Source organism: Helianthus annuus, chromosome 16 (genome assembly GCF_002127325.2).
Source record: "Helianthus annuus cultivar XRQ/B chromosome 16, HanXRQr2.0-SUNRISE, whole genome shotgun sequence".
NCBI classification, from domain to species: Eukaryota; Viridiplantae; Streptophyta; class Magnoliopsida; order Asterales; family Asteraceae; genus Helianthus; species Helianthus annuus.
The window spans coordinates 45943030-46015118 of record NC_035448.2 but is presented as its reverse complement, the minus strand read 5'-3'; the positions used below and the strand labels follow the sequence as shown (position 1 = coordinate 46015118).

The window sequence follows — 72089 nt, the reverse complement described above, 5'->3', positions numbered from 1 at the left end:
AAAGATGTATTATTTTATTATTTGGTAAACAATATTACATTTATTCAACCCGTGTAATACATGTGGCTTTAAAGATATAATTTTTTTATTTGGTATATAAAATTACATTAATTCAACCTGTACAATATGGTTCTTATATATATAAGTTTTTATTATTTAATATATAAAATTATATTTATTCAACCCGTGCAATAAAGAAAGTTTTTAAAGATATAATGTTTTATTATTTAGTATATAAATTTATTTACTTAACCCGTGTAATACACAGAGTTATAACCTAGTTCTTTTAGATAAAAGAATCACAGATATACAAAATTTTGGGGGCGGACGAATGAAAAAAAAGGAGGCAGCAGCTATTATTTTACTTTTTGAAGAGGGACACATAAAGAGGCTGAAGGGGATACGATTAGAAGAAAAAGGGCCATCCTAGAACGTGAAGGCTTGTTAGTTTGAGTTTCAAGTTCGAGATCAGTAAGTGGGTTGGTTCACAAACGAGTTAGTTTGGTTTTTATATATTTATTTTAGTCGAACTCATGAACATGATTTGTTATTTATTTGAGACTTGTTTATTTGTCTTGATGTTGATTCTTGGCTAAAAACATTTTACTGCCTAGACTCGGATGATGGATTTATAAAGTTTTGATTTTATTATGTTTAATTAATTATTTATGGATTTTTACAAAAGTAGTCGATTTGGTTTATTGGTTTAATGTGTTTGCATGCTTAAAGTTGTTTAATTGTCATTTATTACTTCGTGTGAGTCTTGGTGGATGTCTTTCACATAATAGGTTCATGCTAGATTTTAATTAAATTTGTAATCTTTTTGGTTAATCGGCCGATATACCTTAGAAGCGATATTTGGTAGTTAAGTGAGTCTAAGTGTTCTACTAATTTCAATAGCTGTGAGGTGTGAAATTATTGTTAGGTGTTCGTCATTAAATTGCTAGGTAGGGTCTTCGTGAGGAGTCTGAACTAGTTTCCCTAGTGATTGTTGTCTAACAAGTTAAACCGAAATTCCAAGCCTATCCTAGGTTTATAACCCATGAGGGAGTGAATCATATTATGGTACTCTTGTAAACCTAGATAACCTGTGAAACAGTCTAGTTAACCGGTAACCATAACAGCCTATAAGAGTTCCATAAGTGTCTCCTTGAGAAGGGTCGAGTGTCTTGTTCGGTGTCTCAACAGATTTAGGATATTAAGATCCAGGTTCCATATAATTAATAAGTATAATAAGTCATTACTATAATAATCCAGGAATCCAGTCTATGCAGTCATTTCCATCATTTGATTAAAACCCAAGTTAATTCGTGCTTATCTAATTTTAGTTAATTAATTTAATTTAATTTGCAATTTTAGGATATTTAGAAACTCCCCCCCCCCTCAAATATAAAAATGGTTAGTGTCGTGTCCGTGTCAGTCTAGGTCTAGATAGAGTCTAGTTAACGTAATTAGAGAGTCTCGTGGGTTCGATACTCGAACTTACTTTAGCTATTGATCGGTACACTTGTCGGTTGTGTAGTTTAGGTTTAGATCAAGTCTAAGGGGCTGTTTGTTTACCTCTTAATGAGGCTCTTAATGGTTCAGACCTCTTACTGGTTCAACACTTAATGGTTCAGACTATTTGATTAGCGAGCAAATGTTTGAATGGTTAAGAATTATACAGAGTCTGAATTGTTAAGAATTATACAGAGTCTGAATGGTTAAGACCTCTAATCTGAATTGGTCAAGCATTTGTCTCTGAACGGTTAAACTTTATACTGGCTCTTAATGGTTCAGACCTCTTACTGGTTCAGCACTTAATGATTCAGACCTCTTACTGGTTCAACACTTAACCATTCAGAAATTGCCAAACAGCCCCTAAGTTATAAATTTAAAGCATAAAGTGTCTAGATTAGGTTAATATTAGATTGTTTTTATTTGACCACTTTTAGTACATCAGTAACCATAACAAGAACCACTTCCATTTTTTATAAAAGATAAACTAAATTCCATCATAGGAACTACCACTAGGGTTCCCAGATTGCTGAGTGGTGATGACATGCCTGAATGGAAATGGAGATTTGAACAACACGCAAAAGTCAAAGACTCTAAAATATGGAGAAGTATTCTAAGAGGTCCTAGGGATATAATGTTTGAACGCAAAAATGCTCCTGGTATTAAAGTAAAGAAACATGTTGCTGAATACACTGAAGAGGATTTTGCTATAGTTGAGGAAGATGACAAAGCTTTGTCGTATCTTACAATGGCATTGGCACCAAACATTGCCATTGGTTTTCGAACTTACAAGTCTGCCAAAGAATTATGGGCATCTTTGATAGACGTTTATGAAGGAAACGGAGATATGAAAGAGAGTAGAAGATATCTGCTGAGCCAAAACTTCAACAACTTCACTATGGAGAGACTGTAGAAAACCAAATTTAGAGATTCGTCAAGCTAGTCACTTAGATGAATATGGAAGATCTGCCCTTGACAAATGCTACTACAAACAGACAACTTCTCAATGCTATTCCAAAAAGCTGGGATCATCATGTAGCGATCATTAAGAAAACCAAAGATCTTGCTCAATGCAGCCTGTCAGAAATGATCTCTCATATCAAGGCTTGTGAACTAGATGACAAACAGAGGAAAACAAACTACAAAAATAGTTTGTTAGCTGTTGGATTCACTACAACTCCCTCTGCTTCAAGTAACAATGCTGCTCTTATGTCACAAGTTGGTTTTCAAATGTTCAGCAGCTCGGCTTCTGCTAAGGCTGCTCCTACTTCTGCAAGCGCTCACTACTCTGGCACACCAGCTCCTTCTGTCGCACCATCTACTACTACTGCTACCGCTGCTTCAACAAATCCCGTTGTCAAGAACGAGATGATTGCTTTCTTATCTCAACAGTCCAAAGAAAATCATGACATTGCTGCCTCTGTTATAAATTGTCTGAATGCTTTTGCTGCGGGTAAACTAGATCCTCCGAAGTTCTCTATGGATGATTTAGATCAAATACATCCAGAGGATGTAGAAGAAATGGATATCACATGGTAGATGGCTATGGCGGCATTCAGGGTAAAACCTTTCGTGAGAAAAACAGGGAGAAACAAGTGGCAAGGTCTTACCTTTTCAGGACCTACTAAGATGCCGTTTGACAAGTCTCAGATGCGCTGCTACAATTGTCATGAATCAGGACATTTGGCACGAAATTGCACCAAACCACCAGTCAATAGAAATCAAATTCAAGCACAACCTGCTCCACCCACTACCAGAAACACTAAGAGAGCTATTGTTACTACAACTTACACCACAACTACTGCTAGTGGGAGTACTCAAAGCTCAGCCCTGGTGGTTCAGCCTGATGCTACTTTGATTGGAACTCAGGGATTCAGCGGTTGAATATTTAAGCTCCAGAGAATCAGACTTCCTCAGACAACATTGCTTTCATGACTTTAGCATCCGAGGATCAGACTTCTGCACCTGAGGATCAGACTTCTGAAGACAACTTGGCCTTTATGACTCAGATCTTGTCAGCTCCTGTTCATGGACTCACTGTTGAAGAGGTAAGTTCTGTTTTCTGTACTCCTAAATGTCGAGGTAAAGTTGAAGCATACCGTTTACACAACGCTGAGCTAATCCAAGATGATACGACATAAAACGACATAATTCTTCTTTAATAAAAAATGAAAAGATTTATAAAGAAAAAATTGAAGCTCAAAGAAAAGAAATCGCAAAATTAAAAGAGGATCTCAGCGTTAAGAGTTGTAATTACGAGTGTGCTAAAGTAATCATGAATAATTTGATAACATTGAGCTTCAGACACAAAACAACCCCTCATCACAATTACCACCATCCATCATACCTCTGTTTGATACCATTGAGCTTCAGACACAAAACAACCCCTCTCACCAACTCATTACTGAGAGTACATCCACAACAATGGCTGTGTCTAAAATACCTCAATTGGTTATCCCACAAACAGTTGAGGAGGTTACACCACAGGAGTTTCATGAAATTCTTGTCGGTAGTTCAAGAGGAGCAGCTACTATAGGTGTTGGATCCACTGATCTACACCTGGATAGTAGTTTCATAAGTCAGACTCCCTTGAAGGCAATTTCTTCTTTGGGAACCAAGGTATCCACTGGTGTGTTCAAATTAACCACTGGTGAGCTTACTAGGATAACCACTGCTGAAGAAAGAAGTCCCCAGTACCAAGAAAAAGGGGCATCAGTTGAAGAACCATTGGAAACTTCTCCTGGTCCAACAGCTGGTACAACCACTGCTGGTGGGAAATCAGATGATCCCATTAACTTGGGTGGTGGCTTAAGATATCAAGAATTGACGGAGAGACTTAATACAATTGAAACCACTGTTAACACCATGCAAGATATGATCAAACAGTTGGTAGAAGTTTCCAAAAGTCAACCCACTCCACAACAATATTCTCAAGAGCTTTGGAATGCAATTCAACCAATTATCACAGCTCAAAGGGAACTTGAAGAAACCCAACACAACCATCAAACGGCTTTGATTAGAAATATGGTTGATGCAAGACACAAGGATACTCATGCAGATATCAAGGCCATCAAAGAAGCTCTGACATCAAAGACTGGCTCTGCCCCTGCATCCATCTACAAAGACGATGATCAAGAAGATGATGCCAAAAAGGGGGAGAAACATGATATGAAAAAGTTTGGCAGGCCTACTCCAAGACAGCCAAAGACAAAGCCAAAATCAGAAAAGAAGTCTTCTGAAACCACCGCTGAAACACCTGCAAATGAAAGGAAAAATGGAGTTGATGAAACCCTTAATCTTCTAGTAGATGAAGTGGAGAAAAACAGAAAGACAATTCAAAATCAGAATGAGACAAAAGAAAAGCAATGGAGAAAGAAACAAAATGCTAGAAAAGCATGGGAAATGAAAACAAAAGATGTTGGCACTTCCACCAGAAAGAAATCTTTCAAACATAACAAACCACCACTTGCCAAATTCTCAAAACCACAAACAAGAAAACAAACATCCAAAAAGCCAACCTCTGCTGGTCTCAAAACCACAGATGGTTCAGAAAAACCAGCCACTAACACACCCAAAACTTCACCTTCACCACAAAAACCTCCTGCCAAAAAGCAGAAGACAACTGTTGACACTTCAACAGTTGTTATGACAACAGTGGTTGAAACACCAGTTGTTTCAACAACTGTTAGTCAGCCATCCACCACTCTCAAAATTCCTTCCCAAGCTTTAACCATTTCTGTTTCAAAATCTCAAACAAAAACCCCCTCTCCTACAAAGGTTTACACCAGAAAAAGGAAGTTTCAGGTGTATGATGATGACATACCAGCACCTATTCCTATATCATCCACACCTGTCATTCAAACCAACCCTAAACCATCCATTCATACACCATCAACATTATCAAACCCAATCACTGACCGAAAAATACTTGAATTCCTTCAAGAGTCATTCCATTAACAGCAGATTATCCCCTGGAATTGCATGCAGTTAAAACTGAAATGAGGTAATTCTATACAGTGGATGATCCTGCAAAAAGAAAATTTCCGTCCCTTCATGGCTTTAGACCTCCAAAGAGCTTGGATGAGTATTTAAAACTCAAGGCAAAATAAGCTGAATTACAAGTTAAGTATGAAGGTAAAGGTGAAAGTGATAGCAGCATCTCAAGTCGAATGTAGCTTGGGCTTAGTAAAGTAAAGAAATTGGAAGATTATGCAAGAGACTTAAGCAAAGAGATGTCTAATCTACCACTAAATGCTGATCTACAAAAAGAAATAGGAAAAGATCTCTTAGAGCTAATCATGAGGGACAAGTTCTATCCTGCCAAAGTTGAACAATTTAAAGACTGGCCGCTCATGCACTCAAAGCTGAAGCAAACAGAATTGAAAGGGTAACAAATGATCCCAGTATGAAAAGGTCTGCACCAGACTGGAATAAGTACAAAAAGACTATTGCAGAACTTACCCTGGAATACAAAAGAAAGAAGCAAGAATTGGTTGCAGCCAAGTATGGCTCAGCAAAGTCCATATCAAAGTGGTCTAGGCAGTACACTGACATGGTATATGAGAAGCTTGAAAAACTAAGAGAGACAGATCCTAAAGCTCCAAAGAAACCAGCATACAAGAACAAGAAAGCTGATGAGTCACAGCAGCAGGCCCTCTCTTTAAAAACATTATTCACATCATCTGACACTTCCATCATTGCCTTAAATCAAAGAAAAAGGCAAAAGCAGATTGATAAAGAAGACGCAGAAAGAGAAGCTGACATTATAAAAGTGGTCATCAAGCAGATGATTGAAGAGAATCATGACTCAGCACAGTTACAAGAAATTGCCAAAAGATTCATGAGCAGGCCTCCATCACCAAACTCATCAAAAATAAAAACTCTCCCAAGAAACCCACTGAACTCAAAAATACTAAAGTGGAAGTCTGATCAAAAGACCCATGTATTAACCTTGCTCAAGTCCAGTGGAGTAGTTGAACACATATCAAGGGAGGATGCACTAGGCCTGAGTGTAGCTGACCTCCAAGATCTCTTAGAACTTCAACTTTGCAGGGATGAGGATGATGAAGATTCCCTTAATTTTGAACTTCAATTCAAGGATCAAGTTAGGGAAATGTTGATGAGACAATAAAGATCATGAATAATAAAGTGTTTTGGCATCATCTGTTCTAGGGGAAGATTGTTGGTCCATGCATTCGAAACCTAGAAAGAACAGATGATAAGGAAAGCCAAAACTGGTTCAGAACAGTTGATCATCATAAGCAGAGTTTGTTCAAGACTTTCCCCTTGACAGTGGTTTTCTAGCATCTGATAGACTCCAAGCACTGATTATCTCAACAACTGTTAGCCAAAGACCTGATCTGATATAAAGACTGAAGCCTAACTATTGATGTCTCTCAAGTACTGACGAAGTGTGACAACCCTCACCAAATCAGGTATCCGTACAAATTAATTAATATTTAATTAGTGCTTAATTACTGTGCTTGATTGCAATTACGAATAAACTGCTTTCTGTTTTCTGATACATACATATCCATGCATCATACTTTATTACTGTCACTTCATTTATTACACACAAAACATTAGTGACAAACTTGATGCACGAAAGCACAGTTAGCACAGTGAGCGGATAACCCAGTAAATATGCTGACATTGCCAGCACTAGACAGACATTGTTTCTGAGGCCAGTATGAGACGGGAATAGATTACTACACTAGTAGGGAGTGTAGGGAGGTGAGGACCATAGAACAGTGTCACTAGGTGATAGTTATAGTGACCGGAAGTGCCTAAAACATGCTTTAATTACAAAATTATGCACTTTATACAAAAATCCAGCATTTAACATAACTAGTAAAGTGCAAAAACTGGGTAAAATAATACTAGACACTTTCCAAAGTGTTGGTAATCTATTGTGTCACTAAAAACACTATAAAAGATACTTTATAGCTTTACTTAGCACTTTAACGGATCAATATCCAACCGAACAACCGGACTTTACCCGGAACATAAAAATATTGCCAATGACCTTGTTTTTACTTTTCTGAGCTAGTTAGAGTCCCCAAACACCCTAACACCCCTTATATAAAATAACAAACTTAAATATCCTAACTAAACCTTTAGATTCCAACTAGTTTATAACTTTACAATTACACCACCCAACCCTTACCCCCCCCCCCCTCTAGTCGACGGTCACCTAAGGGTGACCCACACATCCATTTCCTTGATTATTTTATTGGCTCATGTTTGGTATCTAGAAAACACACTACACATTGGACATTAGTGAAATTGGATTATAAGTATGCATGATAGTTCTCCATTCTCTTTCATTCCACACAACAAGCAACAACATCTTCTCTCCCTCTACACCACACTCACGGCCGCCCCCTCTCCACCACAACACCACCACTTCCAAATCTTGTTGAACCATTTCTTACATACTCAAAGGTGCAAGGTGACATACAAACAAGCCCGGTGCTTTCGAAAGTTCAAGAACCGCTCTAGATTCCTTTTATCCACTACATTTACATCTTGTTTCTTCCCTAGCTTTGAGCTAGTAGTAAGTGTTTCTAATCATCATCTTGATCTTGTTTATGGTGGTTAATAGATGATTTAATGGTTAAAAATTAAGAACACTAAAGAACTTGCATTAAAGTCTTGAACATAAGTGATTAATGGTGGATAAAGAGAAGATATGTGTGTAAATCTTGTGAATCTTGTATGGTTGTGATTATTTGATGTTATTTGTTACTAAAAGTAGGATGGATCATCATCAAGACATACTAGATCATGTTCAAGAACATGAACTAGTAGTATGTTAGTGTTAGAAATGTGAAAGATGACGAAACCATCCACCATGGACTTGAAACTTGAATAAACATAATTTTTCTTGTAAAATGAAGTTGTAAACTTGTGGACTTAAGATCTACAAGTGGTTTTTCGGAAGAACCAAGCGGAAAATACTAGTTTTGTTAAAATCTGAATATTTTATGATCTAGAAGCAAACTTGGTAAATAAACAAGCGTATGAACACTTGTGTAACAAGAAATTTAACAAAGAAGCGTTTTTGTAGACCTTGACTAGAAGTTGTTAAACTTCAAATTCTTTAAAAATGAAGTTTATAAGAAACTAAACATGTTTTTAGAGATAGCAAAACCCACTAAATGTGTCAGTGATTTACTACATATTTTAACAAAACCTTCAAGTTCATGAGTTTATGGTTTGTTCATATTTTTGTCAAGTTGATGGATAAATATTGTATATTGTTGATTGGTAAATTGATTGGTGATTTTTACAAAAAGAAAATGATATGCTAGAAGCATGGACACCTCCAGTTACAGAGGAAACTCTGGCGAAATTTTTCCAGAAATATAGCACTTAGAAAATATTTTTCTAGTAAATGGTTACAAATATATTTTTAACTTGTTTTCAAAATATAAACTTCGCCATGATTTTTATTACAAAAATAACCAAGTACCGGAGGTGGATTTTCGTAAATAAAACTTGTTAAATATATATTTAGAATATATTCTATAATAAGACGCTTGTGTGATTATGTGATTATTTTGTGAACTAGGTATATATTATTTTTAGGATAAAAATAATATAACTTGAAATATCATGAAATTACGACTTCCAAAACAATGTAAACGCGCTCACAAAAATAAATATTTAAGTTATACAAGTATCGTAATACAACGCGAACCTTAAAAACGTAACTTATGTATTTTTCGGAAAAATACTCTATTTAGTATATTTTTGGTGGAAATATTATCTTGGAAAAACTTATGGAATAAAATATATATATTTTGGGATTAGAACATTTTAGACAAAGTGATTAAAAATATATTTTTCAAGTGAGACTTAAAACTATATTTTCGGAACTATAAAACACACATGTATTAATACCCCTATCATTGGGAAGGAATATACTTATTGAATAATTAAGAAGTGTGAATACGAAATAGTTGTCTAATTATTTCCCAAAAACGTTAAACCTTAAGCCAAGGCACGACCGTCCGTCTAATAGAAGTTAGTACGTGTAGGTCGTCACGCAGCAGGTTGATTTGGGACCGACTATTTCGAGACGCACTTCTGTGAGTTCATGTCCCCCTTTTCTCTTTACTGTTTTTAGTTTTATACTTCGGGGGTGAAATACATGCGACAACTATTACAACTTTTATTACATGTATGGTTAGCGTAGGGAGGGTTTTTACTACAACTAGATCATGTGAGGGGTGGGTATAACGCTCGAGGCCATTAATCCTCTTTGTTAGGACCGAGGGACACAAGAGTGATAGATCTATTTGGTTGTAGCGAGCCCACACCCGTGAGGCCGGGGAGGCCCATAGAGGTGACTGTGTCTTACAGCCAGAAGCCCGGTACAAATCTGCTAGGTTTGAGTTTCTCTGCACTTTCTCACACATACCAGTGGATTTGCAACCCATTGGTGATCTCTTTTTCCTTATTGCTACATACCAGGGACTTTTTACATACTTCAAAGGTTTATTCATGCTCACTTTTACATGAACTCGCTCAACTTTTTGTTGATTTTTCAAATTACATGTATTTCAGGGAATTAGGGATCTGGCAAGGTATGCTATGTCATCAAGCTGCGTAGGAGAGATGATGTCATCCAAGTTTAGGGGTTGTGACTTTTGCCTGGACGAGTCACAAGTCTTAACAATGTTTAGGTGTCGTATGAACAATGTTTTTATTATGTTGTGTTGTATTTTCGTTGCATGTGTCAACTCATGAAAACAATGTTGTCGTATTTTATTTTTAAAACTTGAATCAATGGATGATCATCATGGTTTTACTTTCATATAGCTTTGTTGTGATTAAGCTATGGTATTAAGAAGTCACACCAAATAAACCCACGCTTCCGCAAAGCCAGGGTGTGACAGCTTGGTATCAGAGCATTGATCATAGCGAACTAGGATTCTTTCTCGAGTCTAGACTATGATCACTAGGGCTCTCACGAAAACATTTTTACATTGCATACATTACGTCCAGATCCAGGATACAAAACATTTTTACAAACAAAAAGTATGAGCACTTTTCAAAATTTATGGTTCAGTCGTGGTGACTGAGGGAGTTCAGCCCTAAAGGCTAAAGGCTGGGAGGTTCAGTCATGAAGACTGAGGGGCCAATCTTAAAGATTGGGGAGGTTCAGTCTAAGAGACTGGGAGGTTGGTCTTAGAGGCCAGGGAGTTAGTCTGAGGGACTAGGAGGTTCAGTCTGAAAGGCTGGGAGGGTAGTCTAGTGAGACTGGGATGGTTACTTGTTTGTTTTATTGTGACTAACGTGTTTATTTGACTTGATGATTGATATGTGTGCATATATGTGATTGTGTTACAGACATTATGGTTTCATCCTCAGACACAGGAGTATCTGATACACTAGACCCCATGGCGATCGTGTCAGATAACGAGATTCCGTTATAGCGAGAGGTCTACACATCGGACACCACCAGCACTGACGACGATGATTTCCAGCCGTTCGCGCTGCCTGACGTCGGAGTTGAGCCTGCTGATGGCCTTCCTGCCGAGGATTTACCACTTGCGGTGATCCCTGCTCCTATACCGCTTGCTGCTTATCCAGTAGTAGATATGCCCCTCGATGTCGTTTCTGACGACGACATTGATTTATTCGAGGCGGATCCCCCTGAGGCTGACTATGAGGGCGGGGCCCCTATTGCTGCTGATGTTATCTTACCCATTGTTGATGCTCCTGCCGAGGAGGCTCCTGTTCATTCACCTGTTCCAGACTCATTTGAGTCTGTGGCGTCTACATCTTTGCACACTCAGGGAGTACAGCATCACTCTCACGACGCCGACCCTGACATGGCGTCATCAGCTGCACCTGCTCCCGCACACAGCTTCGAGTTTGATCACAATGTTGATGATGATCTAGATCATGTCTTTCCCCCTGGTTTTGACCCTGACCAGGATATGAGTTCATTCACTTAGATCAGCCCCTAGAGGAGCCTGTAGCCCCCATCGATCTTTTGTTTGATGATCCAGCTGATTTTGATATGGAGTTTGTTGATCCGGAGCCTGCTGTGGCCCCAGAGCCTGTAGCTGCTCCTGACCTTGCATTAGAGCATGACCCTGCTCATGACGATGCACCCTTTGTTGCTGATCATCCTGTTGTTGCTCCACCGTTGGTGGATGATCATATTGCTGACGTTCCTGCTGATGCTCCACTCTGGATAGAGGATCCTGTTGTTGCACCACTTCCTGATCCTGTGCCGGTGCTGTTCGACCGTGCACCTTTCGCCACCCATATAGATCCATGATACGCTGACACCCACAACGGGTGGATAGATGATAACGATGATTACCCACCAATCGTGTTCCCTGTTACACCCCCTTTAGCCCCCGTTTCAGCACCCATTTCAGCTCCCATTGATGTTCCCTTGCTTCCCACACATACCACAGATGCTCACCGCACCGACCTACCTATTACGTTTCTTCAGGACATACCACCGCCGCGTCCTGGAGAGGGGTCATCTAGGCAGCAGCCTATTCCTGTTCCTCCCATGTTGACATCTTCTTTTTCATTTGGATCACAGTTTCCTTCTGTTGCACCACCCACTGCACCGTCCTACACTCCGTCGAGCGAGCCATTTCTATGGACTACGCCCCCTATTATGCCACTGTCCGATCCGTATCACCCATACCATGTTGGGTATTCTACGGAGGACATCCTCACATCGTTGATGATACAGCAGGAGGCACTGACACATCGCATTCAGGAGCTGGAGAGAGCTCAGCGACCACCTTGCCATTGTCAGACCCCGTTTGCAGCATTACACCCTCCGCGTCCACTTTCCCCCGACTCAGACGCTTGCTTTTGGACTTCCGAGCAGCAGATAGCATATTTTTTGCGCGTCTGTCACGCTTTAGAGCGGGATTGGTTACATATGCGTCGCTTGTATTACTCTCATTTTCCTCCTCCTCCTCCGCCATCAGCATAGGCATTTTGATTCGACACAGGTAGACTTTTGGTGAGACGACCGCGATTGTGCAGACTATGCAGCTTTTTGGAAGACCGCATTTTGGATGTTATGACTTTTGATGTTTTGTATATTGGTTGTTGTTGTCACTGAGTAGATAGTTTGGACTAGGGCTATGTGGCCCTTAGTCACTGATGATGTATGATATAGTTATGAACTTGTAAACCTTACATTGTGGTCTTGATTTATGACAGCGCAATCGCAGTATTCTCATTATATGTGATGTTGGATTGATTGTTTATATTCTATAACATGTGATGTTATGTGCTTAATTAAATTGTGACACGAGATGCTATGTGTTTGATATTGTTGTTGCATACGTATAATTCATTTACTTACTATGACCTGACTAACGTGAAACATCTTTTAGAAGATGCCACCAAGACGTGATCCACGCATGCCCACTAATGAGGCGGAACTTCAAGGAATCATTGCCGCTGCTATTGTGCAGTATGCTGCTTCTCATGCAGAAACCAGTGGAAATATCTCTCAAAACCACGGCAATAACAATCCACCAATTGGTAATGTTAAGACATTTGAGATATACTATAATACATTTGGATATTTTTAGCACATTCGCTAATACCATTTGTAAATTCAAACGTATGTGCAGGGTGCACTTACAAGCAATTTCTTGATTGCAAGCCCATGAATTTCGACGGCACAGGAGGTGCTGTTGCGTTTGTAAGATGGGCTGAGAAGACTGAGTCTGTTCTTCGAATGAGCAAGTGTACTCCCGAGCAACAAGTAACCTACATCTCAGGGCTATTTCTGGATGGAGCCCTATATTGGTGGAATTTGCAAGTGCAAACTCTTGGTGAAGCTGTTACTTATGCGATGTCATGGAATGAGCTAAAGGAGCTCATGCGAAGGAAGTACTGCTCACACGCTGAAATTCAAAAGCTGGAGACTAAGTTTTGGCATCTAAAAATGGAAGGTCCCAAGATTGCGGAGTATGTTCAGAGATTCCATGATTTATCCCATGTAGTGCCATACATGGTCACACCAGAGTTCAAACGAATTGAGCGCTTTATCTGGGGATTGGCACCTCAGATTATGAGTATGGTTACTACTTCAAAGCCCGCGACCATCACAGAAGCCATAGATCTTAGTGTGGTTCTTACTGAGGAAGCCATTCGCTTGAACAAGTTCTCGAATACTGAGCAGAAGAAGAAAGAGACTCACGTGGAGTCGTCTGGTGAAAATAAAAGGAAATTTTCAAACTTCAAGCAAGGTACAAGCAACACGAACAAGAAAGGTGAATCAAGCACACCGGCGAAGGCTGCAACCGGTATTGAAAATAAAGGGAAAGGTTATATGGGTACTATGCCCAAATGCAATACGTGCCAGCGCCATCATCATGGCCAATGTAGGTTGAGGAAGTGTGAATCATGTGGAAGGAACGGCCACACGAAGGATACGTGCTGGGCTGGAACTGGTGCTGGGCGTACTGGGAATCGAGGATATGGGAATGGTAATGGGAACCGCCAGCAGGGAGGGAATGGCGGAAATGGAAACCGTGGGAACAATGCAAATCAATCTGGGAATGTGAATCACAACCAAAACAACGCTCAAGCTGGAAACGGAGGAGGTAATGGTCACGGACCAGGATGTTTCAATTGTGGAGAAGTTGAGCACTTCAAGAAGGAATGCCCAAAGCTGAATCAAGCCCGCGGAAAAGTGTTTAACATCGGAGCGAGGGAAGCGCGCCAGGATCCCAACGTTGTCACTGGTACGTTCCCTATAAATCAGCGCTTTGCATCTGTTCTGTTTGATACTGGTGCCAACTATAGCTTTGTGTCGTTAGAATTTAAAAGTATGCTTGGGTTAGCTGCTAGTAAATTAGATATTCCATACTCAATTGAACTGGCTAATGGAAAGCTAGTTGAAGCAAATGAAGTTGTTAGAGGTTGTGTAATCGAGATGGGAGAGCGTGAGTTCACTTTGGACCTACTACCAGTCAAGTTGGGAAGCTTCGACGTAGTAATAGGGATGGATTGGTTGTCGAGCAACAAGACTGAGATTATTTGTCACGAAAAGATCATTCGCATCTCAACGGAAGATGGAGAGACGATTGTGGTTCACGGAGAGAAGCGCGATACGCCTCTAAGAATCATCAGCTGTCTGAAAGCTCGAAACTGTTTGCAGAGGGGATGTGTTGACTTCTTGGCACACATCGTGGATAAAGAAGCTGCCGAGCCAAAGATCGAAGACATCCCTGTAGTAAAGGAATATCCTGAGGTCTTTCCAGAAGACTTGCCGGGATTGCCACCCCAAAGGCAAGTGGAGTTCCACATTGACTTAGTTCCAGGCGCCGCGCCTGTGGCTAAGGCACCTTATCGACTTACACCATCAGAGATGCAGGAATTGTCGACACAGCTCTAGGAGCTGTTAGACAAGGGATTCATCCGACCAAGCTTCTCGCCTTGGGGAGCTCCAGTTCTGTTTGTCAAGAAGAAAGACGGTAGTTTTCGGATGTGCATTGACTACCGAGAGTTGAACAGGTTGACGATAAAGAATAGATATCCTTTGCCAAGAATTGATGACCTATTCGATCAGCTTCAAGGTTCAAGTTACTACTCGAAGATCGATTTGCGATCAGGTTGTCATCAGTTGAGAATACAAGAGGAAAGTATTCCCAAGACTGCTTTTAGAACTCGATATGGACATTACGAGTTCTTGGTTATGCCGTTTGGGTTCACAAACGCGCCAACTGTTTTCATGGATTTGATGAACAGGGTTTGTAAACCGTATCTCGACAAGTTTGTGATTGTGTTCATAGACGATATCTTGATCTATTCGAAGACGAAGGCTGAGCACGAACAACATTTAAGAGCTATCTTAGAGTTACTGAAAAAGGAAAAGTTGTATGCCAAATTCCCGAAGTGCGAGTTTTGGCTACGCGAAGTCCAATTCCTTGGACATGTGGTTAATGGAGACGGAATCCATGTGGATCCCACAAAGATCGAAGCAATCAAGAATTGGGAGACTCCAAAGACACCAACCGAGATTTGTCAATTCTTAGGTTTGGCTGGTTATTATCGAAGATTCATTGAGGATTTTTCAAAAAATCGCTCAACCCTTGACTTCCCTCACGCAGAAGGATAAGAAGTTTGATTGGGGAATCAAACAAGAAGAAGCGTTTCAGCTGTTGAAGGACAAGCTTTGCAATGCGTCAATCCTATCGCTACCAGAGGCAACAGACGATTTTGTGGTATATTGTGACGCCTCGCGTCAAGGTTTGGGTTGCGTGTTAATGCAACGCCAGAAGGTTATAGCTTACGCGTCGCGCCAATTGAAAGTCCATGAGAAAAATTATACTACGCACGATTTGGAGCTAGGCGCAGTGGTATTCGCATTGAAAATTTGGAGACATTATTTATATCGTACAAAGTGTACAATCTTCATGGATCATAAGAGCCTGCAACACATATTCAACTAGAAGGAGCTAAACATGAGACAAAGACGCTGGGTCGAATTGTTGAACGACTACGACTGTGAGATCAAGTATCATCCAGGGAAGGCGAATGTGGTCGCCGATGCCCTAAGTCGTAAAGAAAGGATCAAGCCCATAAGGGTTAGGGCTTTGGTGATGATTATTCAGACGGATCTTTCCCTGCGCATTCGTGCCGCGCAGAAAGAAGCTCTTAAAGAAAGGAACATTGAAGATGAATATCTCCATGGAATGGATAAGCAATTAGTACCAAACGAGGAAGGAACTTTATGTTTCATGAGACGGATTTGGATTCCTCTGTTTGGTGGATTGAGAAAAGTTATCTTTGATGAAGCTCACAAGTCACGGTACTCTATCCATCCAGGAGCGGATAAGATGTACCAAGATCTTAAGGACTATTACTGGTAGCCAAGGATGAAAGGCGATGTTGCTGTTTATGTTAGCAAGTGTTTAACATGCGCCAAGGTAAAAGCAGAATACTAGAAGCCTTCAGGACTTCTGCAGCAACCTGAGATTCCCAAATGGAAATGGGAACAGATTTCAATGGATTTCATAACAAAGTTGCCAAGAACGCCAAAAGGTCACGATACTATTTGGGTAATAGAAGACGGGTTAACGAAATCGGCACATTTCTTGCCAATCAGAGAGAAAGATAACACGAGCAAATTAGCTGAGATATACATGAGAGAGATCGTTGCACGTCATGGAGTGCCTCTCTCAATCATCTCTGATCGAGACGGAAGGTTTGTGTCAAGGATTTGGCAGTCCTTCCAAGAAGCATTCGGATCTCAGTTGAATCTAAGTACAGCTTTTCACCCACAAACCGATGGACAGAGTGAACGAACGATCCAGACATTAGAAGACATGCTGCGAGCTTGCTTTATGGATTTAGGTGGAAGTTGGGATACTCACCTACCATTGGTCGAATTTTCATACAATAACAGTTATCACGCAAGTATTCAAGCCGCGCCGTTCGAAGCACTATACGGACGCAAATGTCGATCACCAATTTGTTGGCCTGACGTAGGTGATAGACAACTAGTTGGTCCAGAAGTGGTCCAGGAAACCCCAGATAAGATTGCACAGATCCGAGAACGCATCAAGGCGGCTCGTGATCGTCAAAAGTGTTATGCAGATAGAAGAAGGAAACCTCTGGAGTTTGAGGTAGGAGACATGGTATTATTGAATGTATCACCCTGGAAGGGTGTGGCACGCTTCGGGAAGCGTGGAAAGTTAAATCAGCGATATATTGGTCCATTCAAGATTCTAGAGAGAATTGGTTTAGTAGCATACACGCTAGACTTACCTGCCGAACTTAATGGTGTTCACGATACATTCCATGTATCAAACTTGAAGAAGAGTCCGACGCAAGAAACTGTTGTCATTCCCGCAGACGAGATTCATATAGACGACACGCTCCACTTTGTCGAAGAACCCGTTGAGGTTACGGATTGGAAGATAAACAGAACGCGCAAGAGTAGTGTCAAGCTTGTCAAAGTTCGTTGGAATGCCAGACATGGTCCAGAATACACCTGGGAACGTGAGGATCGAGTGAAAGAAAAGTACCCCCATTTATTTCCTAAGACCCCTGCAACCAGAAGCAGAACTTAAAATTTCGGGACGAAATTTTCTTAACGGGGGGAGAATGTGATAACCCTCACAAAATCAGGTATCCGTACAAATTAATTAATATTTAATTAGTGCTTAATTACTGTGCTTGATTGCAATTACGAATAAACTGCTTTCTGTTTTCTGATAGATACATATCCATGCATCATACTTTATTACTGTCACTTCATTTATTACACACAAAACATTAGTGACAAACTTGATGCACGAAAGCACAGTTAGCACAGTGAGCGGATAACCCAGTAAACATGCTGACATTGCCAGCACTAGACAGACATTGTTTCTGAGGCCAGTATGAGCCGGGAATAGATTACTACACTAGTATGGAGTGTAGGGAGGTGAGGACCATAGAACAGTGTCACTAGGTGATAGTTATAGTGACTGGAAGTGCCTAAAACATGCTTTAATTACAAAATTCTGCACTTTATACAAAAATTCAGCATTTAACATAACTAGTAAAATGCAAAAACTGGGTAAAATAATACTAGACACTTTCCAAAGTGTTGGTAATCTATTGTGTCACTAAAAACACTATAAAAGATACTTTATAGCTTTACTTAGCACTTTAACGGATCAATATCCAACCGAACAACCGGACTTTACCCGGAACATAAAAATATTGCCAATGACCTTGTTTTTACTTTTCTGAGCTAGTTAGGGTCCCCAAACACCCTAACACCCCTTATATTAAATAACACACTTAAATATCCTAACTAAACCTTTAGATTCCAACAAGTTTATAACTTTACCATTACACCACCCAACCCTTACCCCCCCCCTCTCTAGTCGACGGTCACCTAAGGGTGACCCCCACATCCATTTCCTTGATTATTTTATTGGCTCATGTTTGGTATCTAGACAACACACTACACATTGGACATTAGTGAAATTGGATTATAAGTATGCATGATAGTTCCCCATTCTCTTTCATTCCACACAACAAGCAACAACATCTTCTCTCCCTCTACACCACACTCACGGCCGCCCCCACTCCACCACACCACCACCACCACTTCCAAATCTTGTTCAACCATTTCTTACATACTCAAAGGTGCAAGGTGACATACAAACAAGCCCGGTGCTTTCGAAAGTTCAAGAACCGCTCTAGATTCCTTTTATCCACCACATTTACATTTTGTTTCTTCCCTAGCCTTAAGCTAGTAGTAAGTGTTTCTAATCATCATCTTGATCTTGTTTATGGTGGTTAATAGGTGATTTAATGGTTTAAAATTAAGAACACTAAAGAACTTGCATTAAAGTCTTGAACATAAGTGATTAATGGTGGATAAAGAGAAGATATGTATGTAAATCTTGTGAATCTTGTATGGTTGTGATTATTTGATGTTATTTGTTACTAAAAGTAGGATGGATCATCATCAAGACATACTAGATCATGTTCAAGAACATGAACTAGTAGTATGGTAGTGTTAGAAATGTGAAAGATGATGAAACCATCCACCATGGACTTGAAACTTGAATAAACATAATTTTTCTTGTAAAATGAAGTTGTAAACTTGTGGATCTAAAGATCTACAAGTGGTTTTTGGGAAGAACCAAGCGGAAAATACTATTTTTGTTAAAATCTGAATATTTCATGAACTAGAAGCAAACTTGGTAAATAAACAAGCGTATGAACACTTATGTAACAAGAAATTTAGCAAAGAAGCGTTTTTGTAAACCTTGACTAGAAGTTGTTAAACTTCAAATTCTTTAAAAATGAAGTTTATAAGAAACTAAACATGTTTTTTGAGATAGCAAAACCCACTAAATGTGTCGGTGATTTACTACAAATTTTAACAAAACCTTCAAGTTCATGAGTTTATGGTTTGTTCATATTTTTGTCAAGTTGATGGATAAATATTGTATATTGTTGATTGGTAAATTGATTGGTGATTTTTACAAAAAGAAAATGATATGCTAAAAGCATGGACACCTCTAGTTACAGAGGAAACTCTGGCGAAATTTTTCCAGAAATATAGCACTTAGAAAATATTTTTCTAGTAAATGGTTACAAATATATTTTTAACTTGTTTTCAAAATATAAACTTTGCCATGATTTTTATTACAAAAATAACCAAGTACCGGAGGTGGATTTTCGTAAATAAAACTTGTTAAATATATATTTAGAATATATTCTATAATAAGACGCTTGTGTGATTATGTGATTATTTTGTGAACTGGGTATATATTATTTTTAGGATAAAAATTATATAACTTGAAATATCATGAAATTACGACTTCCAAAACAATGTAAACGCGCTCACAAAAATAAATATTTAAGTTATACAAGTATCGTAATACAACGCGAACCTTAAAAACATAACTTATGTATTTTTCGAAAAAATACTCTATTTAGTATATTTTTGGTGGAAATATTATCTTGGAAAAACTTATGGAATAAAATATATATATTTTGGGATTAGAACATTTTAGACAAAGTGATTAAAAATATATTTTTCAAGTGAGACTTAAAAATATATTTTCGGAACTATAAAACACACATGTATTAATACCCCCATCTTTGGGAAGGAATATACTTATTGAATAATTAAGAAGTGTGAATACGAAATAGTTGTCTAACTATTTCCCAAAAACGTTAAACCTTAAGTCAAGGCATGACCATCCGTCTAATAGAAGTTAGTACGTGTAGGTCGTCACGCAGCAGGTTGATTTGGGACCGACTATTTGGAGATGCACTTCTGTGAGTTCATGTCCCCTTTTCTCTTTACTGTTTTTAGTTTTATACTTCGGGGGTGAAATACATGCGACAACTATTACAACTTTTATTACATGGTATAGTTAGCGTAGTGAGGGTTTTTACTACAACTAGATCATGTGAGGGGTGGGTATAATGCTCGAGGCCATTAATCCTCTTTGTTAGGACCGAGGGACACAAGAGTGATAGATCTATTTGGGTGTAGCGAGCCCACACCCGTGAGGCCGGGGAGGCCCATAGAGGTGACTGTGTCTTACAGCCGGAAGCCCGGTACAAATCTGCTAGGTTTGAGTTTCTCTGCACTTTCTCACACATACCAGTGGATTTGCAACCCATTGGTGATCTCTTTTTCCTTATTGCTACATACCAGGGACTTTTTACATACTTCAAAGGTTTATTCATGCTCACTTTTACATGAACTCGCTCAACTTTTTGTTGATTTTTCAAATTACATGTATTTCAGGGAATTAGGGATCTGGCAAGGTATGCTATGTCATCAAGCTGCGTAGGAGAGATGATGTCATCCAAGTTTAGGGGTTGTGACTTTTGCCTGGACGAGTCACAAGTCTTAAACTGTGTTTATTTCATGTTTTATGATTGTGTCGTATGAACAATGTTTTTATTATGTTGTGTTGTATTTTCGTTGCATGTGTCAACTCATGAAAACAATGTTGTCGTATTTTATTTTTAAAACTTGAATCAATGGATGATCATCATGGTTTTACTTTCATATAGCTTTGTTGTGATTAAGCTATGGTATTAAGAAGTCACACCATTCAAGGACTAATCAACCTTTGAAGAAAGCACTGATTCTTAACATCAGTGCTTATGATACAACAGTGGATACTGCATCAGTGGTTTATGTATCTATTGTAATCAGTGTTTATATAGAACAGTGCTTAGAGTTTGTTAGGAGGTTAGATGTCACTTTCATGGTGACGTCAGCAAAGATGCTCAGTGGTTTCGTTTGTACTATAAATAGAACAGTACTTTGTACTGTTCCGTTAGCTCTTTTTTCATAAGTCATCTTGTATGAACAAATCACTGAGCTCAGGCTGAGGGGGAGTCTAGTGCATGCATGCATAAGTTGAATCTTGTAATAGATACAATCATTTGACTTAATTAAATCATGTTTGCTTATAGCTATTCTTCCATGATTGTGTGATCAAAGTTATTTCCATTTCCGTTGCACTTCAATTCTCTGTTTCATCTTTCATTTCTATTAAACAACACAATCTAACAAACTCAGATCCTAACAGAAAACGTAAAAGAGGGGACTATGTACTCACTTGGATTGCGTATATGTCTTGTTCAATGATTAAGCAAAGCTCAATGGTTCAAGAGTTTCCTAATATGTCGGATATCTATGTGTTAGCGTATAATGAGACTTTAAACAGAGGATTGGATAGAATGAGATCTATAAACCAAAATAGTGTTGGGTCTCGTATAACATGGTTTAATAAGCCTTACATTCTGATTAGAAAGAGTTTCTAAGTGCTTTGACCCGTTACGACTTGTTAAAGTGGCTTACGCCACTTTAACAGGTCGTAAGCGTAACTATGAGTTTGGATGGTTAAGCAAGTCCTATGACGAGTCTAATATGTCAAAACAGGTTTAATTATGTTGCAACATCATTCTAGATGTCAAAACAATGGTCTTATATGCTTAAACTATTTTATGCACCAAAAGGGCGTTTTCGGCATTTTAAAAGTACATAAAATCGACTCATTGTATAACTAACCAAACTATATGACCATAAGGTATAACCTTAGAGGGTTATTCCCTATATTACTATGGGCATAAAAATGCACTTGGTCGAATCCTAAGATTGACCAAACAGGTCAGATTCGAAAGTCAAAGCGGTCGTCAAACCGCTCAACTTACGACTAAGAAATAAGCACTAAACTATAAATGACGAGTTAGACATGTTTGAACATGTCTAATAATGTTATAAAACTAACTTGGTGTCAAAACTTTAAGTTTTAATACCCGAATTTCGTCGTAAAATGCACTTTTGTGCATTTTTTACTTTTAACTCATAAAACTTTGTCTCGTCATTTCGCCTACTAAACATTGTAATCAGAAGGTGTAATCTCAAGGGATTAAACGTTGCAAAGTTCAATTTGAACTTTAACTTGACCAAAATGGTCAGAATCGAAAGTCAAACAGAAAGTTAAACTATTTGACTTTTGGCTCATAAATAGCCAAAATAATGAAAGAACTATGGAGAGTACTTACTTATGTTGAAGAACACTTTCAGAACTTAGTTAGGAGGCTTCCAATCAGCTGGAAACAAGCTCCAAGGTAGAGAGAGAAATTTTGAAAGGTGCAAGTTGAAATGAACAACTTGATCACCTATTTATAGTTATCAAGAGGCCACTAACTCATGACAAGTGCCCATCCAGGTGTTAGGGCAATGCTTAGTGTCCTTCCAGGTGTCCAAATGAGAAGAAAAGTGGTAGAATTAGCGACTTGGGGGCCAAGAAATGCAGTTGAATTGCCAGCTGCCAGTTCTGCTAAACTGGGTGGTCCTTACGGATCGTATGGAAGTTTGGCTTATGGTCTGTAAGCCTTGTGAAAAACAAAAGTTTCACATTTTGGCAGTTTCAGCCGCTGGACTTGTATTATCGCATTTTATCATTTTTAACCCCTTTTAACCTAACATTTAGGTTAGATAAAGGTGTTAAGGCATGTGTGACTAGGAGTTTTGTTCCGGAAATGTTACGAATATCGTTTCGCTCAATCATTCGATTACGTATTTCGTAAATAAAATATAACATTTTATTGAATATGAAAATGATCGGAATTGTACAATGATTGAAAATGTGCAAATGTTACAATATAAATTAAATAACTCCACCAACTTAAAGCTTTTAATCAATTGAATTACTACCACCAACCAATTATTAAATAATTTCAGTAGCTTTGTAGCAGTTTTGTTTTAATTTCAATAGCTTTGTAGTAGTTTTCATTTAATTACACTTCATTTAATGTTGAAATCAACTTTTTATTCTTGAACGGTAATTCTAACATTTTATTCAAACCCAAAAAAATAGATGTTGTATACACACAGAAAACATATAATTTCATCATCTATCAACAAAATTCTATCCCAAAAAAATAGATGGATCTTGTAAAACTTGAAGAACTAATGTCAGATGATATTGAAATAATTGTGCAACAATTTTTGGAGCTCCACAGTGATGAGGCCATCAGTTCTTCTCGACAAAAGGTGAAATGCAAGTACATTGAAAGGTCTCGTGAAGATGGTGACAATCGTATATGGAACAATTATTTTGCTCCCAATCCAGTGTTCCCCGAGCATTTCTTTAGAAGACGATTTCGGATGAGCATTCGTCTGTTTAATCGAATTGTTGAGAGGTTAAAAGAACATAATAAGTGGTTTTCACAGAGATTTGACGCAATAGGTAGAAAGGGTTTTTCACTTCAACAAAAATGCACATCAGTTATTCGTCAGTTGGCATACGGCGTAGCAGCTGATGAAATTGATGAATATGTACGCATTGGTGAGTCTACCGCTATCCTTTGTTTACAAAAGTTTTGTAGTTCAATTATTGAAATATTTGGAGAAGAATGCCTTAGATAACCAAATGAAACTGACGTTTTATAGTTCAATCAAGGTAGTGCTGATAAAAACCCAAACTTACCACTTCCAAACTTTGGGTTTCCACAAAAACAACTAAGCCAACCATTACTAAATTTTGGTTTTCAACAGTTTGACAAAAAATCTGGAGTGTTTAAACAACAAATGATGTTTCAGCAGTTCTGATAACAAATGATGTTTCAGCAGTTACAACAACAAATGCAGCAACAATAACAACGCCAGAGTCCTACTATTCCAAGCACCGAAACATCATTTGTGGAGCCTCAAATCTTTAGTGTTGAGGCTACTCCATCCACCCAAAAGAAAACGGCATAAAACAAAAACAAAAAAAAAACACGAAAATTGTGGAATCATCTTCTGAAGTGAGATGCATCAAATGGACCTTGGAAGAAGAGGTTTTGCTTGCCAAGGCCTACATGCACGTTTCTGAAGACTTAGTCTTTGGAAATGGTCAAAGGGTGGGTGTATTTTGGGGACGAGTTTTAGAAATTTACTTGAAAAGCCCTCAAGTTTCCCAAGAGAGGACCGCCCATAACTTGAGGTCACATTGGCACATGTTTAAAAGCAAGGTGAACAGGTTCAACGACCTGTACATACACAACAAAAACAATACAAAGAGTGGTATGTCGGATGAAATGTTGTTGTGGGCAGTTAGAGAAGAATATGTAGCTGATAGAAAGAGTAACTGTAACAACTGCCACTAAAATCCATAACTAGGACGATAATTAGTCAACAAGAAAACCCTAATTGAGACACCCAAGTAATTCTGCACTAACCCTAAAATTTTCATAACAATCGGAATCAGGATCAGGGCCCCTAAAACTCAGGGGGGTTAAACCTTAGTGGATGTTTATCCTCTAAATTTGCTGTAGAAACAAAATTTGTTCGTTTAACTTACTCAGCAAGGTTACTTGGACACGAAGCAACCTAGGCTAGAAAATAGACCCGTCGCGCCACGCGACGGGTACACCCGTCTCTCTCGCGTGGCGCGAGGGAGTGCATTTTTCAGATATAAATAGATGGGATTGGCACTTGAAGTTCGGTGTTCATTCGACGTCCCAACTCTCAATACTCTCTGAGTTATAATCGAAACAATTCACAACACACACAATTCACGAAGTGCTGCCGCAATCAGGGTAATAACTCGATCGCTATTACGATTCAACGTCCGATCGATTATAACTATCCAACGATTGTCCGAGTGCTGCTCAAATTGAGCTTGTACTTTGATTATTCATCGTGATTTCGACTTGAATATTTGAGTGCTGTTCGAATTCGGACTATGCTCTGTTATTCGTTGTGAATCCGATTGAATTATTAAGTATTGCACTTGTTAATCATTGTGAGGGTTTGATCTCGTGAATTGACGTAACTGCTGAATTAGTTACTAACCTATTGTGTGTGCATTATTATTAAACTAGGTTAAATCAAGGCTAATCAGTAGGCTTATACCTTGCCCGCTAAATCTGCAATGTGAGTCATTCTCTTTTTATCAACTGTTTTACAATACTCCAAATTATTTTCAAAGTGTTATAATTACAGGGATTAAGTCGTGGTTATCTTAACCGCTGGTTAGTGGGGTATTGTGCACATTACTAATTTCTCACGGTTAGGCAATAAGCCCTAACATGGGTTAGGCTAATAAGACCTAACAGTGACAAAACGTCACTAATTGGGTGACTGGACCCAATAGTGGTATGACCATCGTCACACGGGTGGCAAGACCAGATATTAATTAAGATACTGCCATAGTGACCTACTGAATTAAATACATGTGCTACGGAGCACTATCAAGCTTGAAGTGGTGGCTCAAATAAAATAAATAAACATGTTTGTAAAATAATGAAATTATGATATTTACGGGGTTATCCCGAAATGTAAATAAATAATACTCGGGCAAATTTTCTAAGTTTAAAACGATCCTGTTAAGACTTCCGCTATAAAAATAAATACCACGGGATTTTCTGTCCCGCGGCTCCCGAAACAGGTCAAACCGGGTCGGGGGCCGTGACAGAAAAAGGTGGTATCAGAGCCACTGATCAAGCCACTGATTTAAGCCTATTAAGTATTTAGAAAATACTTAAATTTTATTAATTACTATTCTGTGATTATGTGTTTCATTATCTGATTAATTGCATATAGCATGGAACAAATTTTATATAGCAAATAAATTAAACTAAAACTTTAGTGTCTTTACAAGTTTAGAAGCCTTATTTCAGTAAATAAATAAATTTTTAAACCTAGGATGCTTTAAAATTCTAGTTGTTCGGATAATTACACACGCATTTCTATCAAAATTATTACAAATTCTGATCTAGTAATTGTGCGTGTATTTTTAAACAGCATGAGTAATTTGTCTGATACCCTTCAGAATTTAAATCTCTATCCAGTAAGAGTAGAAGTTTCCAGAGATTTCAATAGGTATATACCAAACATGGAGGAACCTATAGAATTTAATGCTTTACCTCTTGAGCCTAAGAAAACGAAAATTGAAGAAAGTTCTAGGCAAATTAAGGGGTTACCATCTCAAGAAGAATTAGATCTTACAATAACAGACTATAGTATTATCAAGACTATTAATGAAACACCACTATCAATAAACTTAGAACCAGCTATTCCAAACCTTTCAGTACATTCGCGACCTTTCGACATAGACGAATGGTTGACTCATGAAATACAGTTATAGAACAATCCCTATAAGCTTTTTCCTCAGTTCGATCCAGAACTAAAATCCACCAATAAGTAACAAGAATATAGCTAGAATCCGCTACTTTGACTAAGAATTAATGAATATGGGGAATAAGATCTAAGAAATTGAGGAATAGATCTCCTAAGAGGAAACATTGTTATTAGAATATCATTTACCAAAGAATAGGAGACTTATGGAACAAGGATTGTGTAATAATAATAGTCAAAATCAGTCTGTAAAATTTTTACGAATAAAATTTTGTAAGGCATATTATTATTTCGAGAAATCAATAGTTTGGCTATATAAAACTATATAATAATTTTGTGTATACTTGTTATTTATTTGATACTAATACAATTATATATATATATACAATTAGTTATCCGATGGAAAACACTAATAATGAACCTGTTAACGAGGTCAATCAACCCGAGCAACAATCAGGGGAACAATATATGACTAGGCAGGATATAGAAAATATCATTGCTCAAGGGATAGCTAACACTATTCCAACAATGATAGCTCAAGGGATAGCCAACGCTATTCCAGCAATCGTTACTGCTGTTAAAAATCCAATAGAACCACGACAAATCATTCCTAGCAAACGTATTTCTGAAGATAACTTCAGTAATAGCGTAAATGGAGGCAATGATCATGTTAATCATGATAAGGAACTAGGACAAGCTCCGCTCCCTAAGAAAAAGAAAACCGCAACGCCTGGTTGCACTTATAAGGAGTTCCTTGCCTGCAAACCTATAGAATTCGCAGGTAATGAAGGGGCAACTGCGGTACTGCGGTGGTTAGAGAAAACCGAGGCAGTGATCAGAATAAGTAAATGTGTTGAGGAAGATAAGGTTATGTACGCTTCGCACCTTTTCAAGGAAGAAGCATTAGAATGGTGGAATACAGTATTACAAGCCAAAGGAAGTGACGTAGCCTATGCCATGGGATGGGAAGAATTTAAGCAATTAATAGAAAGGAAATTCTGTCCTGAATATGAAAAAGAGCAAATGGCAAATAAATTTTTAAGTCACCGAATGGTGGACGTAGATTGCCGAGGGTATACTTCAAAATTCTTTGAGTATGCCAGAATTGTACCTACTCTGGCTTCGCCAGAACCGGTACTTATCTCTCGCTATATCTGGGGTTTGATTAGTGAGATTCGTGACATTGTCAAAGCTGCGAGACCCCGCACGATTGACGATGCGGTAGAATTAGCTAACACTCTAACTGACGGATTGGTACGCACACGGGAAGAAAATAGGAGGAAGGATTTAGCCCAGAAAATTTCCCAAGAATTTCATATAGGTAATAGTAACAATTTCAAGAAAAGAGAAAACGGGCGATTTTCCACTATCCCATTTTGCAATACTTGCAAGGGAAAACATTTTGGAAAATGCAAAGGATGCTGCAATTACTGCAAAATTCCAGGACATCAAGAAGAAGACTGCAGGAAAAAGAAAGCAATAACTTGCTACAATTGTGGAGAACCCGGACACTTCAGAACAAGCTGTCCAAAATTAGGCAATCCAGCAAACGAAAAGACGAAACCTGCGGAAGGGACTACCAAGAAAAACGCAAGAGCTTTTCAATTAACTACTCAGGAAGCTGAACTAATTCCTGACATCATAGTTGGTACGTTTTAGTTCACAAACATTTATGCAAGTATTATTTGACTCTGGTGCAAACCAAGGTTTTATAAATACTTCATTCTGTCAAACTCTTAACCTATCATTAGTCAAACTTAGGCAAATCTTTACAGTCGAAATAGGCAAAAAGGAAAATATAGAACTCTCAGGTCATAGAATTTTTCGCCAATCTAATTTCTATGAAATTAGCCAAGTTTAATGTTGTGTTAGAAATAAACTGAGTAGTAACCAACCCTGCTCGAATTCTCCGTAATAAGAACTTTATAGAAAATCCAGGCACCCGCCGGAGAAGTATTTATGATTACAGGAAATAAACTACGTAAGGTCACATGATGAATCATGAAGGTATTCACTTAGATCCTGCTAAGATAGCAGCAAATCACTAAAATGGAAGATTTCGCAATCCCTAAATGGAAAATTAGGAATCTTGTAAATTTAGCCAGATACTATAGGAAGTTTATTAAGGATTCTCTTAGATAGATATATCCTTCACTAAGCTAAAACAGTTAATTCTAAATAAAGAACTTAAAAAAAAAGAAGCCTCTAGCATAAATTAACAAATATTCCAATCCTAGCCTTACCAGAAGGAACAGAAGATTTTAAAAAGTATACGATGATGCTTCAAAGCTAGAAATTGGATATATGGTAATGCAACACCAAAAGGTAATTGTGTATGCATCAAGGCAATTACAAAAGCACGAAGAAAGCCATACCACTTGTAAGCTTAAAAATTAGAAACCACAAGTTACCCTTAAGATTAGGAAACATTATCTAAGTAAGTTTACTATCCATATGGGTCATAAGAATTTAAGATATATATTGGAGCAAAGATTAAACATGAGGATAAGGAAATCCTCAGTAACTACACCTGTGATATTCAGTATCATGAAGAAAAGACTGAAGACGGTTAGAAGAATTATACAAATAATAAACAAGAGCCGTCGAAGTTCGAGTTGGAGACAAAATGCTATTGAAAGTATTTCCTTGGAAAGGAATTTAAGAAGCTAAGTCCAAGATACGTAGGACCATTTCCAGTAACGCAACGAATAGGACCAGTTACGTGTCATTTACGACTACCAGAAGAATTAACTGGAGTACATGATATGTTTCATGTATCCAAACTCCAGAAAAGTTTATCTGACAAATCCCTGGTAGTACCTCTTCAAGAGGTAGAGGTAAATAAAAAGCTGAATTTGTAGAGAAACCACTACAAATTGAAGATAGAAAGATCAAGTTTCTCAAAACCCAAACGACTAGTGCTAGTAAAAGTCAAATAGGAATCCAGGAAAGGACCAGAATACACTTGGGAACTGGAATCAAAGATGAAGCGAAAATACCCTCATCTATTTTAGTAAATCTCGAGGACGAGATTTTTCTTAAAGGTGGGGAGGATGTAACAACTGCCACTAAAATCCATAACTAGGACGATAATTAGTCAACAAGAAAACCCTAATTGAGACACCCAAGTAATTCTGCACTAACCCTAAAATTTTCATAACAATCGGAATCAGGATCAGGGCCCCTAAAACTCAGGGGGGTTAAACCTTAGTGGATGTTTATCCTCTAAATTTGCTGTAGAAACAAAATTTGTTCGTTTAACTTACTCAGCAAGGTTACTTGGACACGAAGCAACCTAGGCTAGAAAATAGACCCGTCGCGCCACGCGACGGGTACACCCGTCTCTCTCGCGTGGCGCGAGGGAGTGCATTTTTCAGATATAAATAGATAGGATTGGCACTCGAAGTTCGGTGTTCATTCGACGTCCCAACTCTCAATACACTCTGAGTTATAATCGAAACAATTCACAACACACACAATTCACGAAGTGCTGCCGCAATCAGGGTAATAACTCGATCGCTATTACGATTCAACGTCTGATCGATTATAACTATCCAACGATTGTCCGAGTCCTGCTCAAATTGAGCTTGTACTTTGATTATTCATCGTGATTTCGACTTGAATATTTGAGTGCTGTTCGAATTCGGACTATGCTCTGTTATTCGTTGTGAATCCGATTGAATTATTAAGTATTGCACTTGTTAATCATTGTGAGGGTTTGATCTCGTGAATTGACGTAACTGCTGAATTAGTTACTAACCTATTGTGTGTGCATTATTATTAAATTAGGTTAAATCAAGGCTAATCAGTAGGCTTATACCTTGCCCGCTAAATCTGCAATGTGAGTCATTCTCTTTTTATCAACTGTTTTACAATACTCCAAATTATTTTCAAAGTGTTATAATTACAGGGATTAAGTCGTGGTTATCTTAACCGCTGGTTAGTGGGGTATTGTGCACATTACTAATTTCTCACGGTTAGGCAATAAGCCCTAACATGGGTTAGGCTAATAAGACCTAACAGTGACAAAACGTCACTAATTGGGTGACTGGACCCAATAGTGGTATGACCATCGTCACACGGGTGGCAAGACCAGATATTAATTAAGATACTGCCATAGTGACCTACTGAATTAAATACACGTGCTACGGAGCACTATCAAGCTTGAAGTGGTGGCTCAAATAAAATAAATAAACATGTTTGTAAAATAATGAAATTATGATATTTACGGGGTTATCCCGAAATGTAAATAAATAATACTCGGGCAAATTTTCTAAGTTTAAAACGATCCTGTTAAGACTTCCGCTATAAAAATAAATACCACGGGATTTTCTGTCCCGCGGCTCCCGAAACGGGTCAAACCGGGTCGGGGGCCGTGACAGTAACCCCACCAGACAACAATTTCGATATGAGCATGTTTGGAGGGTTGTGAAGGACCACAAAAAATGGTCCGGACCAATCAAGGTATACGATACTCAGCCGCCCAAACGCACAAAGACAGCGAGCACTGGTGAATACACCCCGGTTGGTATTCCTTCCGATGCTCATAACATGGCCTTCGACCTTAACGCCGATACCTCGTTATCGGTGGAGGATTATGGCATCTCACTAGATGATGATGTCCATGTGTATGATGATGACGATGAAAATGTTGTTCATGTTAAGGTTGAACCAACACAAAGGCCAACCAGGAGGGACAAATCAAAGGCAAAGGATAAGGTTAAGAGGAATGCTAAGGCAAGATCTTCTTACCAAGAAAAGAAAGAAGAACTACTTGACCGGTTAAACGAAACCCTGTCTCTTAAGAAACAAGCGATTGGTGATTGGAGAGTTCATATGATAGACTACTTGGAATTTAAAGTGAAAAAAAATACTTTACATCCTGACTCTTCATATGGACCCGGTTCAAAAAGCCCGACATGACACTGAGTGTGCTAGAATTAAGGCAAAGTATTACATGGATTAATCGAGAGTAGTTTATATTTATTTTTAAAATGTTTGTTTTTAAATATAGTTTGTTTTTAGGTAATGCAATTTCTATATTTTTTTTTTTATTTTACTTAAATTACTTATCTTAATTATCTAATCATTTAATTTATTTGAATATATTTTAATAATTTAAGTAAGTGAGCCTAAAAATGGGTAAATTTAAATAAAAAAATGGGTGATAATGTGGAAAATGTAAGGATATACAAGGATATTTGTATGGTTGGTGATGAAATTGATGGTTTTTAAAGATTTGTAAGGATATAATGTGACAACCGATCGGGGAATAGGGTCACCGAACCACTCCCCGCATGGTGCCCCGGATACCCTTAGACAGCTAAGGACTCCTAAGGCTGAGAGGGGCACTCCCCTCTTAGGGGAGTCCCCTCTCTTACGCACACCCAATTACGTTATGCCACGTCAACTCCCCTCTTAAACTCCCCTCACACCCTAGTTTGATGGCGGCACTCCCCTCTTAGGGGACTTGGTTTTTTATTTTTTTTTGTTTTTTTATTTGTTGTAATTATGCATGTTTATAAAAAAATATTAATAAAAATTAAATAAAATTTAACAAAAGACATTTCAAAGTAGAAAATAAAAATAAAAATTAAATTCAAACTAGAAAATTAAAATTACATTCAAACTAGAAAATAAAAATTACATTAAAACTAGAAAATAAAAATTTTAGAAATCGCACGGCCACCCGTACTTGTTAGCGATGTCGCGCTTTCGGGCGAGGATGAACGGCAACATATTTGGCGGAGCATCGTCGTGCGGCTTGAGGAATGTTTTCATATCTCGATCGTAATTGTAGTTTCTCATCGTCTCGCGTTATTCCGATATGAGCTCGCGAGCCTCCGACTCTCTTTTCTTCCTCAATTCAATCGCCTCCAATTCAATCGCGTGCTTCGCTTCTTTCATGGCGGTGTACTCTTTGAATTGTGCCGCCAACTCGGCCGAGCTTCCCTCGGACGATGTCGCTTGACGCTTGTCTCGCCGTTGTGTTCTTTGTGGCGAGGGGTCTTCGTTCATATCGGGTATGGAACGGTCCACGTCAACGGGCTTTCTTTTTTGTGCCGAACCTTCCCCTTCCTCACCCAACAATGGGATTTGGGCCCATTTTTCGTGTTTTCGAACGACCTCCCATGCCTCGACATGTTGAAAACCGTTCGGATATCTCTCTTTAAATTCCTTTAAAGCGACTTTCATCACGTTGAGATCGTTACACCCGCTTCCTCGTGTGCGATCAGGGGCGGACCTAGCTCTTTATGAGCCGTGGCACGGGACAAGGCTCAACTTCGTGTCGGTAGTGTATATTTATATATATATTTTTCGGTTTTATAGAAAGCATACTCTAAACAACTACGAGGACACCCCTAAATGTAGGTGAAAATGAGATGAAAATAAATTTTCTGGTCGCCGGAAATGAAAAATCTGGTCGGCAAAACCTTGCGAAGAAGATGAATTTTATTAAGGTCTTGAAGGGATAATACTAGCGATATCAATTAGAAAAAGAGTGGAGATAACTTTAGTGCAAGAAAAACGAGCTAAACGCTAGGGGATCGAACCATTTCGAAGTTGTCGGTACTCCGCCGGAATAGTCGGAGAAGATGAACTGAAGAACGGGTGTTTGTTTTATTTAATTTTGAAAGTTTTGATATTGTACAATATTAGTCCCTATAATTCTTAATATATTTAAAACAGGTTAGGAACTTTAAATCCCTATATATTTCTAAACTTTGCCAGTCAATACCTAGTTTTATAACTAAAAACTGTTATGAATTTGTTTCTTTAACTTGTCAAGCGAAAAAAAAAAAAAAACTAGTTCTTAGATTCCATTTATAAAATTATAAAATATGATTCCATTTAATTTTATAAAGTTAGAAATTACTTATAAAAAACTGAAAATTAATAATTGAGTAATGATGAGGTAGGAGCTTTATGAATACACCCTCTAGTTATATAACACCCCTCTATGACGTGGCGTGCCACGTGTCGCATAACGCCCCCAAAGGGGCTTTGTGACTACGGATGGCCTATGAAGATGAAGTTTATTGGGATTATGAACGAAAAAGCAAAAAAGTTAAAGCAGTGAATATAGTCAAACTTCATTTAAAATGGACGGTGTCGATTATATCTTGTAGCACATTACATTTCATTAACTAAAATAATGTGTTGTTTATCAGATAGTGAAGCTAGCTTTGCTTTTACCGGTTGCAACCGCAACCGTTGCACGGTGAAAAAAAAATTGGGACACCCCTGAGTTAACGTTCTAGTTCCGCCACTGTGTGCGATCCTACATATTATAAAATAATAAGTGTTAAAAAATATGAACTTAGTAAAGAAAATTAAAAAATATACAACGTTAAAAAATATAATTTTTACCGCTTGTTGGTATAGGCCGTTGAAAAAGTTTATTTTCGTCATCGGGCCCCATTTAGACCGTACTTGATGCACGGTCCGGTTACTTCCACCAACGGTGGCGTTAAAATGATCTAAAATCTTACGCCAAAAACTATCGCGGTTTTGTTGATTACCCTTCTTTTGGTTGGTAGAGCAATGTACCCACGCCTTCGCCAACGCCTCTTCTTGGACCTTTGTCCATTTTTGGCTCTCCATTTTTTCCTTTTTATCCCGAGCGTCATCTTCTTCGTTGTCGGCGTCTTCATCCACATTATATTCATCGTCGCCGGTGTCATCTTCATCGTCGCCCAAATTTTGAGTTTCGGGCACTACCTCCTCGTCCTCGTCGTCGTAAATAGGTAGAGGACGTTCAACATTTCCTCGTATAGATGGAACTTGTGGGGAACGAAAACCATATGGGTCGAAGGCGGGGGATTGAGGAGGATCCATTGATAACAAATTTTGAAAATAGCCGAAATTGGGTTGAAGGTTGGGTGGTTGGGTGTTGTAAAAGGAGGGGTGTGAAGGTTGTTGGAAAAAAAGGGGGTTGTGAAGTATATCCGAAAGGGGGTTGTGGTTGTGCACTTGCACCGCTCGAACCACCACGAGACGGTTGCGAGCCCCGTCCCTTAGTTTTTTTCTTGGCTTCGCAGGGTTGGTTCTCCATTGCTCGGTTTGAGAGTATAAAAGTTTGAGAGTGGTGGGTGTGGTAAAAGTTTGAGAGTGGTGGGTGTTGTAAAAAATTAGTGAAGTGGGTGTGGTTTGAGAGTATAAAAAATTAGTGAAGTGGGTGTGGTTTGAGAGTATAAAAAATTAGTGGTGGGTGTGGTTATTTATATTTGTTTAAAAGTTGATTTTTTTTTTTTTAAATTTGACCGTTTAAAAAAATGACCGTTCCTCATTCTTTGTGCCATTTCAACGCGGTGAACCAACCCCGAAACCCCTCCCCGATTAGGGTCCCCGCGGTGATGGCGGCGATGTTCCCGACCGGGGAATGGGGTCACCGATCCCCCTCCCCGCGAGTGCCCCGATCACCCTAACACTGTGTTCCAGAGTTTACTAACGGAAGGAAATGAAACAAAAAGAAAGTAAAAATATTTTGTGTTACAGAGTTTCATTTAAGGAAGGAAAAGAAAGGAAAATAAAACATGCCGTGTTCCCGAGTTTCATTTAAGGAAGGAAAAGAAAGGAAATGACGGGAAAGCTAGGCTAAATTCTTTAATTTTTCTTTCCTTCCGATTTGGGAGGAAACGGTGGGAAAGTCATCTTTTATTTTCCTTTCTCGTCCTTTCCTTTCTCGTCCTTTCCTTTCTCACTTTTGCTTTCTTTTCTTATCCCTCGTTAAGTTAACTCGGGAACAGAGCGTAAGAATGCCGTTTGCATTGAAGATACTTACCTTCTAAAATGACTATTGAAGCCGGAATTTGGAGATATTTTTCATTTTTTTTTGTAGATATTGGTGGGATTTGCTAGTTCATTTTTTTTTTGTAGATATTGGTGGGATTTACTAGTGTGTCTGAAAGTAGGTGTGCAAAAAGGCAGATCGGTATCGAGTTCCAATCTGTGGCGGCGGCGGCGATGGCAGCATCTTCCGTCATCCTCTCACCCTCCTCATCTCTATCCATTTTCCCACCACCACAATCACAATCACTATCTGTATCTTGCAATAACTTGATTATTCCATACAAACTCCGGACTACTGGATTCTGTCTCCGAGCTTCCCGCCGTCCTCCCCAGGTTGTTATTTGAATGAATATTTGCAACAACTTCACTCATCTCTTTAATATCTAATTATGGATCAGGAGGCCGAGAATCCGGCGGTGGATCCTAGGAATTGGAGCCGGAATCGTATGACTTTTTACGATGAAGACGACGACGATGAAGACGATGATGATGATGAGGAAGAGGAGGAAGACGATCGGAGCTTAGATCTTCTAATTAGGTTTGTTGAGAACGTTTTTAAGAAGATTTCCAAACGAGCTCGCAAGTCCGTTCGATCCGTTCTCCCTATCAACATCCCCACCAAATTGGTATGAATTAAATTACTTACACCTTTTCAAATTTATGTTTCTAAAATGAAGAAGATTAGCATTTGCCCCAAACGTGTAGAATTAAATCTTTTTTCAAATTTTTTATTTTGTTTCTTTTCCTTCTTGATTTTTTTTGTAAATAGTTATATTTTAATTTAAACTATTCATTAACCTAGTCACCTGTTCATACTTTTTGATCTTTGAATTTGAATCTTACTAACTTAACTTGTTATTTTACACAGGTAGGATTCTCTGTTAATGGAGTTATAATTTTAGCTTTTTTTTGGATTCTAAAGGCCTTCCTTGAGGTATTGAATCTTGAATTTTGTTGCTTGACCTTTGGTTCTTTTGTAATCTGTGGAGTAAATATTCATTCTTTTTATCTGACATAAATGCGAAATTTGTTTATAAATCTCTTAGCTTCTTTGATCTGTTAATTTATGATTCCTTACTTAAATATTGCATTTGTGCATGTCGGGCTAAACAGCATTTGGATATTTAAAGGCAACCAATATATTTGTTGGTTTCAGGAGGCATAGTAGTTAAGTTTTCGACCCGGATAACAAAAGATAATTATTACATTAATATTCTAAATGTTTGAATATGCCCATCTTGCGGTATGCGCATGTAATGTATGTATGTGTGGGCACTCGGGGGGCAAAAGTGAAAGTGCACTAATTTTTTAACGTTATTTTACTAATTTCGTGAAAATACCGTTAAAAGAGGGGATGGTTAATCATGCATCATGTGGTGGCGTTGATAGCCGAAACACAAGGGGGTACATGCACTAATCGGCGTTTGTCTCAATTGCTGAGTGTTATGTGCCTTATGTCCAAGGCTTGATGCAAAGCTAAGGTAGGGTATGAGGAGGGTAAGATGTAGACAACCTTACCTCTACCCCTGTAGGAATAGAGAGGCTGCATCCGACTGAATTTACATGTATGATGATTCTAAATGTTTGAATAAAAAGTGATCTAGGTAGCTGTACGCGTTAGAAACACACTTTTGGCGTTTGACTTGTTCCTGTTTAGTTAAACTCTTGATCCGACTGAATTTAAACGTTCAAAATAAGACAACCAAATAAACTTAAATTGTTAGTCTAGCGATCTTGTTACGTTACCTCATTCCAGTATTCTACCACCCATGAAGGACTAAGGAGCCTGTTTTAGTGGTAATCATATTTGAATTATTTTGCAGGTGGTTTGCACTCTTGGGAGTGTCGTTTTTGTGAGCATTTTACTTGTTCGTGGGGTATGGACCGGAATATCATATTTTCAACAAGGTAGTAGGACAAATGATTTTGATGATGATAACAAGGCGTGGACTGGTACTCAGCCTGTTGCTTGAATCATGTTTCGTAGGGGAAATTTCATATATATCTTCCTAAAAGTTATAATTTTCATATATCATTTTCAAATTTTTATAAAATCATATTTACCCTTTAAAATATCCTGTTTACCGTTAAATTTCAATAACCTAGTTACAACAGTTGGTTATAATATGTTTGTTTCACCAAATAAACGAAGAGAACGCTATGCACTGTGATGATTCTCATCACGGTAATGATGTTGTTTTCTTATCTGTTAATTTAGTGAAATAGACTTTTGATTTTGTTTTATTTACCGAAAAATGGGTAAATATGATATTTTTGGTGGTTTAAACATATATGTATGAAACTTCAAAGGATTTATATGAAACTAATAATCCCCATGAACAAAGAATTGAAATCTTGATAGATGGTTGGGAAGAAAGTGAAATCCGTATGATCGACGACTTTGTATCCGTATGTATGGATGGTTTCATCGTTTAACAGACAAAGGAACCTTTTACATAATGTAATCTCTATTAGATAGATTCTGTTATTTCTTGTTTATACAAAACTAGGTTATAACCCCGTGTATTACACGGGGTTGAATAAACAAATTTTATATACTAAATAATAAAACAATATATTTAAAAACCTCATTTATTATATGGGTTGAATAAATATAATTTTATATATTAAAAAATAAAAAGTTATATCTATAAGAACCATATTGTACGGGTTGAATAAATGTAATTTTATATACCAAATAAAAAAGTTATATCTTTAAACGCACGTATCTTACACGAGTTGAATAAATGTAATATTGTTTACCGAATAATAAAATAAGGGTGTTAGGAGTGGAGTAGGCAAAGGGTGCGGCAAAGCGGGTTGCCGCGCGGCAAACACCGCCGCTAACCCTTTGCCGATGCCGAGACATGTGTGGATCGGGGAGGGCTCGCCGATGCGGGAAGAGTGCATGTGAGAGAGAGAGGGTAGTGTTGGGTGGGGTCCATTTCAATCTCAACCAATCACACTTTTTTCCTTTTTTTTTAAATAGTTTACCACTTCACCAAGTGTCTAAACCATTGCCAACACTTTTAAGTATAGTTTACCACTTTGACATGACACACTCTTATTGGTTAATTTTTTAGTTTGCCACTCTCAAGTTAAGTATAGTTTACCACTTTGACATGACACACTCTCATTGGTTGATTTTTTAGTTTGTTACTCTCAAGTGTTTAACCACTCCTAACACCTTAATACGTCTTTAAAAAACCTCATTTATTACACGGATTAAGGATGACAATTGGAAAAATATTATTGCGAACTCTCAGGTACAAACAGCATGGGTATTTGGTTAATTTATTTTATTAGTTGGTTTAATATTTTATACACAATTAGTAATTACAATCACCGTGTTAAAATTTCTTGCATCTTAATTATATTTTTTATTTTAATTGTATTTTTAAATAATATTTAGTAGAAGTGTTATCTATAATTAATTATAAGAGATTAAACTAAAATAATAATTATCTGTAAGAGATAGTCTAATATGATGACAAGTGTCCCTAAAATGGTTTCTTTTATTATATAGTATAGATGTCAACAGAGAAATGAATTCAAGCAAACGAAACAAACCTTTTCCGTGGTAAGTTTGTTTATATTCATTTATTTAATATAAAAGAACGAACATGAACACATATTTTATTTGGCTATCTACGTTCCTGAACATAGGTTTACTTATTTAGTTAAATTTACTTGCAAGTTGTTACTAATGCTAACTTACCTGACATGCATTAACCCAATAAATTTTAGAATCACACCTGAAACAAATCACTAATTGCTTGACTTTCCAGTTTTTGTGGAATCATGTGATGATTGATTTTGTCTATGTTTTGGATATTGTTTACTTTTAGCTAGTGCTCGTTTGTGTTTGCTTGTGTTTTTAGAATATTAAAGTACGAACATACTGGGACATGTACACAAACATGTTCATTTTAGCGACCAAACACGGACAAGAAAATATGTTTTGATTCAAGTGTTGGTGTTTGATCAGTTAAAGTTAAACAAATGGATACGGAAATTTGCAGCATAATCTAAACTCAAATAAAACTACTCATAGCTCCCCAATCCAAGTCAAAATAGGAAACTAAAACGAAACTTAGGATCATTCGCCAAATGGTATGGAGTATGAATAATGGAAAACTAACAATCCCAAGTTAGAGGTGCGCAAAAGAAAACCGGGTTGGAACCTAACCTGGTTTGAACCAGAATTAACCGTAGTGTTAAAATTGGTTTGTAAGCCTATACTTTGAAATGGGTCAAATCTGAATTGAACCGGCAACTGGGTCAAGCTCAAATCTTTCCCCTTTACAAAGTGAGTCGGAACCCAAATTGGTTTAACTATTACCGGGTTGACATTCATTCTTTGACCCAACCAACCCGCTTCCAACTCGCTCTGGTTTGGTAAAAAACTGATTTTGCGCACCTCTCTCTCTAGCCTACATTAATCCTTCCTTGCCTTGGTCACAAATCATCCTGTGAGCCATTTGGGCTTCATTTTAATCCGATGGGCCAAGCTTGCTGTTGGGGTGTTGGGCCTGGACTTGCGAAGCCGTGTCACAAATCCATTTTCTGAAGGCTTATAGATAGCTAAACAAACTCCTAGACATAACATGGTACCTCTTTTTTTCTTTTCTATTTTCCTGATATGTTTATATTAGATAGTTTAATGGTTTCGATATAAATACTTCATCAATATGATATGGCGCATAGATTTATAATCCCTAACCTTTTTTGGTGGTTATGATATGAACATTCCATCAAATTATTTAACGATGGGTTTTGGGATTAAATTGAATTGCTCCAATCAGAAGTCTTACTTTAAGGACCCTTAGATGTTGATTTTCAGGTTTAGAGCATACACACAGTCACACACATACTTGGAGATTAGAGATGCTTACTAGGGATGACACCCTAAAGACTAAATGGGTTATATGGGTCGTTTTAGGTTACACAATTTTTAAATATATTTGAGTTAAGAGCTAATGTATTTATTACGAATAAACACATATATATAACATAAATATATATAGGTTAAGGTTATTGTACAAATGAGCTTAAAATACTAAATATGAGAAGTGAACAAGAGATTTTTTTTCTTTTTCTTTCTTAAAATTTTTTCTCCCATCTTATCATAACACGTATTCAAGTCTCAGAATTAAATATTTTTTCGAGTATTTACAATAGTAGAGTTATTATATAATCACTCTAGTGTAATTGCACTTAATTACTTTACTAGAGTAAACACAAAAAGTTTTTTTTAACTACATTTTGCAACTAAACATTATGCTTAAGTAGATGAAAACATTTTTTTTAGATTACTCTTTCACTTTTCATTTTGCGTATGTTATTTGTATTTGATCTTTACCCAACACACACACACACACACACACACACACACACACACACACACACACACACACATATATATATATATATATATATATATATATATATATATATATATATATATATATATATATATCGAGTGACGAATCTAAAAGAAAAACTCAGAAACATAAAAAAAATGGATTTAATTTGCCATTCCCCAAGCAAAGGGGTGGCCAAGACACCCCTTTAACATATGCTTTTACTTAGGGCATGTTTGGCTTAGCTTATTTTCAACTTTTGCAAAAGGACTTTTGCCCAAAATAAGCTAGGAAATCCTGACTTTGGCAAATCCAAAAGACTTTTGCCCTTCAAAAGGAAAACCAAACACTTTTCAAAAGTCTTTTGCCCTTTAAAAATCCTTTTACCCTCAAAATAAGGAACCCCAAACACCATCTTAAACAAAACAAGTATAAATAGTGAATTGTAATAGAGTGGTGATGACAATTGTTAAAAGTGTTAAAAAGAGAGGGTTGCGATCAACAGCAATAAACTAAAAACAACCATACCCAGCATAACAACAGGAAAACTCTTGACAGGGTCTCGGCTGGTAGGCAGGATGAGATGTAACCAGACTCTACCTTATCCTTATGACGAGGAAGCTGATTCCACGTAGACAAAGGGCAATCGAAAGCTAGAAAAAGCCAAAGCATTTGTCATCTGACAAAGGGCGGCAAAAGAAGTCATAGTTTTAAAATTAAAGGCCAACAATGGTGGTTATAAATACACAAGCCCTAACTAAATAAATGTGCATTCGATAAACGCCTTTGAATTGTCTGTTGTTGTAATAATTGAGAGAGTGCATGTCAGTCATGCTGGGAAGTTACTGCCTCATTCAGGTTCCGTTATTCTCTTTTACACATGAAACTTGCTCATTATCTGATGTAGTTGTTCGGCATCTGGATGATTATTGATCATAGTTTAGTGACTTGTATTATGATTTCATCACCGCAGTCATCTATGAGTTTCTACATACGTTATTTGTCGTCATATTAAATTAAATGATTGTTGGTTGTTGAAGTTTTTATTCGAGGTCGTGTCTGTCTGACGGTTTTGAATCTACATATTGGTCAAAAGCAAAATCGTTGAATTAATATATACATCTGAAGTAAAATTCTTTTAGTACAATTTCAATACTCCGACCTTATTTGCAGTACATTATCTGTCTAAGTTCAAGTATGTATATACACAATTATTAATCAGCAAAAGTTACATTTTAACAGAGAGAACTGTAACCCTCTGTTCTTAAAAACAGTCTGCTAAACCATTCAATCAAAATTCTTTTGGAACACACTGATGTCGGTTGTTGAGCCCTACAACGGTGTTCTATCCACTCACTCCCTTTTGGAACACACTGATGTTGCCATTCTTCTTGATAATTAAGCTATTTATGATATCTGTAGGCGGTCTCTTGACATTGAGCGGCCCACCGACACCAACCTTAACTGCCTCGTGTCTCAAGTTATCTCTGCATCTTTGAGATTTGATGGAGCCTTGGAATGTGGACATGACTGAATTCCAGACCAACTTGGTTCCATACCCAAGAATTCACTTCATGCTTTCATCCTACACACCTGTGATCTCAGCGGAAAAGGCTTACTATCTGCGTGTGACCCACATCATGGGAAGTACATGTCTTGCTGCCTATGGTGACGTGGTCTCTAAAGATGTGAATGCTGCGGTTGCAACAATCAACTAGCGTTGATAATTACAGGGTAACACTTTGATATTGAAATAGCTTTCATTTTTCTATGGCATACCTATCATATGTCTACTTACACTTAAATCCCAGCCAGCTTTGGATATGTATTCGGTGTTCTGCTTTTGAAGAATTAATCTATAGTCAAACATGCTATGGATCATTTTTCACAAGCAATTACTTTCTAAATATATCTAGTTAATAATTACGCAAAGAGTGGTTCTGAATCGAGTGGTTGTTACGTCTTACCACGTGCTGGTGATTATGGAGGGCAAGGAACAAAAAGGTATTTTCTAACAAACCTCCATCTATTCACAAGATTAAATGCCTCGATTTCTTATGGGTGAATAATATGGCATCAATGGAAGATTTTGAGGTGTAATTTCCGATTTTCATAATTTGTTCTCTCCTTGGTGTCTGTTATTTGTCGATAGCATCTTGCTACTGTTTTTATGTACCTTCTTCTTTCTTTGGATTAGTAATCCCTTGGATGTTAAAAAAAGTTATGCAATGATATTAAGTAGGTGTATTTAAATCCAAAAACTAAAGAGTGAACGTCAACGTACATTTAGTTAGATAAATCCAAAGTGAAGCAATAAATGTAATTTCAAGTCTAGAAATTTCTAAAGCTAGCTGTGTAATATATATATCAACTCTTCTTCACTAAAATCTAAGTAAATAGTAAATAGCATATGTACAGTACCAACTAGCTACTCCACCCTATGAGTTCGGAAATGCATAACCTGTCGAGCCTTTCTATCACCAGAGGCAGGTACATTGATGATGGAAAACACGACGACGATGGCCAGTTAAAAAGAACTGGTATGCAAACTTTATCATGTTCGTCTTCATGCAAATTTCCTTTTGTTTTAACTGTGTTTGTATTGCATGTAGGAACATGGCAGCACGCAAGTGCCCATATAATAACGACCGTGATAGGGTCAGGAGTGTTGTCACTCTCATGGTGTTTCGCTCAAATGGGCTGGATACCCGGAGTCAGCACCCTCCTCTTCTTTTGTGTCATCAGTTTGTTCACTTCCATCCTTTTAACGGATTCCTACAGATCACCTGATCCTGTTTTTGGCACTAGAAACAGCACATACATGAATGCCGTCAAAGCCACTCTTGGTACATAATTACTTCCATCTTTTCATTCAAAGGTTGACCTAGCTAGATTTCATTAATTAATTTGGAGTTATATACACAACAGTCTAGACGCATTTATGCCACTGGAGTACGTAGGTGGGCCGGGTTTAATTTGCACTCGTTTTTAGGCTTTCAGATTTTCATACTTGTCACTGTTTAGAATATTTATATTTATTATAACTTAATTGCTACCTTCTGTTTACTAGCATGAATGTATTGAGTTGTATTTTTCTTATAACAGTAATGTCTGATCTCTTAGTGTCTAAAATCAATTTGTTTACTAGCATGAATGTATTGAGTTGTATTTTTCTGTTTACTAGCATGAATGTATTGAGTTGTATTTTTCTGTTTAGAATATTTATATTTATTATACTTGTCACATACGAAAAAAATTCATATGATAGGTTATTATATGCATGCTAAAATCAATCAAATGCCCAATTCATTTAATTAATTTGTTGCACGAATATGGTGTTTGTGGCACACAGGAATGCAGCAATACAAGCTTTGTGGCATAGCTCAGATGGGGGTTCTTGTCGGAATCACCATCGGCTACACCACTACCACTGCCATCAGCATGGCGTAAGTATATATACTGCTGGCTAGACGATCTTTGATTAATTTGACACTGATAATGGACCTACTTGTGTTAATTATCAGGGCAATCTATAAATCAATCTGTTTTCACCAGCACGGTCACCATGCTGACTGCCATGTCAGCAACAATCCCTTGATGATAATCTTTGCTATCATTGAGATAATCCTGAGCCAAGTACCCAACTTCCATGAGCTGTCCCCACTCTCAGTCATTGCTGCCATCATGTCGTTTATGTACTCCACCACCGGCATTGTTCTTTCTATCGCTAAAATTGCCGGGAACGGAGTTGGAAAGACGAGCTTGACCGGAATACCGATTGGGAACAACGGCCTCACAGCGATGGAGAAAATGTGGAGAGTTTTATCCGCTATAGGAGATATCGCTTTTGCTTTCTCCTTCAGCTTCGTCCTCATCGAGATTCAGGTATTTGACGTTTAAGTTATTTCTTTAATTGTAAGTGAAGAGTATGAATTGATTTATCATGCATGCAGGACACGTTGAAATCAAGTCCACCGGAGAACAAATCCATGAAGAAGGCGGCGACAGTTGGAATCTTTGTGTGCTCCATGTTCTACATGATGTGTGGTGTTCTTGGGTATGCAGCTTTTGGAAATGATGCCCCCGGGAACTTCTTAACAGGATTCGGCTTTTTTGATCCCTTCTGGCTCGTAGCGTTAGCTAATCTATGCGTGGTTATTCATCTTCTAGGTGCTTATCAGGTAATATAGCTAGTGATCCATCTTTTCTTCGCCACAAATTAATTTAACTATTAGATTGGTTACTTTGTAGATTATAGCCCAACCCATATTTGGGTTTATGGAAGAATGGGCCCGGAAAAGATGGCCAGAGAATAGAGTGATAAGGAAACACTACACAATGGGCAGTTTGGAGTTTAGTTTATTCAGGTTGATTGGCAGGACGACGTATGTTGTGGTGATGACAATAATCGCAATGCTATTTCCTTTCTTCAATGATTTTGTGGGTTTGATTGGCGCATGCACTTTTTGGCCACTCTCTGTTTACTTTCCGATACAGATGTACATTGCACAATTCAACATTCCCAGGTTATCATGCGCTTGGATCTGCTTGCAACTAATCACTGTAGCCTGCTTCATAGTATCACTCGTTGCTGCCATTGGATCAACTCGAGGCCTTGTTAAATCCGTTACAACCTTTAAGCCATTTCAGTCTGTGTCTTAGATAGCTCGTTTATTTCAATAATGTACGTTGTAATAATTCACGAATTAAAACATGCGTGATCATGAAATCGTTGGACCATCAACAATCAAGCTGTTGATGTCAACGTATGTAGTTTAATACTACATCATATTGATATTATAAGGCCATGTGTAGTCATAAAGCCCTTTTGTGGGCGTTATGCGACACGTGTCGTGCCACGTCACACAGGGGCTTTATGGGGCGTTATATCACTAGAGCCCGTAGTCATAAAGCCCTACCTCATCATAACCAAAGTGTAAAATGCAGGGACCAAAGTGTAAAATGCAGGGACCAAAGTGTTTTAATGCAGGGACCAAATTGTAAAATGCAGGGACCAAAGTGGAAAATGCATAAACAAATCCCTCCTTCTCGCGCCGCGAATTTTTTCACGCCTTTTCTTTTTTTTTTTTTGATCATGGCGCCGGGGGGGGGGCGGTGTGGGCGGCGCCATACCGGCGCTATGGCCATGGTCGCGCCCCACTACGTTTAACCTAATTAACAAGTTCTTTAGCAGCATCTTCTATTTCAAGCTACCTACAACAAATGCCAAACATCATTCAGTGTGTAATAAATTCTTTAGCAGCATCTTCTATTTCAAGCTACCCACAACAAATGCCAAACATCATTCAGTGTAATAAATTCTTTAGCAGCATTTTCTCTCTAGTTTAATGATTTGTCTATATCCCGTATCACTTTTTTGTTGTGGCATGCATCAAGTAAAAGTTCAGAATTTTTTTATTATTATTATTTTTTTTTATTTTTTATGTGATAACTGAGTTTGAAATGTTCAACTGTGTTTCTCCTTGTAGTAGTTGGACTTCCATATATCTTTCAATTGATAAAGTTTGTGAGAATTTCCATTTGAGGTGTTATGTTGTTTATAAATTTCATCTTGGGAACTTTCGGGAGGAGTTAGTTAGACACGATTTGCTAGATTTGTATCTCTAAGAGCATGAGGACAAGAGTTTGTGAAGACATATGATTAAGGTTTAAGACTTTTATGAGGATCGTACCGCTTTCTAGTTTTTATTAGATATTTTTCTTAGGAACTTAGCTTTTCAGCCTACTTTTGTGGCATGTGCATGTTATTGTTTGCATGTGTTTATATGATGTGTATATCCCAATTTTCTGTATGGTAGCTTACTAACAATTTATTTAATATACTATGCTTTTTGTTGTTTTTTAGTTGCTATGTGCATATATTATATATATGTTTTCTAGGTAAGGTGGTGGTTGTTATTGTTGTTCTAAGCTATAATAAAAGACTATTGGACAATATGTATGTTTATTGTATGAGGGAAATTTGGTGATCATTAAATATATTAAATATAGAGGTTTGTTAAAAGTAACCGCAATGGGTTTTGTTAAAAGTGACCTCTTCAAGCATGGAATGAATATAATTGATTAAAAAATGTTCCTTTTAATACTGAATGAGAAAAGAAAGCAAACATTAGAATTCCGGCAAACGATAGGTGGAAAGTGGAAACCTACGTAGGATCCCCAAGTAGTTGGCTGTGAGCTTTCAAATAGAAACTCAAAGGAAGTCAAAGGAAGTGTGCCATTACAATTGCTTATCTAGCAGTTTCCCAATAATACAACCACAACTACTTAAAATACCCCTACCAACCTTAAGTTGGACGTTTTGTTTTGTGTTAGTGTTTAATTTCATCACCCATCTCCACTTCATTTTTGGCTATTTATATCTCCATTCACACCCACATGCTCTTCGCCATTGTCTCTTCTTTCATACTTAACAACACTCACACAAATTAAGTTGTTCAATGGAAAAAGGAGATTCCAATGAACTATACGATGACGACGGCCGAATTAAAAGGACAGGTAATTAAATAAGGGGTAACTTTGTAGAATGAAAACTAAGTTTTAAAACTTTCCAATTAGGTCACTCAAGTTTCAAAAGTATTTCAATCAGGTCACTCAACACTCATTCTTCATTAAAATTAAAGGTTTTTTCATCCATTTCATAGGTAGCCGTGGTGGTGTGGATTTTTGTTTCTTTTTTCTCTTTTATTTGATGCTAACGTCGAGTGATGACGTGGATTGTAACTTGTTTGTTTAATTTTTAATGTAATTAAATGATTTTTATTTTTAATAAATATAATTTCATATATTAAAATAATTCGACCACAGCATCTTATGCTCCATTTTTTCTTGACACATAGAAAAATGGACATTGCTCGATTTGAATGTTAAGTTATCTAATTAGGACAAAAACGACACCAGTGACATAATTAGAACATTTTTTAAAACTTGGTTACTATTCTGTGAAATTTTCTAATAATATAATAATAACAAGACATGCATGTGGCTATTCAAAACACTTCATTTTACTCGCAAATAATCAATTTGGAAAATCAATCCATTAGACATTAATATGTGAATATTAATGTTGGTTTGATCATTATATATTAATGGGTTGTAACTTATTAAGTTTTGTTGTTGTATTATATATAGGGAGCTTAATGAGTGCAAGTGCACACATAATAACAGCGGTTATAGGATCAGGAGTGTTGTCACTGGCATGGTGTTTTGGTCAACTGGGTTGGATTGCTGGGACTGCTTCTCTTGTGATTTTTGCGGTCATCACTTGGTTCACATGCATCTTGCTTTCAGACTGTTACAGGTCTCCTGATCCTGTCACTGGTACCCGAAACTACACTTACATGCAAGCTGTCAAAGCTAATCTAGGTACGCTACGATCAAATATTTACTAGCTTAATTATATGTAATTTCACTTAGTTAAGCATATCATTTGAAATCATTCTCTCAGAAATTAAGCTATTATACACTTTTATATCCGTGGACCATGTTAGAAGGACCATGATTATTTACTAACTTAATCTATACAAGAAGCTAATATATAGGAATCATGCATGGTTTTATTAGGTAAGTTATAATGAAAAATGACCACACACATGACACAAATTGAGTGAGCTTGTTGTTTAGTGCTGCGTCATCCCACTCCCAATGTGAAGTTGTGAAGTAGTATAATGTTGCTCTTTAATTGGGCCCGGGCTTGAGCTTGCCTCATTCTGTTTTATGACATCATCACTTGATAACAAAAGCAAAGGGTTAAAGCTCTGGTAAAAAGTGGCAATTAAATTTCATTTTTAAACAACATAATTTATGTACGTCACACAACCTACCTAGACATCTTTTATTTTTTTAGAACGGAATCTAATTCTAATATTCTCATATTAACCACCTATACCCGCATGTTGTAGTATTTTTTATTTTAGTTCTAGAATAGAGTGGAAACACCTTACCACCATGATGTATCTTCGAGACTAGATGTCTTTTGTTAGACTATACGGTGTGGGAGCACATAAATAGGGGACATTAAGCGCCACGTGGCCGCCACGTCAACAAGGGGGCATGGTAAAAAAAACACGGGGTGGGAGGGGGCATGAAAGTGGTGTTTTTATAAAAAAAAATTTAAACAAGAACCAATAAAAACTAACCAAAATCCACCCACCACATCACCCATTTGCCCTCCACAGCGGTGAAATTTATACCACTCTCATCACCACGCCACCACCACCCCACGCCACCACCACGCCAAGGCACGGGGTGGTGTGCTGGCGTGGTGGAGCCTTCCATGTCACCACAACGGCCATCACACCATGTGGTCTTAAAGTTGTAAACTGGTGGATTATTTGTTGTCTTTTGATAAATGTCAAAAAAAAAAAAAAATGACTGTTACAAGGAAATACAAAAACTTCAGAAAAAACAGTATATATATCAACTATAATTAAGTTGCTTCCTTTTTTTAATTAGATGACTTTTTTTTTTAAAAGACAGAACATTATTAAGATATGACCTATACATTCACCATTTCATATTATTTTCTATACTATTTTTTTGCATAATGAAAAAAATCCTAAGTCATACACCAACTGACAAAACGCCAATATGCAGGGGGACTTCATTACAAATTTTGTGGAATGGCTCAATACGGGATCCTTATCGGAGCAACCATAGGTTACACCATCACCGCTGCCATATCCATGGCGTAAGCATTGTATATACCCTTAACCTTATTCCTTTTGTTTAACTTGTGTGCATAATCTGATTCGGTTTTGGTTCATCAATCAGGGCAATCAAACGGTCAAACTGTTTTCATACGAAGGGCCACCATAACGAGTCATGTCACACGTTAAACAACTCGTATTTAATTATGTTTGCCATTATTGAAATTGTTTTAAGCCAGATCCCAAACTTTCACAAGCTCACACTCGTTTCCATCTTGGCAACCATCATGTCTTTCACCTATGCTACAATTGGCATCGGTCTCTCCATCGCCAAAATTGCAGGTCCGCATTTATAAATTAGTTAAATTAAAACGGGTCGACATGCAGTGTTAAATATATGTTTCTTTGATGTGTGTTAAAGAAAGTGGGCACCCCAGAACAAGCCTAACAGGAATACCAGTTGGGAAAGACATGCCAAGTGTTGAGAAAATGTGGACAACTTTTTCGGCCATTGGAGATATTGCTTTTGCCTATTCTTTCTGTCCAGTTCTCCTTGAGATACAGGACACACTAAGATCAAGTCCTCCAGAAAACAAAGTGATGAAAACGGCATCTACCGTTGGGGTCTCCACTTCTACCTTATTCTACATGATATGTGGAACCCTCGGTTATGCAGCATTCGGTAACGATGCACCTGGGAATTATTTAACTGGCTTTGGATTTTATGAGCCTTTTTGGCTCATCGACTTTGGTAACCTGTGTATTGTAATTCATCTTCTTGGAGCTTATCAGGTAATTATATTGATATCAAAGGGTTCAATATCTATACAAAGTGTTATTATTATACCTACTACAACCAGCTATATATCTACTTGATCTATATAGGTGTTTATCCAACCATTCTTTGCATTTGTGGAATGCTGGAGCAATGAAAAATGGCCTGAAAACAAATTCATAAGAAAAGAATACTTGGTAGGTAAATTGAGGGTCAGCATATTCAGGCTGACATGGAGGTCAGCATATGTGGGTCTAGTGACACTAGTGGCCATGATATTTCCATTTTTCAATAGTTTTCTTGGGCTTATTGGTGCCACTACATTCTGGCCATTAACGGTGTATTTCCCTATAGAGATGTATATTTCAAAAGCCAAGATTAAAAAGAATTGTTGGACATGGGTTTGGATGAAGGTATTAAGCTTCACGTGTTTAATCGTATCACTCGTTGCTGCTGCTGGATCTATCAGAGGCCTTGTTGTGTCAGTCGAGTCGTTTAAGCTTTTCCATTCAGTATCTTAATTAGACCTGTCATTCTCAGCCTTTAGTACTGTGAAATTAAGCAAGTACAAGGACATTCCTAAATAATAGTAAGTTCAGATTTAGAGAGATGTGATTATTTGTGTCTTTTCCCATTCTATGTAATTGTCTTTCATTGAAGTGTGATTCAATATTGATCATCTCATTTAACCAACAAGTGTATATCTAACTAACTAATACTGCCCCGTTTGCGGTGTGCGCATATAATGTATATATGTGTGAACATCGAAGGGGGGAGGGGGCAAATGTGAAATTGCACTAATTTTAAGGTTATTTTACTAATTTCGTGAAAATAACGTTAAAAGCGGCGGATGATTAATCATGCATCATGTGGTGGCGTTGATGATCGAAAGACAAAATGGTACATACATTAATCAAAATATGTGTTATGTGCCTTAGGTCCAAGACTTGATGCAAAAATACTATCGAGTCGGGGGCGCATGATATTTTTCGCTCAGTAGTGTTATATATGTAGTTTTCATATAGAAATTTTTGGGTATATACGCCCCCCCCCCCCGACTCGTATATTATGTTTAAAAAACCGTGCAAAGCAAGGTTGGAGGTAATTATATATTATAATTTTGTAACATCTTTTGGTTTCATGTAGTTGTACAGTATGCATAAGGTGAATTTTGTGCAAATCTTTGTTGTACGTTTGGCATCGTGGGTTGTGAATTATCTTGATGTGCTATGTGTTGATAATGTGTACGTATAATATATAGTTATGAATATGCTTATAATGGTGAACCGAGGCCAAAAGGGCCCGACTCGAGACCACTCGGTCTCAAGCGACCCATAACAGTTGGGTCGCATACACTTGAGCCAACTCGGAACCCATTAGGGTGCACCGACCTTAGAACGGGTATAAAACCCATACCCAAGTCAACATTTCCTCATTTTGGACACTCCATCATTAGCTCAAATCCCCAAACATTCCCTCACACTCACTCCCACATTGTCCTTTATTCTCTTTCACTAAAACCCTAACTATCAAGCATCACCTCCTCCCCTTCTCTCGGACTCAACCGGCAGCATCAAGACCCTCGGATCAGCTTGTGATCATCACTTGGGGACTTCCTTCATCATTTCACACACACTCAAAAGGGTTCGGTTAGTGTCCCATCTCGTTTGTTTAGTGATAAAATGCATTATGACTATTGTTTGTATATGATAAAGGTGTTTGTTTGATTAGTGGTGCATGTTATGCATATCTCTATATGAATAGGTGGGTTGAAGTGATCTAACAGTTGTAATAATAGCTTGATAGTAGGATGAGTATTAAATGATACAAAAATGGATGAATGTTGATGAATAATCTTATGCAAGCATGCTGTTGAAATTGATTGAGTATGCTAGATTTAGGAGCCGATGATGATATTGTTGTGTGTTCATGCTAGGATAGATTGTTGGAATGAGCATGTTGTTATGATAAAACCCTAAGTGATGAACCGTATGATCAGGTGATGAATAGATGATGAATGTGCTTTGAATATTTGAAATGTTGTGTTTTGATCTGTTTAATTTAGAATTTAGACAAGAAAACATGTTTGTGCGATTTAATTGGATAGTATACCAAATCATGAAAATGAAATTCTATTGGATAGTACAATGCTGGCAGATGTTCTAGAATCAGCAGGGATGCGAGTCGAGACCCCCGGTTTCGACTCGAGACCTTCAAGTGACAACTCGAGACAAACTTCCGGGACTCGACATCAGCAAGGTCTCGACTCGAGATCTCATAATCTCGACTCGAGAATGAACTCGAGACCTCAGAGGTTGCGACTCATGCCTGCACTACTCGAGACCAGAAGTCCATGACTCGAGACCTCCTGGTTGCGACTCGAGACCGCGTGTTCTCGAGTCGAGACCACCTTGTGTCGACTGGGCTGCTTACCTTAGTTATTGGGCCACAATGTGTTTTGGTTTGGGCTGCCTGTTGACTGGACTATGTGTTAACTGTTACTGTTTAATTGTGCAATCATTAGAGCAGGCCCAATAACTCAACAAATAACCGTATGCATTCTATGTGTTAGATACATGTAGGATATACGTGATTACTTGTATCCGAGCCTGACCCTCACTGGTAACCATGTTAGGACGTGGTGACCAGCATACTTGATCAAGTAAACTAAACTACCGAGCAACCCAAGGTGAGTTCACAACTATTAAAGCATGCGTTCCCGGTGGTTTGGGAAACGGAATCTTATACAACGCTATCCCCTCGTAAGGGATACAAACCTACTTTTCTCCCCTATATGGGACCCTTAGTTAATTACTGTTTATACAGAATGCAACAAGCAACACTAAATGAAACTCTATCACTCAAGTCCCTACTACTTAATACCGATTAGTCGTCGGGGCCAGGCGAACGGGTTATTAGTTGATAGCGCTATTTAGGTCTTACCAGCCTCACATCGTGCCTGTAGAGGATCGGTCGTGAACTAATGTACTCTGGCAAACCGTCAATGACGATAGTACATTGACAAACGGGGCACTGCGGAAATGTACGGTCACCTAATATTCGGTATTGGAAAAACAGTTTAGTCGCTTACTTATGGGGTAGCTCCCCATGGCATGTATAAACGGATAAATTAACTGGTGAAACAAGTTTTTGGAAATTAAAAACTTGGGACAACTCGTGAACTCGCCAACATTTTTGTTGATACCCTACTGCATGCTTTGCAGGTACCCAGTGACACAGGAGCTTGCTACTTGGGGATGTGTAGTGGTCGTCTAACCCATGCGTTGGGTTCTAAATAAACTTGAACTATGAACTTTGTCTTAAACTGTTTTGTCTATGCTTCCGCTACTTACCTAAACTACTATTTGAACATCAACTTTTGAACTTTGATTATGATATTTGCTAACCTTGTGGTTGGTGAATATTACTTATGTTATTAATTAAATTGCTTAGTATAATTGGTGGCTGGATCCTGGTCTGTCACGCCTCCAAGCGGTGGTACTCCACATGTGGATTTTGGGGGTGTGACAGATTGGTATCAGAGTCATTGGTTATAGTGAACTTGGTTTTAAAAAGGAAGTCTTTTTGAGAAAAAGCAGACTATAACCCGTGACTCGTGACGACACTACACTCCAAGTGCAAGACTCAACACATTAGATCTCATAGCTCGGACTAGTGTTTACTTGCTTGGTTACTTTATGCTTTCTATTCTGCTATACGTACTAGTGTGCCTAGTTAGATAGATACACCTCCCTATTCTATCTCATTCTCGCTACATTACGACATCACACTCATGCTATGTTTTCTGGTTATGAAGACAATGAGTGGACGCAGAAGAGGAAACGTTAACATGACTCAGGCTCAGTTCACTAACCTGATCAACACGGTGGCTGCAGCTTTCGCAGCTCACCCTGGAGGTAAACTCGTTATCTTAGGATGTTTAGGTCCTACCCCCGCATCGTCTTTTCACCCCTAAACCAATTCGCTTCTCGCAACAGGTCAGCATGCACCTGCGCAACCACGTGTTTGTACTTTCAAAACCTTCATGGATTGCAAGCCTCTCCCTTTCAATGGCACTGAGGGTGCCATAGGTCTTCTACACTGGATTGAGAAAGCCGAAGCTGTCTTTGCTGTCTGCGAGTGTCCCCCTGCTAATTGGGTGAAGTTTGCTACTGGTACGCTTGAAGGAAACGCGCTTTCCTGGTGGAAGGCGCAAATTCAGATGCTTGGTTTGGAAACTGCTAATGCTACCGCATGGGAAGATTTCAAGGACATGATTAAGGAAGAGTATTGTCACAGGGATGACATCCACAAGCTCGAAAACGAGTACTTTGAGCTCAAGATGGTTGGATCAGAGATCGAGACATACACCAAATAGTCCAACGACTATGCTGCTCTTTGCCCAAACATGTCTCGACCTATGTATCGAAGGATCGAATTGTACATCAAGGGTTTGGCCCCAGAAATTCGGAGCCATGTGACCTCAGCCAACCTCAATACCATTCAGCCAGTCGTCCGTCTTACTCACAAACTCACTGATCAGGCTGTGGAACAGGGCAAGCTGCCCAAAAGGATCAGTGTTACTGCTGGAACTTCTAGTGACAACAAGCGTAAGTGGGAAGGAAATCAAAGCAAGGATGCTAACCCCACTCAGGCCCCAACTCAGCAAAGGAAAACTGAAAACAACAGGGGCCCTCAGCAACAGGGTGGCTACCGAGGAAACCACCCCAAGTGTAACAAGTGTAACCGGCACCATAATGGGGCATGTAGCAAAGGTCAGTGCCAGCGGTGCAACAAGTTGGGGCATGAAGCCAAAGACTGTAGGAGTCAGTTTCCAGCTAGGCAGAATCAGCAACAACCACAACAACAACAACAGCAAGGGAACAACCGTGGATGCTACAGGTGTGGAGCGACGGGGCACATACGCAGGGATTGCCCTGAACTGAACCAGAACCGCAACAACAACTAGGGAGTTGGAAACAACGATCAAAACAACAACAATGATGGGAATGGTGCAAGAGGAAGGGCTTTTGTCATTGGGGATGGAGAAGCAAGGAATGACCCCAACGTCGTGGCGGGTAAGTTCCTGCTCGATGATCATTATGTTTCTGTATTGTTTGATTCTGGAGCCGATGCTAGTTATGTATCCCTACGTATTAGTAAGAAGCTTAAGCGTACGCCTACAATATTAAGTTCTAAGCATACCGTTGAGTTAGAAAATGGTAGAAATATCGAGGCCTCACACGTCATCAGTAATTGCAAACTAGTATTGTCTGGTCAGACCTTTAGCATCGATCTTTTCCCTATCGTTCCTGGAAGTTTCGACGTCATCATTGGTATGGATTGGTTATCCAAACATCGGGCTGAAATTCTTTGTCAAGAGAAAATGGTACGTATTCCCCGTCGTTCTGGCAAACCCCTCACCGTTCAAGATGACAAAGGCGGAGAAGTCACAGGCATCATCTCGTTCTTAAAGGCCCAGAAGTGTTTACGAAAGAGGCACGCCGCTATCTTAGCACTTGTCACCGACACACAGGAAAAGTAAAGGAGGATTGAAGATTTCCCAGTGGTACGCGACTACCCCGAGGTATTTCCTGAAGAACTACCTGGACTCCCTCCTCATCGTCAGGTTGAATTTCAAATCGAGCTAACTCCCGGAGCAGCACCTATAGCTCGAGCGCCTTATCGACTAGCCCCCGCAGAACTGAAGGAACTTTCTACGCAACTACAAGAACTATTGGATAAAGGATTTATCCGTCCTAGTTCGTCACCCTGGGGAGCACCAGTGCTCTTTGTTAAGAAGAAGGATGGCACATTCCGAATGTGCATCGACTATCGTGAGCTAAACAAAGTTACCATCAAGAATCGTTACCCACTCCCACGCATCGCCGATTTATTCGATCAGTTGCAAGGATCGAGTTACTACTCTAAGATTGATCTGCGATCAGGCTATCATCAGCTGAGAGTCCGTGATGAAGACATCTCCAAAACTGCGTTCAGAACTCGTTATGGTCTCCAAAACATTTTTGTTGATACCCTACTGCATGCTTTGCAGGTACCCAGTGACACAGGAGCTTGCTACTTGGGGATGTGTAGTGGTCGTCTAACCCATGCGTTGGGTTCTAAATAAACTTGAACTATGAACTTTGTCTTAAACTGTTTTGTCTATGCTTCCGCTACTTACCTAAACTACTATTTGAACATCAAACTTTTGAACTTTGATTATGATATTTGCTAACCTTGTGGTTGGTATATATTACTTATGTTATTAATTAAATTGCTCAGTATAATTGGTGGCTGGATCCTGGTCAGTCACGCATCCAAGCGGTGGTACTCCGCATGTGGATTTTGGGGGTGTGACATATTCTGTTTTGAAATTACTTTCCGATCTTATACACTTAAGGAAAAGTGATTTAGGACTCAATTTTGCTCTAGATTTTATGATTTTTATAACTTAGGTTTGTTATTTTGGTAATATTAGCATGGAGATACTGTGACACCCGGCTTTTCAGGCTGTACCGTACAATTGTAACACGTGTTGTGAATAGATAAAAAGGCTGTATTTGACTAATTATGATGTTTATATATGATATTTAATGTGTTGGTGAATCCAAACGTTTACAAATATTATGTTGGCAACGATAAAATAAACGCTTATCGCGTAACGATTAAAATGAGAAACGAACGTCGGTGGCCACCCGATCAGTGTTAAAATCCTAAAAATAGTATGTTATGATTAGAATAGTAATTTTAATCATGTTCTTAAGGATAAAAAATTAAAACGCCAAGAAACTCTATTTTTCGAGTTTGAGCGCGTACCGCGCGATACTGCACGTATTAGACAAAATACTGTCAACACAGCCAGTCAAGGCAGTTGGTAATTATTTCAGTAATAATTATGTGTGATATTTTTATAGAATGATAAAAATAATTTAAAAACACTAAAACGGGATTAAAACGCTAGATAAAATACCCAGTATCTAGTAAAATACCTGTTTTTACACTATATTGCATATATGTATATATATGTGTGTGTATGTGTGTAGTATGTATATAGATGAGAGGTGGCGGCTGATTAGGGGCTTCTCTCTCCTCTATCTTGACACTTGTGGGCATTGGAAAACTCCAAATAATGATTAAGCCTTTACAAGGCTTCCATAAACTCTCATAACCCAAGAAACCCTTTCAAAAATTCTCTCTCTCTCTCTCTCTCTCTTGAGCATATCTCAGCCGAACACCCCTAAACACACAACCATTTCAGAATTTTAAACCTTTTCTTGACGATTTGAAGGCATTCCAAGGTGTTTTCAAGCTTACATGAAGGTTTAGAGGTGATTCCAAGGAGATTTGAGCAAGAACAAGGCTTCATATCATCACTATTGTTAAAACCCACTAAGAATCTTGAAGGTATAACATTTTGTCTTTCAAATCTTGTTTATGATTCATGGTGATGAAGATGATAGTGAAAGTTTCTCTTGTTCTTGAATCTAAACACTAACTTGAAACTAAAAAATGGGTTTTTGAACAAAATAAAAATGGATGTATGTGTGTGTATACATGGGGCTGTACATATGTATATATGTATGTTAAAGTATGAGTTTTGATATTTTGTTTTATTTTGTATGATAAGATGTTGAAAAGTGATGTGCATGTGATCTTGGAAAGTTCTAAAAGGAGCTTAAATCATGTGAATGGACATGTAAAAGTAAAATTTTGGATTCATATGTATGTATATATGTGAGTCATGTATGTGTGTGTATATATGCATGCATGAACATTTTTGATATTGATAATTGTTGATGTGAAAGAATATATGCATATGTCTTGCATTTATGAATAAATGATTAGATGATGATAATGTGAAGTATGGAATGTTTGAATATTTAAAACATGAGTTAAATGAAGGTCTAGTTGCATTCAAGTTCATGCAAGATGATTAAGACATGTTATGGATGCATTAGATACATTTACTAGAACATGCATGTTGGAATATGATCATGAAATGATGATTTGAATATGATTTGATAAAAATAAATTTTAATCAGATTCTAAACACTAAAAATATAAATATTTGAAGTGTTAAAATGATATATAACTTTGTCATAATGTTTACTAGCCTTGCATGTTGTACTTGGTGCATTAGGAGTTGTAAAATACGTGAAATCGCATGATTTATGTGACTTATACAAAAACTGCACTAATATGATTATAATCACTATTTTAATCAGTAAATAACATGTATTGTGTTAAAATATCAAGTCATTCCGAGTTGGGATGATTATAGTAACGTTTAACGCAAAACTATGCGTTAAAACAGTAAAAAATCAGCTTTTCGAACTATTTTTTCGAAACTGATTTAGATCAGTAAGTAAACTGATATTTATAGTATAAAAATAAGTATTTTAACTATTTTTAACTTTACTTGGTGTTTGGTTGATCATACGTGACTTCCGATGCCTGAAAACGTTACCGAATCACTAAAATACGCGTTTTTCAATGAACAATAGTATGGGTGATTTTTGGGTGAACCTTATGTGTTAAAATGTGTCATGTGATTTAAACATGTGAATGTGAAAATATGGTAAGTTTTAATATGATAGTGGGAAATGTAGACTATGCATGAACACTTGTGCGTTTTAAGTGGTAGAAACGGTAAAATCGCGTTAAACGTGTAACTTGTTTGTCGAGCATGAAACTTGATACATATAAGATATTTTATGTATTGAAGAAACACTAGATAAACGTTCGGAACCGAGATATCTAGGGGGTTTGAATCCGCATAAAAAGGTTAGTTCCCACTCGATTGATTTAGATCTTAACAGACCTTCTTCTCCGGTAATTCTGCAAAAAAGAACACCGTTAGCCTCGCCAAGGGGAGAAGAGGGTTCTCTCCTTGACCCGACTCCGGTGTGAGAATAAATATTGGAAATGAAGAAGAAGATGTATTTGAGAAGTGTGTGTAACTTGAGTTTCATACCTGAATAGTTCTCTTATTTATAACCGGGAATCTTTGGGCGGGAAAACCCGTTAGTGAAAAGCCGACGGAAAATGCTAACCCCGTAAGCGTTTATGTTTCCTTCCGTTAATACTCTTGATCCGACGTGATAGCACACGGATCGTGGTTTTGATCAAAGGCTAGGGATTAGCCACGTGTAAAGTGGCTAAGTGGAGATTACCCTTCATTTGCATGCATTCGTTGTGATTTCAAGGACGACTGATGTAGTGACACGTGTCCAGATGGTTGTAACCGTCTTGGTGGTGCACGATTGTATTATTTCTAGAAGACTACTGCTGTAATCTGGTGTGACACCTTATCGTGTGGAAGCAGGTGAATAAATCCCAAGTCTGGGCAAATAATATCCAAGTCTGGATATCAAGCGGAAGTACCTAACTCTTGATTTTTATCCCTTATTTGGTGTAGGAGAGGCGCAAGGTTTTATGATTCCCTTTGGGCGCAAGTGTTGACTGTTGTGGGCCTTTTAAACCTTTCTTTTGTGAGACCAATGCGCGGCCGCGCAAGGTGCCGAGCTGAAAATTAAGGTTGTGGTATGGTCCCGAGCACTTATTTTGAGGTTTTTGGGACCTTACCCCTTCAAGTCCCCAGTCTAGTGTTGTACTTATGCAAATAAGTGGAGCACTGGACTTGTAAGAGAAAAATGCTTTTTGGGCGCGAAAAATAAGGAATCTTCTATGGGAAGATTTAATTTTGTTTTGAAGGTTTTGAAAATATTTGACTTTAGTGGATAGTATAGTCAGGACTGTGTGACAGGCTGTCACTGTCAGGTACATTTTACTATCCGTGTTTTTCACGCGCGCGTGCAAACGCGTGTGTATTTTTTTCTGCTGTTTGGAGTCCTGTGATATCCGGAAAAGTCGCTATGACGGTTACCGATGCTATTTATTGTGACAAGTATATAACGTTTGAGTAACCTCTTCGTGCAATCATTGTTTTATTGAAAACTTTTCCCCTTCCTTTCTTCTTTAATTGTTTGAGAAAGAGGTTGTCAATCTTTCTTCTTCTTATGTCAACTGGAGAATATCACGAAGATTTATCGGAGGAAATGTCTACTGAACTTCCACCGCTGAAATGGCCTAGGGTAACTTTTGACAGCCTGGTTCAGAACTTTAGGTTCCCGGAGACCTGGGGTGCCCGATACCCTGAGGAGGGTCAGACGGCAGCAGATGCTCCGACTGGGTATATTACTCTGTTTTGGGATTTCTTTTGCGAAAGCAACTTTCGCTTGCCTGCAACAAAGTTCTTCCTTGAAATTCTTGGTTTTTACAACATTCATCTTTCTCAACTGCATCCTATTGGTATGGTTAGGGTTCGTCATTTTGAGTTTGTGTGTCGGACCATGCATATTGAGCCGACCGTTCCCCGATTTAGGGTTTTCCATCAAATGCATTGTACCCAGGGGTTTTATTCATTTGTTCAGAGGGCATCTGCGAAGAAAATTTTGCAACATCCTCCGAAATCTTTTCATGATTGGAAGCAAAAATTTTTCTTTATCAGAGCCGGAGTGATTCCGGTGAGGATGGTTCTGAGGGGAAAGGAAGATGTTCCCATGGAAACGCTTCGGACCCCTTCTGATGAGAATTGGTACCAAGATCTGAAGGAAATTCCTAACAATGTTCTGCCTGAGAAAGCCCTCATCGGAGCTAGTATGAGTTTAAACTGGAAGATGGACCGGGACGACAAGCCGGTGTACACGGAGGGAGGTCATGGTATGATTGGGTTTTCTCTCCCCCTCCTTTTTTTTTACATGTTTCCCTTCTCTTGCAGTTGTTTCGTTGTATGTTGTTGCATATAAGAGAGAAGGGGGAAAGATGGGTACTATTAAGAAAAAGCCTGACGAAGAGCTTTGGTACCATCGTATTGTGAGGAATTTTGCTCTTCCGCGGGATGCGGATTTGTCTGAACAGCCTGCTGCTGGTGTAGGTAAGATTGTGCATACTGTTTGTTGTCTTTCTTACCATTGCGCCTTTGAGTGAATTGTTCTTTGCGCTTTATAGGTGAGTTGTCGAATTTGGGCATAGGCCCTGAGAAGAAAAAACGCGCGGCGACTAGTAATGTTGCGCCGAAAAAGAGTGATGCTGAGAAGACTCAATCTTCTAAAGCTAAAAATGTTGGGGAGAAGAAAGGTATGCGCCATTCTTCTAACAACTGGTGTGATTATGTGGTGGTTTCTGATACTTTGGAGGGTCTTGCGCCTGCAGTTACTATTAGGCGACCGAAATCAGAACCAAAGGACCCTGCTGACATTCCTCCATCCAACCCAGAGGATCCAATTGACTTGGAGTCCAGTCCTGAGCATTTGGTGCAAAGAGGAGCAAACAAAAGGAAACAAACTGATGCTGAAGCGGAGGGTCAACCTCCTAAAAAAGTTCAGAGGAAGAAAATTACTAGAAAGGGAAACCTTGATGCCTTTGTTACGGAATCTGTTCCTGGTAAGTGGCGTCTCTCCTTATTTTCCTTATGCGGATTAGATCCTTACAGATTTTTATTTTTCCAGAGGTTACTGTTACTCCTATTCCCACGGAACCGCAATCTGTGGAGAATGAAGAACTTCCCTCCACTCCTCCGCATGCTTCTATAGTTGACCAGCTGAAACCTACAGGGGTTGCAGACGATGGTGTGGAGGAGACTGCTGAAGCTGAGAAGCCTGCTGGTGGTGATCCAAGTGTGGTGAATGATGCTGATAATCCCCCAACCCCTGAGGCTGCTCAAGATTTGGGGAAAGGAACAACTGAGAAAACTTCTCCTAAACCTTCTGATACTATGCCAGAGCCTGTTGAGGAGGTGACAATTGAGGAAGAAGATTTGTCTGCTGGCATTAGTAAACATTCTCCGATCCGCCCAGAGGAAACCTTGGGGGATTACTATTACCGGACTTACATGGAGAAAGATGCTGCTGATCCTCACACCCCCGTTTGGAACTTGAAGAAAGGTGATACTTTCTCAGATTGGCACGTGTGCCAAGATTGGTTGCAAGGGACACTACCGCCTGGGAAATTAAATTCCAGGAAGGTCGATCTTATGAGCAGACTTACCAGTCTTATTGCGCAGAAACTGCTTCTCATGTCTCTACCACTCATCGTATAGTACGTGAGTGGTATAGTATGCATAAGGAGCAGGAATCCTTTATGGCGTCTCAGAAGAAATTTGCCAAAGATGAGAGACGTCTGGCTCAACTGATGGCTAAATTAAAAGATGATCAAGCCAAGTTTGAAGCTGAGCGTAAGACTGAGGAATGGTCTGTTGCTGGTTGGAAAAGAAAAGCGGAAGCTGAAGCTGTTCTCCTTTCCGAGGAACGTAAAAATTGGAGAAAGATTTGTGAAAAAGATAATGCTGAGAAAGCAAACCTTCGTAATATCATTAATAACCTCAAGGATGAGGTTGAGAAACTGAAGAATCAAGATGCGGAGGTAGAAAAATTGAAGAAGGAGAAAGCTGATGCAGAAACTGCGCTGGCGGAGGCACGCTCTCATAGGGAGCGTAGTGAGCAACGAGAGGTACAAGTTTTAGCCACCCTTGCCCTTAGAGATAAAGAGTTGAAAGAACTTACTGCTTTGGTTTCTGATCAGGAATAACTTAAGAAGGATCTGGAGCTTGCGCATTCCGAAAATACTGAAACTTCCCGCCGTTTGACTGAGGTTGAGGAGAAATTAGAAAATTATGAAACGGCGCGGGTTACAGCGGAAAGCGAGCTTGAACCTTTAAAGAATGATATGGCCTGGTTGAAAGATCGCGGAATTGCGTGCGTAAGTTTCTTCTCTCCTTCTCGTTTGTGGAAAGTGCTTTTTTTGATACTTGTTTTTGCTTTGATTTCATAGGTTGCGGAATCTGTATTAAACTCTGATGAGTTGGATAAGACCGTTGCTAATTTAATGGTTGCTGCGCGACGTGATGGGTATGCACAAGGATACGCTGAATGTTCCCAACATGTAAAAAGTGCATTAAAAGTTAGCTGGGATGATAGCAAGTCTGCGACTTTTGGCGTAAATACTAGCGCCGCGCTTGCTTCCATGAAGACAGAGTTTAATAATTTGCAACTTCCAGTTATGGATTTGATAAACGCAGCGCTGCAGTCGGATGATCACGTAACACGATTAAAGGAAATCTTCCCGGATGAGGGTGAAGATTTAGAGTAGTTTGTTTTTAAAATTGTATTTGAACAATTTCATGTAATATGCGGGATGTAAATCCCTGTTTTGACGGTGCGCTGTTGCGCTAGTATTTTAAACACTGTCGTGTTTGGAATGTTCAGGACGTATCCGTATGCTTGAGAACAACATGTTTCTATTTGTTTGATTTTACAATGCTTTGCATGAGTACAATTGCTTTTATCGAGTAAGGCGAATGAAGTTGGTATAAAGCTCATGTGTGGATTTATGGTCGTTTGTGACGTGATCACTGACCGCACATGGAGCTTGTTTTGTAACTACCATAATGTTTTTGCGCTTACTATAAGAAATTGCATGCATTTTGTAAACAAAAATAATAGAAACTTTGCAATTTTATTCATGGATAGAGCACAGAGGCTTTACAAAGTTTTTGTAATATTGTGTGGTGGCGGTGGCCTGTTTGTTGTGAGGTTTTTCTCCGTTTGCGCATAAACTTTGGCTACCGCCATTATCTTCTCCCAACTTGTTGGAAGGCCTTCTGTTCCAGATAAAACTTTGATCATGTCGTCGCATCGAACCGCGTACTTGAATTGCGCACGGATCAATTGTTCATGAACACCGCCGATTTCCAACACTTCTGTATTGTATCTGGTGATGAAATCTTCCAGATTTTCGTCATCTCGGCGCCAGATGTTCATGACGTCGGATGTATCACGGATGGAACGCCGCTGCTGGCTGAAGTGTGTCAAAAAATTTTCCCGCAGATCTTTCCATGATTCGATCTGCCCGGTTGGTAGGTTATCGAACCAAATTCGCGCTGGGCCGGTCAGGGTTTGTACGAACAGATGACACCATAGCGGGAGAGTCCAACCTCCAACCAGACCTGCGCTGGTAAATATCCTTAGGTGATCATCAGGGTCGGTTAACCCATTAAACTTCCCTATGTTGGATGGTAATTTAGCCTTCTCCAATGGAGCTAAGGCTATTTCTAGTATGAACTTTGAGTTTTCCGCTGGTTCTGCAGGGCGGTAAACCAAGTCATAGTTGTGTTCTGCCTCAGGGTTATAAACTGCTCGAGGCCTGTACTTGTTATAATTTGGTTGCAACCGATTGAACACACTGGTATTTGCACTTAAACGGTATGTTGGATCGGATTCGTCAGTGTGGGTATTTCATTGAGAACCCAACCTATCATGAACTGATTGCCTTCGGTGTGTTCCTGTCTGAATGTGTTGTGATGTAGATCTGGCATAAACTTCTGTACCTTCATAAGTTGATTCTTCTCGCTGAGAGGCATGAGCACGAGATCCCGGCCTTCGTGATTGAGTCAGGGGAGCAGTTTGAGCACACAGCTGTGTGTATACTGCGTTTAATGCCCATTGGGACCGGACATACCAGGATATCGGAGTTTCTCCTGGTGGTAAAATTGATTGAGCAGGATTTACTGTTAACATTCCTGCGGTGATAGGATCATTTGCTCGATTGGACTGAATTTCATTATCGTCTGAGGCATCTTCCGGAATTCCTTCTACCTGTAAATTGTTTGGTCGAGGACCATGTTGCCGGTGAGATGATGAATTCTCTGCCATGTGCAAAACAGAGAATGAAAAGAACTAAATCGAATCGAGATGAAAACTGGAAAAAACAGAGGAATCGGTGGGAGCCAATGAAGAAACACTAGATAAATGGTCGGAACTGAGATATCTAGGGGGTTTGAATCCGCATAAAAAGGTTAGTTCCCACTCGATTGATTTAGATCTTAACAGACCTTCTTCTCCGATAATTCTGTAGAAAAGAACACCGTTAGCCTCGCCAAGGGGAGAAGAGGGTTCTCTCCTTGACCCGACTCCGGTGTGAGAATAAGTATTGGAAATGAAGAAGAAGATGTATTTGAGAAGTGTGTGTAACTTGAGTTTCATACCTGAATAGTTCTCTTATTTATAACCGGGAATCTTTGGGCGGGAAAACCCGTTAGTGAAAAGCCGACGGAAAATGCTAACCCCGTAAGCAGTTATGTTTCCTTCCGTTAATACTCTTGATCCGACGTGATAGCACACCGATCGTGGTTTTGATCAAAGGCTAGGGATTAGCCACGTGTAAAGTGGCTAAGTGGAGATTACCCTTCATTTGCATGCATTCGTTGTGATTTCAAGGACGACTGATGTAGTGACATGTGTCCAGACGGTTGTAACCGTCTTGGTGGTACACGATTGTATTATTTCTAGAAGACTACTGCTGTAATCTGGTGTGACAACTTATCGTATGGAAGCAGGTGAATAAATCCCAAGTCTGGGCAAATAATATCCAAGTCTGGATATCAAGCGGAAGTACCTAACTCAGGATTCTTATCCCTTATTTGGTGTAGGAGAGGCGCAAGGTTTTATGATTCCCTTTGTGCGCAAGTGTTGACTGTTGTGGGCCTTTTAAACCTTTCTTTTGTGAGACCAATGCGTGGCCGCGCAAGGTGCCAAGCTGAAAATTAAGGTTGTGGTATGGTCCCGAGCACTTATTATGAGGTTTTTGGGACCTTACCCCTTCATGTATGCTTGCCTTAAAAATGACAAGATAAATAAGTTAACGAGATTATGCGTGTTTCGATAGTTATTTATGTGTACGTTTATGTATATATATTACGACGCGCAAATCGTAGATATATTACGTATAAACGGGTGTGTTAATGGATTTATATAAAAATATAAGGACTCATATATATATTAACGTGTCAACATAATCGAAAACAATAACTTTTCGAGAAAATCTCAAAGTTATGTGAAAATTCTAAGAAACGGAGAAACTTAGGATTTTGTGATATATTGATTTAAAAACCGTTCCTATGTATAATAGGACATGTAGAAATCAATCTGTGGGATTACGCTATTTAAAAATACGCACCCAAAGGTGAGTGTCACTAAACCCCCTCTTTTTACTGTTTTGTATACGTTTTGGGGGAAGAACACGCCTAAAAGGGTTTAATAATGTTTTTGGAATAAAACATACCTTTTGATATAAATTATATATATATTTTCGTTGAAAATATATGGAATTTTAGTAAATTATACGTTTCGAGATAAAAAGTTTTTGGTGAATATACGTTTCGGGGAGAAACTGGGACTGTATGGTGTTTCAGAGGAAAAACGACCGTGTTGTTGGGACGGCTTTGCTTGGTCCAAGGGTTTCAGTAAATTCATACAACCGTTTATATTAAATTTGTCATATTAGTAGGATATATATATATATATATATATATATAGGATAAAGATCCGTTAGGAACCACCCTTTATTGCGAGAACCGCGAGAACCAATGTGAACACATGGCATTATTGTAAATATATTGAACTACAACACAAAACACACGGTGGCATATATTGTAAATATATTGAACTATAACATCACGTCCCCTGTTTTAGGGTTTCTCCAGTTCAATTCATTCATTCCAAACCACAATCTGCATCATCAGCAGCGACACATTGAGGGATCACGGCTGTTCACGGCGGCGTACAGGTGGCGCACAAGAGTGTACGGTGGTTCTCACGGCAGTAAACAACGGTCGATCCCACAAATTTCACGGGTTCGTTCGTATCTCGTCGGCCGTTCACGGATTTCACGGTGGAGCGGCAGTCGGCGTTCACGGGTTCCACGGCGGGGCATAAGTCGGCGGTGGTGATGGTCTGGTGGTGGTGACCATGACTACTGTGTGTCTAGGGTTCCGGCGAGGGTACCGGTGCCTCTCATAGTGTCTCTCATCGACCGATCTAGATACAGAATGGGACACTTGAATGTTATCTTGAACAACCGCAACGTCATTGACTTGAATCGACCGATCTAGATACAGAATGGGATACTTGAAGGTGATCTTGAAGTCAGAGACTTGAATCAGAGAATTGAATCGGTGTTCCAGCGAGAATTCAGGTAATCTCTTTTCGTTTGTATCTCTCCATTTTTATGCAGATCGGTTCATCGTGTAGTTAGTGGGCGAGCGTGAAGGAGATGGGAAGTGACTGTAGGTTCACCACCGTCAATCCAACATCGCGGTCACAACTACATCACCGGACCATCCCGGATGGGTCACTGCGGATTGGACATTTGTAAGTGTTTATTATTGTGTAAATCGGTGTTAATTTTAAGTTTTTTTTCTGTCCGTATGTTGCTTTTGAATTATTACATTTACTATATTTGAAGTGCTTATGTAAAAGTGAATAAAAATGACGTCAAGAGGAGATGAGATTGCTCTGATTGGCATAATTCAGTGTTTCTCATCTTTATAAGTTTTTTGTGACTGATATGCACATGTGCATTGCAGTTTATACGGTTTGAGACTAAAAGGTATTATACATCTATACTAGTAAATTATCTAAACTTGTGAATTATACTACTGCATTAAAATGATAAGCAATAAATTATACTGCATTGAATGATATGTAAATGTGCATTATGTTGACAAATACAATATGTCGTTATATATTAAATGATAATGCACATGTGCATTATGTGACAATTACATTATGCACGTGTGCATTATGTAGACATTATTATGTTGACAACTACATTGTGCACATTTGTGCACATGTGCATTATTTTGACAATTAAACTATATAGACATTTAACGACAATCCGTAACCATCAAAATTAATCATCACATATAAACTTTTAGCCAACCCAACGGTACATAACTATACATATGTTTAAACATCACTAATACCACCTATTTATCATTAATAAACATCAAACAACTAACTTGTTGTTTTCTTACGTATATTACTTATCATGCACATGTGCATCCCATTACCACACCCTGTAATAATTACAAAATTTTAAACAACTTTGTTATTTACACAGGAACAGTACGCCTATTGGCACCTAATGGCACCCCATATTGGATACCCGATGTTGACGATGATCCCGAAGAATCTGCATACATACAAGAATCTGAGCAAACTCTTAGACGTTCAACCAGACCAGAAGTCCGTAAATCAACCAACCCGACTTATTATTCTTGATTGAACTATTTACGACGATAAACGTTTTGCACTATATGTTTGTTTTCAAATGTTTATGATTATCATCGTTATATTTTTTTATCAATTACCTATTGTATGTGTTATACTTTGTTATCAATTACCTATTATATGTAATCGTTTCAAATTTTATTATTATCCATCTAACATATATGACCAAACTTACTATATTGACAGAAAAATGCACATGTGCATACATGTTTACTGTTTGACTCCATATAGTTACTGATATGAAAAAATGCACATGTGCATACACTTATTTAATTATGGTTACTCAATATTATATGCACATATATTATCTCCACTTTGGGGTTTCGGTAGTTCACCGGCACCAGTTCATGGTCTTCTCACTCGGCCGAGAGGCATTCACGGCGGTTCACGGCGGCGGAGAGCCGTGCACGGTGGTTTTCATGGCATATAGATAGTCGTGTTCATGTACTTCATGGCGGTTGCAGTCGGCACGATGTTTACAATGGCATATGGCGTCTTCGTGTCGATCCTCGTATATCAGATGAACCTCCTCATATATTGTCTGAAATATCATCATCATACAACATCTGATGCCGACTTTGGTGGTCCATCTGTTATCAATCCCGTTGATAGTCACAGAATTATGTCTAAAACTGTTGAAAGTCGACATACCCTTCATAGGTTTGAAATTCAGACTCTTGACTCTATGTATACATCACTTTGACAACACCTATAAATACAGATCATCAAGAGTTGCAATTCATTCGATTTGTGACTAAAGGTATTATATTGACTGTAAACGATGTTTATACTTTTGTACATGATATTGTATTAAATGATGTGCACATGTGCATTATATTGACTGTAAATGATGTTGTATTAAATTATATGCACATGTGTATCATGTTGATTGTAAATGATATTGTATTAACTTATATGCACATGTGCATTATGTTGAAAATTATACCATGTCGTTGATGTATGGATCCTGTTTATGTATGGATTCTGAACAGGTGCCTTATGGATGACTATCCAATTATGTACAGAATGACATTAAACAAAGGCTCTTGGGTGGCGGACAACTACAAAAAAAATGGAAGAACAAGCCGACAACCGGGGAGGCATGGGTGGAGTTTATGCATCTTATGGCGTGCTGAGGAATTAACAATCATTTACGTCACAATATTACACACTTGTGTATTTCTAACATATACTATACCAACCACCATATAACATTTGAAAACGTTGTAAACTGAATATAATCATCCGGTAACACATCATATATCACCACTATGCATACTAATTCACCTTATGCACATGTGCATTTCCAACATATACTATACCATATTACATCAAATTATGGAATTAACAATCACATAGTTGTCATCGTCCAATAAACAAATATAAATTATCGTTAAAAGAAAAATAACTAACATATAAACCATCATACAAAAAACAACCATAATTTTCAATATAACATCATTCTATCCAACTTTCTTTCATTAATGTTTTCCACTGTCTTGTCGCCCTTATCATCCATCACACAAGATCCATCACATCGTGCATTCGTCTACTTGTCCTATTCCTTGTATTTCTTTATCCTGCCGTAACTGCACGTGACATCAAAGAACATCGTTCAACAGAAAGTAACAATTGGATGCACATGTGCATATATTACCAACTGCATCATCGACTAATAACCAACCTTCTTTGGCTTTTCACTTAACACTTTTGTATTCACCTTCCTTATCATCACCTTCCTTATCATCACCTTCCTTATCATCTGGCAGTTTTGTTGCCCCTTTGTCATTCGATCTCAACAAAAGTGTTATTTTCTTCGCTTTTTCCATTTTTTTGCCTACAATAATAATTGAAACATAATATAATCAAACATGCAATTTCAATTAGTATGTGCATTAAACAACCTTTTTCATCACTATCACTGTAACGATATGAATGCGTGCATCTATATGCACATGTGCATCACATATTCTTATAATGATGCTTAAAATCAATCCATATGTAAAGTTTAATGTTATGTGCTCAAATTCAATATGCACATTTGCATCAATTTAAACAACAACATCAACAAAATCTAATTACACAGAATCATATACTCGTATATTAAACAAAGCTGCTCATGTTTGCTATGCACATGTGAATCACATGAAACAATAACACCATCATATCCTAATTACACAAAATCACAATAACACCATCATATCCTAATTACACAAAACCACGTATCTTTCACAAAACTTCACAAGTTCACTATGCACATGTGCATTATCTAAAACAACAATACCAGCATTTTCTAATTACCCAAAATCATATACATGTATTCTAAACAAATCTGCTCAAACTCACTATGCACATGAATGATATTATTAACTTTATTTGGTTCACATATACATACTAGGTCGGCTATGGCACTGTATAAGATATGTGCGATAACATAACAAGCACAGTTAACAGATCAACAAGTTGAATCACATTCATATAAATCATTGATGGAAATCAAAATTACTGATAAAAAAACAGATACCTAAAGAACAATATATATATCTACTGGTAATAATCTGATCCTTACCGAGTGTTACTGATAAAAAACAGATACTTAAAGCGTTGCACTTTGCCCTATTTTTTATCCAAAGAAACCCAAGCGTGTTAACTTCCTCCTTCAGACGTGTCAGATTCGTTTGCTTCCTATTAAAAACATCATTCATGTTTCTCCATATAAACAATAGCATAATCTGAATGATTGAGATCATAACCTGTTTCTATTTTTTAGATCCTCAGTAGCACTGATGCAGATACACAAAATCCTTCAGATCTAGCACGAATATTGATCCCAACTTGCACCATTCAGCGACAAAATCCCATAGACTTTGAGCCAGTCTGCATGAAAAAAAAAGTTGGCTTGCTGTTTCGTCCCCGTCATGGCAGATCTTGCAATCAAGGGCTGGAATTGGACATTTCTTCTACTAAGATTCGTTGTTGTTGGTAGTCTATCCAAAACAAGCCTCCAAACTAATAAATTTATTTTTAGCGGCACCCATCTGTTCCAAAAGAACCCGAAACCATCATTTGGAAACGACTTTTCCTCGATTATCTTCCTGATGTTACGAACTGTAAATAACCCTGAGGATTCCGGAGACCACATCCATCTGTCTGGACCCACCTCAAAAGAGACCGCATTCGCTGCATAGGTTAAGTCCGACAACTCAGCCAGTTCAGACGGGTTAAGTTGCAGCCTAGACCATTGGAGATGCAGCGTTAGTTGTCCGTTTTCTACCCGCATCCGCTCTTGTAGACACGCTGATTTGCGGCGTTCCAGCGCATATAAAAGTGTGTACCTGCTGCACAACGACTGGTCACCCAACCATACTTCCTTCCAGAATGTTACTTAACTTTCTGAGCCCGCTTAAAAACGACATTAGATCCACCCCCAAACCTGCAAAATCGTTGGAAATATTGGCAATTTGTTTCCACGTGCCAAGTGCGGACAATTTAACTGGAATGAACTTATTAACCTATTCTAGCAAATTATGCACATGTGCATAAATATACGTATTTTCATCAATATGACTGACCCTTTTAAACTAATATGGCAAAATATGCATATGTGCATAACTATGCACATGTGCATTAGCATGACTGACCTTATCAACAGTTTTGCTTCATTAAAAAAAACCCTAACCCGTAACAAATCCAATTTCGTATTACCACCAATCATATTTAACATTAATCAGTAACAAAATTACA

At 38.3% G+C, this 72089-nt stretch overlaps 4 protein-coding genes across 5 annotated transcripts; all 4 read left to right on the top strand.

Annotated features, from left to right (window-relative positions):
• The first annotated feature begins 23437 nt into the window (after nt 1–23437).
• Nucleotides 23438–23920, top strand: LOC110924295. The gene has a single exon (XM_022168320.1). The coding sequence runs from the start codon at nt 23438–23440 to the stop codon at nt 23918–23920; it is 483 nt and encodes a 160-aa protein (XP_022024012.1).
• An 11529-nt stretch (nt 23921–35449) lies between these two features.
• On the top strand, nt 35450–37895 carry LOC110921556 (protein SHORT HYPOCOTYL IN WHITE LIGHT 1). The gene is made up of 4 exons (XM_022165899.2): nt 35450–35740; nt 35806–36033; nt 36276–36341; nt 37231–37895. Exons 1-4 carry the CDS (start codon nt 35582–35584, stop codon nt 37378–37380), a joined length of 603 nt encoding a protein of 200 aa, XP_022021591.1. The 5' UTR covers nt 35450–35581; the 3' UTR covers nt 37381–37895.
• A 3361-nt stretch (nt 37896–41256) lies between these two features.
• On the top strand, nt 41257–45567 carry LOC110925608 (amino acid permease 6). Of its 2 annotated transcripts, XM_035985265.1 has the most exons (8): nt 41257–41628; nt 42193–42774; nt 43255–43310; nt 43383–43616; nt 44123–44216; nt 44295–44655; nt 44724–44951; nt 45022–45567. In XM_035985265.1, the coding sequence occupies exons 4-8, from the start codon at nt 43466–43468 to the stop codon at nt 45430–45432; spliced, it is 1245 nt and encodes a 414-aa protein (XP_035841158.1). In that variant the 5' UTR covers nt 41257–41628; nt 42193–42774; nt 43255–43310; nt 43383–43465; the 3' UTR covers nt 45433–45567. The 2 variants fall into 2 exon arrangements, with proteins under 2 accessions (XP_035841158.1, XP_022025212.1); XM_022169520.2 differs by lacking the exons at nt 41257–41628; nt 42193–42774 and having other exon boundaries at nt 42794–43310.
• A 1576-nt stretch (nt 45568–47143) lies between these two features.
• Nucleotides 47144–50893, top strand: LOC110922810 (amino acid permease 6). The gene is made up of 6 exons (XM_022167015.2): nt 47144–47289; nt 47923–48156; nt 49387–49480; nt 49564–49781; nt 49861–50231; nt 50325–50893. Exons 1-6 carry the CDS (start codon nt 47232–47234, stop codon nt 50733–50735), a joined length of 1386 nt encoding a protein of 461 aa, XP_022022707.1. The 5' UTR covers nt 47144–47231; the 3' UTR covers nt 50736–50893.
• Nucleotides 50894–72089: the final 21196 nt, after the last annotated feature.

Excerpts from the sequence above, each read along its gene's own strand:
- LOC110924295 (XM_022168320.1), top strand. The coding sequence starts at position 23,438 with ATGGATCTTGTAAAACTTGAAGAACTAATGTCAGATGATATTGAAATA.
- LOC110921556 (XM_022165899.2), top strand. The coding sequence starts at position 35,582 with ATGGCAGCATCTTCCGTCATCCTCTCACCCTCCTCATCTCTATCCATT. Across the intron at positions 35,741-35,805 it reads CTTCCCGCCGTCCTCCCCAG|GAGGCCGAGAATCCGGCGGT; the intron begins GTTGTTATTTGA and ends ATTATGGATCAG. Across the intron at positions 36,342-37,230 it reads TTCTAAAGGCCTTCCTTGAG|GTGGTTTGCACTCTTGGGAG; the intron begins GTATTGAATCTT and ends ATTATTTTGCAG.
- LOC110925608 (XM_022169520.2), top strand. The coding sequence starts at position 43,211 with ATGAGTTCGGAAATGCATAACCTGTCGAGCCTTTCTATCACCAGAGGC. Across the intron at positions 43,617-44,122 it reads TGCCGTCAAAGCCACTCTTG|GAATGCAGCAATACAAGCTT; the intron begins GTACATAATTAC and ends TGTGGCACACAG. Across the intron at positions 44,217-44,294 it reads ACCACTGCCATCAGCATGGC|GGCAATCTATAAATCAATCT; the intron begins GTAAGTATATAT and ends GTTAATTATCAG.
- LOC110922810 (XM_022167015.2), top strand. The coding sequence starts at position 47,232 with ATGGAAAAAGGAGATTCCAATGAACTATACGATGACGACGGCCGAATT. Across the intron at positions 47,290-47,922 it reads CGGCCGAATTAAAAGGACAG|GGAGCTTAATGAGTGCAAGT; the intron begins GTAATTAAATAA and ends TATTATATATAG. Across the intron at positions 48,157-49,386 it reads AGCTGTCAAAGCTAATCTAG|GGGGACTTCATTACAAATTT; the intron begins GTACGCTACGAT and ends GCCAATATGCAG.